At 39.6% G+C, this 72,089-nt stretch overlaps 4 protein-coding genes across 5 annotated transcripts in view; all 4 read left to right on the top strand.

Annotated features, from left to right (window-relative positions):
- Positions 1–8,206, top strand: part of cyp24a1 (cytochrome P450, family 24, subfamily A, polypeptide 1) — an 8,968-nt gene extending 762 nt beyond the window's left edge. Inside the window, exons 3-12 of the mRNA XM_034084039.2 lie at positions 58–151; positions 236–329; positions 789–880; positions 1,335–1,446; positions 3,088–3,233; positions 3,738–3,904; positions 6,088–6,166; positions 6,465–6,662; positions 6,787–6,898; positions 7,753–8,206. Of these exons, the coding sequence (XP_033939930.1) occupies positions 58–151; positions 236–329; positions 789–880; positions 1,335–1,446; positions 3,088–3,233; positions 3,738–3,904; positions 6,088–6,166; positions 6,465–6,662; positions 6,787–6,897 (1,093 nt within the window). The 3' untranslated portion in view covers position 6,898; positions 7,753–8,206. The remainder of the gene's footprint in view (positions 1–57; positions 152–235; positions 330–788; positions 881–1,334; positions 1,447–3,087; positions 3,234–3,737; positions 3,905–6,087; positions 6,167–6,464; positions 6,663–6,786; positions 6,899–7,752) is intronic.
- A 3,871-nt stretch (positions 8,207–12,077) lies between these two features.
- On the top strand, positions 12,078–23,128 carry LOC117447397 (nuclear factor of activated T-cells, cytoplasmic 2-like). Its single transcript, XM_034084105.2, has 10 exons — positions 12,078–12,425; positions 13,250–14,234; positions 14,649–14,820; positions 15,679–15,881; positions 16,746–16,918; positions 17,211–17,351; positions 19,099–19,154; positions 19,453–19,585; positions 19,961–20,566; positions 22,778–23,128. Exons 1-10 carry the CDS (start codon positions 12,299–12,301, stop codon positions 22,822–22,824), a joined length of 2,643 nt encoding a protein of 880 aa, XP_033939996.1. The 5' UTR covers positions 12,078–12,298; the 3' UTR covers positions 22,825–23,128.
- A 548-nt stretch (positions 23,129–23,676) lies between these two features.
- Positions 23,677–26,765, top strand: manbal (mannosidase beta like). Its single transcript, XM_034083532.2, has 3 exons — positions 23,677–23,825; positions 24,705–24,903; positions 26,321–26,765. The coding sequence occupies exons 2-3, from the start codon at positions 24,754–24,756 to the stop codon at positions 26,429–26,431; spliced, it is 261 nt and encodes an 86-aa protein (XP_033939423.1). The 5' UTR covers positions 23,677–23,825; positions 24,705–24,753; the 3' UTR covers positions 26,432–26,765.
- An 894-nt stretch (positions 26,766–27,659) lies between these two features.
- On the top strand, positions 27,660–48,505 carry LOC117446643 (proto-oncogene tyrosine-protein kinase Src-like). 2 transcript variants are annotated; one of them, XM_034082944.2, is made up of 13 exons: positions 27,660–28,315; positions 34,995–35,291; positions 37,112–37,211; positions 38,429–38,446; positions 39,924–40,022; positions 40,258–40,361; positions 42,578–42,727; positions 42,810–42,965; positions 43,849–44,028; positions 44,408–44,484; positions 44,576–44,729; positions 44,852–44,983; positions 45,649–48,505. In XM_034082944.2, the coding sequence occupies exons 2-13, from the start codon at positions 35,003–35,005 to the stop codon at positions 45,855–45,857; spliced, it is 1,668 nt and encodes a 555-aa protein (XP_033938835.1). In that variant the 5' UTR covers positions 27,660–28,315; positions 34,995–35,002; the 3' UTR covers positions 45,858–48,505. The 2 variants fall into 2 exon arrangements, with proteins under 2 accessions (XP_033938835.1, XP_033938836.1); XM_034082945.2 differs by lacking the exon at positions 38,429–38,446.
- Positions 48,506–72,089: the final 23,584 nt, after the last annotated feature.

Below are 72,089 nucleotides of genomic sequence, written 5' to 3'. Positions count from 1 at the left end.
TCGTAAATTAAAGTGGGATTAAAGTGCGCAAAGGTTTTAAACTGTTTGTGTTTGCAGGGAGGGGAAAGACTGGCAGAGGGTCAGGAGCGTTTTCCAGCAGAAACTCATGAAACCCACAGAGGTAGTGAAGCTTGACCACAAAATAAATGAGGTAAGAGGCTTTAAATGCCATAATGTGTATTTTATATGTGTTTATATGATCGATGACTGACGGCTTGTGTCTGTAAATGTACAGGTGTTGATGGACTTCATGGGCAGAATTGGAAAAATAAACGTCAATGGAAGGATTAAAGACCTTTACTTCGAGCTAAACAAATGGTCGTTTGAGAGTAAGTTGTACTTTTCTTACTCAATATTTGTTATCATCAGTTATTTGGTGTTTATAATTGTTTCGATCCTATGATTAGTGTATACAATCTGTAAAAAAATAGCAGAAGAAAATGGTTAAAAGTGTCTTTAAATGTCCAAAAATGTTAAGTGTGCTTTCACATAAGTAAAGATAACAATCTTCACTTAAGCATCTGGAACATGATTGAAAATAATTAATGTATAAAACATTTTTGAATCAGCTTTACAGCTCGTTATGTTGTTTGCCTATATCTTAAGAATGCATGCTAAAATAGTTTTATACATAAGCCATGCTATTTTCATTACCTCTATCTTTGAAAAACAAATGTATATGACAAAGTTGTATGTAGTTTGAAATATTTAATTGAAAACCCTTCATTCAAAAACATTCAGCTCTGGCTCTAAATCTTACTTTTTTGTAACTTTTCTTTATTGTTCAGCCATCTGCCTCATCCTCTACGACAACAGATTTGGTCTCTTGAAGAAGGAAGTCAACGAGGAGGCTATGAACTTCATCACCGCCGTGAAAACAGTGAGTTCTCCTGTTGTTTGTTCCTGCAGTGTGTACTGTAGGAGAGGACACCTCTGATACTCTGAGGTGCAGAAACAGCGTAGTTCATGAGGTTCACCTCACACACAGGTCAGCCAGTTTCTGACAGAAACAGCGTAGTTCATGAGGTTCACCTCAAACACAGGTCAGCCAGTTTCTGACAGAAACAGCGTAGTTCATGAGGTTCACCTCACACACAGGTCAGCCAGTTTCTGACAGAAACAGCGTAGTTCATGAGGTTCACCTCACACACAGGTCAGCCAGTTTCTGACTGTATTTACTGGGATTGATTTACCTTGGTAAGCCGATATCAGGAGTTGATACAGGCAAAGAGGTTACAGGGCAAAGAAGAAACAACCCTGATTAAGATTGCATCAACGTCTTTTGAGTGAGTGGACGATGATTGGATTGAACGCCTCTTTGTGTTTCTCCGTAGATGATGAGCACGTTTGGCATGATGATGGTCACACCGGTGAAGCTCCATAAGAGCCTCAACACCAAAAGATGGCAGGTCCACACGGAAGCATGGGACTGCATCTTCAGCACAGGTACGCACAGTGGTGAAGAAATCATTCAGATCCTTTAATTAGTTAAAAGTACTAATTCTACACTGTACAAATACTCTATAGAAAGTAAAAGTCCTGCTTTGAGAATTGTACCTTTGTTAAGGTAAATTCAATCAGGGAAATGTACTTAAAGTGTTAAAAGTAAAACTACTCCCTTACATCAAATGTAAAAAAATAAAAGAAAGCACATCTTTGCATTTGAAAGGCTGGAACTATAACATGTTTTTCACAAAACAAAAGAACATTTTGTTATTGTTCCAGCTGTACTTAAATGCAATAAGTTCTTCATATGATTTGTGTGTAAAGTAACTAGTAATTCAAGACGTTGAATAAATGTAGTGCATTAAACAATGTTATATTTTCTTTTGAGATATAGTGTAGTAGAAGTATAAAATAGAGAGAAATTACTCAGGTAGAGTCCAAGTGGCTTACATTTGTACTTAACTTGATATACACTACTTAGTCACTGCCACTTGGTACACACACATGAATACGATACACTACAGTGACTACACAATCACACAAACACTCAGATTTCTTAAAGTAGTATTTCAGTTTGATTTCACTGCTGCAAAACAGTTTGATCTTGTTTCCCGTCAGAGGATAGATAGAGGAACAGAGGTAATTTGAGCTGAGTGCCTCACTGTTTATGTGCACTTGGCACTCTTTGCAGCCACAGTCGTAGTAAACCGCATGACCTGAGAGGATGAAACCAGCCAAATAGTTGTAGTAGCAGGTGGAGGGAGGGCAGAGTGGGGAGGGAGAAGGTGATGCCGGTCGTGCTGTTTATTTTAATGTGACGACTTCTCACACACATAAAGACACTTTCCCGACATTTGGTAGGTACAATAAACTACCCAGGGGGAACAAACACTTCTGGGCTGCGCGAGATCAAGTGAGGTCAATTTTATTTTAGTGTTTTAGTAAAAAAACAAACTGTCAGTCAGACTTTAAGTACATTTGTTTTTGTGTCATGTGATTTTTAAAGGATGCCCAGCACTTATATGCTCATGTGTCTCATGGACAGTCAGGAATCGTAGAAGAACAAAAATAGAAAGACATCACATACTTGATCATACTGTAGTGTACATATGGTTCTGTACATGCTGTACAAATGATTCTGTCCATCTGATTCACATCATATGGATCCGACCTAGGCTTCTAAAAGCGGACATTTGATTTCACACGTCACACATTCTGACACGCTCACATAGAGTGTAATGCATGAAACCTTACAGTAAATGGACAGTTATATCCCAAAGAAAAATACATATGTGGACATGACTTCATCCTGATTGAAAAGATTGCAACAAAGATGGGACATGTCACTACAATCATATTAGCTGATCTTTGAAATAGGACAAAAACTTCCCTTTAGACCTTAAAAATAACATTTCTTGTCAAAAAAAAAGGAAAGCTGAAGATATTCTTAAAATGATGTAAAGCAGAGAAAAGAAGCAAGTCCTCAAGTCAATCCGATTAATGATGAATCAGAAACTGTTTCAGCTCTCGTTGTTAGCTATACAAGTATTAAGGTCATCACACTCATCACCATTGAACAAATGCAAGATTAGGTTAAATGAGAGTATGATTACATATTTTCGTTGTTTTGTGTTTCCTCAGCCAAAGTCTACATCGACAGGAGGCTGAAGAACAACTCCGCCAGAGCTCCTGATGACCTGATCGGCGACATCTTACACCAAAGCAATCTCTCTAAGAAGGAGCTGTACGCCGCCATCACAGAGCTGCAGATCGGAGGAGTGGAGACGGTGAGCAACAAAGACACACTTAACTTTAGGAATAGTTTGGTAAAATACGCGTTGAATTACCTTTTTTCTGAGAGTTAGATGTGAAGTTCGATATCAGAGACAAGAGAGGTATCAATCTTCTCTTATTACTCTCATCAAGAAAGACATTTAACCTAATTCTCCATACTGTCAAAATATCTCTGCCTATTACTGCTTTTGGTTTATTACACCTTATACTCTTAAAGAACATAGCTGTATATTTATCACTTAGCTTAACCTTTTGAACGTTTTACCTTTCGCCTGTTTTCCTTCCTGGAGGGAAAGGGGGAAAAAAACTGTTCAGCCTCAAACAGGTGATGCAGTTGCAGTGCTTCACAAGAGCAAAGTAAATGTGTTGTGGATGTAACTGAGGAGCCTTTGAACATTCCTCAGCTCCCTCCAGGACCCCACTGAGGAATGCACTTAGAGTAGCTGCCTCACTTAGTGACATCTCTGCCTCTCTCTCCGTCTGTTTATGTTTTTCAGACTGCCAATGCTATGCTGTGGGCTATTTTCAACCTGTCACGTAACCCAGGTGCCCAGAGGAAGTTGTTTGAGGAGATCAGAGAGGTGGTGGCTCCCGACCAGGACCCGTGTGGCGAGCACATCAAGAACATGCCATACCTCAAGGCCTGCCTCAAAGAGTCCATGAGGTACAGCAATAAGAGGGTCATGTTGGGGGGGTGTAAAACAGCAACATGAAGCTCCTGATGATTCTACAGCTACAGTATGGGATTGAAATAGCAGGCCATGAACTGCAGTGACTTCTAAAAGCAGTCCAAGTAGTGTCATGGAGGCCTATTTTTTCACACACAATAATTTCTCCTATTACAGTAATTTTTTGAGCAGCTATAGGCAATAGGAATATATACAGATATCAATATATCTTTAATAATACACATAGGATAATATCATGCGAATAATCCTGGTTTAGTTCAAACAGACTTTCTTTCCAACTCCCTATACTTCCTCCCCAAATAAAGATACAAAACTCACATTAAGTAAAGTTGATAGGGAATTTGACTGATACTGTTATTCATTTAAAATGTGATATTGATATTTTTGATAATACATTTATATTATAACATATACATATAATTGTGTAATGTAAATCTGATATTGTGACAGGCCTAATGGGATAAATCATGATGGAGATCTTGATACAAAATGTTAAAGTTGTTGAAATTGTGATACGATATGACAGACACACAAGCAATGCAGCACAGTTAAAAGACACAACTATAAAAGATCATACAAGATATAACATTCCGCACATACCGAGGTGAAACAGCTCAAGTTTAAAATAGTTCGAGCTGCATGTAACATGACATAATATCCACAGATAAATCGGGTCCAATCGGGCACGCAGGCTGCATCACGGTTTCCCTCAGTACCACGGAGATTAAGAGGCGAAACTCTCACACATGACTGCCTCAAAAACATGAGATACTGGGGCTGCAGTCGAATAGTCTATTTAGCTTAGGAACCTTCCTAACGGAGTGAAATGACCCGGAAGTCCTTCAGTGGCAGCCATGATAAGTGCCGTTCGAATTCTCTAGAATGATAGGAAAGGAGGTTTCAAACTTCCTTTATAACCTCCTTTAGCTTAGGAACCACTGGACCTCCCTCACCGAAAGGAGAGGAGAAAATGCTGCCCCACAATGCCTTGCAGCCGCAGCATTTGCCGTCACAACAGTCGGCCGTTCACGGAAACAACTGATTATGACCGAGAAATGATATCATGAGAGTTACGGTGCTTATTAAGCTTTTTAAAACGTAGGTGGCAACTTGCCAAAGTGCTTTGTTTTAAACGTTCATCAGTATTATAATCAAAAAGAGAAATATGAACGTTAGTTTTGACTGAAATTATCAAATAAAGTCAACATTTCACAGCCTTTACTGAGCTGTGTGGAGTTTGTTCAACTTTTAAAAGATGTTTGAATGGTGATATACACAGTGATAGATGTTAAGGACTAACGTTTATAATAAATACATCTGTATTGATTTTAAGATATTTTCATAGTTCATACAATCATACGTATTGGGATCATTGGTATTAATGTGGACCGGAGGGAGAGGGTGACGAGCATAAGTTTCACTTTCCTTTTTTATTTCAATTCCAACTTTGGTCCTGAAGAATATGTTTCTCTGTTGTCCACATTCATAAAGCAAAGCAGCAGCATCAGAGCACGGAGCAGAGTCTCTAGATGAGTTTACAGTAGTCCCTCGTTCTTATTAAACATCCATGTTGTAGTCCGCTGTATAGAAAACTGTGGTTTCCATAGTTTCCCCACAGCAGCAGACGCACATTTATGACGTCCGCTGGCGCATCATAATCACGTCGGATAGTGAAAGTGCAGTCGGATTCTCTAAAGTACCGCAGTCTCTTCTCCTAAATCCTTTTGAATTCTCCTATCCACTATCCCTTAACCCCGTAACGTTTCACTCAGAGGTCAAGGAATAGACGATAGGGTTAGAATTTAGGAGCTGATTTTTGGACTATTCGACTGCAGCCTGGGGCATGACCAGCATCAGGCAGGCATCCCAGCCTAAACCTTGCGGTCACGTTCAAGTCACTTCCTAACCCCTCCATAAGCCCCACTTCTTCTCATGCAGTCACAAGTTGCCTAACATGTAATTTAAGGCTAATGCCATAACCGCAGCACACAGGGAATGTATATGATCCCTGACTGCAGATTAAATCTCAGCACATCACGTACAGTGAAAAACATTTAGAGGAGTTTAGCTACCGTTAAACAGCTTACATAATATGTGTGTCATGCTACACCAGCGTCACTGAGGCTGTATTCCCATGCATTTTTTTTTTCTCTTCCAGGTTATCACCATCAGTCCCGTTCACCAGCAGGACTATGGACAAAGACACTGTGTTGGGAGATTATGCTATTCCCAAAGGGGTAAGTGGCTTAGTTCTTATTACCAAACACTTGACAGAAGCAGTTTACATTTCACTCTCCTCGTGTACTGTACAAAGTCTAAATGGAGAATATGCCACTTAACTAACTGCATGGTAGATTTAAAGTAACTAGGTATTTATTCTACTTTATTTATATCAACTGTGCTATCCATTTTATTTATCTTTAATTGATTTAGTAAAAATGTTCTTGACCTTTGCTCTAACATTGTACAGTTCTGATTTAGCAAGCCTATAATACAATATCTATAAATAATTGGTATATTTTTCATCTGTTACAGACAATTGTAATGATAAACAGCCACGCAATGGGCACAAACGAGGAATACTTTGAGGAAGGGAAGCGGTTCAAACCTGAGCGCTGGCTGCGGGAGAACAACAACATCCACCCCTTCGCCCACATCCCCTTCGGCATCGGGAAGAGGATGTGCATCGGCAGGCGGCTCGCAGAGCTGCAGCTACAGCTGGCCATGTGCTGGGTAAGATAAAGCTCAGTTCAGGCCAGAGTTTCTTTCACTGCAGACTGTTTTTTTTGTTTTTTTACCCATGTCTCTTGAAGTTTTCATCTACTAATCAAATCAAACTCTTGTTTCTTTCTTATAGTTGGTCAGAGAATATGATATTGTGGCAACAGATAATGAGCCACTCAACGTGATCCACTCAGGAGTTTTGGTTCCCGAAAGAGAACTTCCTGTTGCCTTCATCAAGAGATAATGTGAGTAGATCTCTCTACCTCGATCTCCATCTGTCTAAACCATTTATTTGGTATTTTAGTAAATATGCTGATTATCTTTTGTTACCAAGAGTTAGATGAGACAATTGATAACACTCTTAAAACTGTCTGTTAAACATGAAGCTACAGCCAGTTAGCCTAGCTTAGCACAAAGTCAGGAACGTACTGTATAAGGGACAAGTTTGCCTTCATGGCTTTCTGCCCAAACCTGATCAAGATATTTTCTTAACATCCTTAGTTGTATTACCTAAACCTTTGGTGGTTTCTGTCAGAAAGCACTGAAAGAAACTTTGTTTCATGTACACTCGAAACCTCCGTTTGTCAAATAAAGCACCTCTTACACTCAATAATTAAGACACCAGATCTCTTTCTGTTAATCTGATCTAAAATCCGATTTGTGCATGTAAATGAAATCCCAAAGTTTCCTCCAGATGGAGTTTCTTCTCATCACTAAGTAACACTCACACTTCTATTGGCTAGCGCTCCAACACATTGTACGTGATAGGCTAAGGGGTGGGACATTTCTAAGCGCTTGATCAATCAAAATGGAGCTGGGCAGCTAACCAGTCAGAGCAGACTGGGCTCTGGTTTCAGACAGAGGGTGAAAAGAGGTGCTGCAGCACAGGCAGGATGAGAAATATAAAGACCTCTTTGAACATTAAAGCATGTATGTAAACATGTCACAGTCGAGACAAAATACAAATATGAACCTGAAAATGAACATAATGAGCTTTAAACTCTGGTATGTAGGTGATATGTTCTCAATAACTGTAAATGGACTCAAACTTTGGGGTATTCACACATCATTACATATTTATTTTCCTCTCTGCCCTCAGGCTCCATATTCAACTCGTGTGGACGTAGTGACAGGAAAATGATACCTCTGTTGCCATGGCACTGATGATCCAGTGACTCCCTGTATTGCTGCCCTGTAAATAGAAACGAAAGACACAGACATTATTATACATGTAATCATGCCATATATACCTCAAACTTATTTAAAACAATTACTTGTGACTGATGATGACTGACCAAAATACAATTTGTGTACAAATTAAATGTTGTACCAAGCAGCTGTGTATGTAAATGTATAACTATTACTTTTCCTTGTTTAATAACTTATATATATATATATATATATCGCCTATATACATTTAAATATATATATATAGATCACTTTGTTTATTTTTCATTGTGTATATAACGTACTATTATGATATTGTAATATTGCACATTGTTTTATGTAGAGACATATTTTGTTCACTGAATTAAAATACACGCATAAATGTATCAACCTGTGTTTATTTTGGTGCATTGCCAAGACTTGGTACTATTGACGATTAGACTTTTTACAGCTTGAGTACAGAGCTAAATAAATATGTAAAACGCTTATGTTTCCTGCCCAGGTCTGCATGCCTGTTTTCTTTATTAGACAAGCTCTGTTTTCTTTAGAATTCAATCTGATGCTGGGTTAAACTAAGGATAATTCTAGTAATTTTTCACATAATAATAAATAAATCGAAATCCTTTTCAGATAAAGAACAAAAGTTTGATTAAATACCTTCAAAGGACGTTTAACGGTCACATGTGGTTAGCGGAAAGTTTTTCTGTGTAGCTTGTGACTCTTAAAATGAAGACATGTCTGCTGGTGACCAAGTTCTGGCCTCAATGTGGACAAATTGTGAGTTTAAGATTTTCAGGCAAGAAAATCTTAAGTGTGCAGGAGTTGACATTAAAAGTGTCTATCTTATCTTTTTCTTTAACACTGGAATAAAAAGTTTACTTCACATAAGGTAATTTTGCTAAATGGTTAGACTTTTGAAAATCTGGAGGTAAAACAATCATTTAAAATAATTTTCCACATAAATAAACTTCTTACATACGATAAAAACGTTTTATAAACAAGCATGTGTCTTGAAACCAGAAAAAAGGCAAGACTAGTTTAACTTTATATTGAAAGATTTATCTATTGAAAATAAGTGATGAGTTTTCTAACCTTTTCATAAAACAGTCACCATGAACTTTTGGAATATGACAATATAAAAACACAATGGTTGTATTGATATTAAATATAAACAAATGTAACATAATAAAATAACATTATAAAGATAGCAGTGTTCTCTCCCTTGCACTAAGATGTTTTCAACATTTCAACATAGGAATAGATTACTCATCTGGAATTCTGCTTACCTTAAAGGGTCCAGCTCTGTCTCAATGTCTGTTATGTTGTCATTAAACAGATACAAAATCTAAATATTCCCGAAAATGTTTGATGCAGGCCGAAATGACCGAAAGAGTCTTAACAAAATATGAACATACAATAATAATAAAAACAATTGAATTAATTATATTCTCATCCTATCAACATCGACGACTTTTTAAACACCACATTTTAAATAAAGTTTGATTTTGTATGAAGAAACACATCTGACAATTCGTTAAAGAATACCAGGCAACAATTTCTCAAGCTAATAGACAGATATTTGTACTGGATGGACATGTTCGGGAAATCTTAAACTTAAAATCTAATTCATTATGGTTTAATCTTGGAGATAGATTATCAGGTTGTATATCCTCTGTACACACAAACTAGCCTCAGGCAACATAACTGACATTGTTCCTGGCAAAAGAAACAGGCTGCCTTTTATAAAAATACCAGTGCTGGTAATTAAAGTGTTGCATTGGAACGGTGCGGATCCTCCCCCGTCTCCATGTTTACTTAAACGACTTCCAACATGGCTGACGTAAGGTGAAGTAAAGTGAGGTTGGTGGAGGTGAAGTGAGGTGGGGTTAAATGAGGTGAGGTGAAGTAAGGTGAAGGGCAGCATGCTCACAACACTAAAGGTGCTACTGTTTAAAAACACATACCAACTGTAAAGGTGCTTCTGTTCAAAACATGTAAAATCCCATTCTCTCATAAAGCATAACAGCTTGCCTTCAGGTCTACTCCCTAGAATAAGGGTTACCAAGGTTAACAAACAAATACACTTGGTTTGTCCAACTTTACAATACCGGTAAAGCATCAATGAATTGTTTAGTATATTAAGTTGAATAATGTACCTACCATTACATCACACATCATTTAACTGCTCACATCTGGGACACCGTCTACTTAAAAGACATCATATAAGGAGTACTGCACGCTCACTCTTAAATCACCAAAGGCCTGAAACTCAGATTATTGTAATGGCTTTTATGACTGTATGTTTTTTAATATATTTCAAAGAGCTAAACTTAATTTAAAAGTGTAGTATGTTTATTTGCCTCTGTTAATGGATATGATAAACTCAAAGGAAATAAAGAAGACTGAATAAATGTCGACCTTTCTTAACAAAACAAGGGTTAGGAGTTGGTGCTTCATCACATTGGAAAACAAATGTTGAGTCTCAAATGACGTAGACATGTGGAGTTGAAAATCTATGCCAACACCAATTTGTGTACAATTAGTGTTTATTTCACCACTTTGGTTGTGCTATTATGGCCCTCGTCTGGTGATGGGGGTTGCTGATATGGGATTATGGTTGTTTTGTTGTTTTTTTATTGTTTTTGAATTGCCTGTGGACTGCTGTGTGACAAATTCAATAAGTAAGTACTGACAGTGCTAATCACTGAACCCAATTGGGACATTGTTTCTAAGATATATTCAATATTTACCTGAACTACCCAATGGTGTATAAATGAAATAGTTGGTATAAATTAATCAGCTATAACATTAAAATACCTCTTATGCAGCAACTTTAACTGGGGTTTGACATCACATCTACCAAACTGTAGAGACAGAAGTTGTGCAAATCTACAGTCTATAGTGCAACTGAGTTTTCTGAGCAGCGTAATTTATATGTTCATCTAAATGCAGGTAGTTGGCGTAACTGATCATGCATACAGTAGGCCCCAGTCAGTATTAAACCACGACCCCTGGTTTTTAGTTCTGAGCTATAGAGCCTTGATTGAGTAATCAATGTGTTAAATGTAACCAGCACTGTGAATAATGCAGTGAAGATGAATTTCTTGTAACAAGTCCACTTTAGTGATTATTCCAGGCAAAGTTTATTCAATACACATACTAATAATAAGAAATCTTTCAATTTAAGTGAATAAATGTGAATTCAGGACACAAACCCTGTGAAAGCACACTTGTGAAAATATGTTTTAAAGAGGGATTTAAAAGGGGATAAGGAGCTCACAAGTCTGATCTCCTCAGGGGGGTTGTTCCAGAGAGTTAGAACAGAACATGTCGGATTACACGGTATAATAGTTTACTGTTAATGTACACAGAAATTACTCAAGATTACAAATGTTATGACATTTAGTAATGAATAGGAGCATATATTTCATTTTATTAAATGGAATGAGAAGCAAAATGAAAACAATTGAAACAGTAAAGAAAGATATTACAGGACTGTGTTTTTTTCTTCTTTTATGAAACAAAACAGAAATCTGACCACTTGTCAGATGTATTTGTTGGTGTGTAGCCAATGGACTACTAACTATATAAAGTAAGTAAAACAAGTGCCGCTCTGTCAAGCTACAACAAAAAGATGCATGAATGTTATGAATCTTATACTTAAACACTAAAGCTCTTGATGTTTTCTGATAATGTTCAATTTGTGGCAATTGATGACTATAGATAAATATTTTCATCAATTATTTATTGATGACTGTGAGTCAAAGTGCAGACATGATTAATAGCATAAGTTAACGTTTATTTAACAAACTTTAGCGTTAGCAATGCCGGCTTGCTAGCTGTATGCAGACTGAATTTGCCAGATGTTGCCACTGAGTGCAGTGCCAGAGCTGATCAATTCGCTTCAATACCACCACCTAGTGGACAAAAGGTCCCTTCACTGCGTTTTGATTTAATTTAAAACCATTAATTTATTTTAACAGTTTGTGTATGTACTTATTGCGAATGATAACCAAATATATATACATCTAATCATGTGTTACTGTCTAATGTCATACTAGTTGTGTTTACCCTCTTTTACAACTCCTGTGACTCTACTTGACTCTCACGGGAGGAAATGTGGAGCACGCACGCACGCACGCACACACACACACACACACACACACACACACACACACACACGCACACACACACACACACACACACACACACACACACACACACACACACACACACGCACACAAGTCTGCACCTTCTGTCAGCTTGTCACCATCAGCAGTGACAGGAAGCGTCTTTGTTCTTGTCGCGGTGTCGAAGGTTTTATTTAAGCAGCTGCGTAATGTTTTAAACGTATATCTTAGAACAACGAAAACAACTGTTATAGTGTTTTTTTTAATGTTTGCTCATGCGTACGGGCTAGTTTAGCTTATTTGGCGAGTCTGAAAGTTATTACAAAAGTAAACGTGGATAAGATTTACATGATGACTTCAGGGGGATTGGGCTTCACCGATGGCCTGGAACAAGACATCAGCCAGGAGGAGCTGGACTTCTCCGACCTATTTCTCTATAATCCACCTGGGGAAGACTTTCCTGTCAGTGATAAAGGTGTGTAATCCTTACTAGCCTATGCAGTATGCTTTAACGTGACTTTCCGTAGAATATACTTTCCAATTATTGTTTTTTTTATATTGTGAACGTGTAAAGAAAGATACATTTTATGTTGAGGTTGGAGTCAAGTAAAGATTTCGGATATCCATCAGTGGGTACTTAGCTGTCAGGTAGGCTACTGATGTTATTGTACTCCTCTAATCTTCCTCATTCACGGTCATTTTTAACTCGGATACATCATTAAAACCCTTCTCTCTATTTGAGAAAATACAGAAAAGTTGCATTGCATTGTATTGTCAATATCACAGTTTAATGGAGCAAACACAATTCCTTCTAAATTCAGTCTTCATTGTTGTTACTTTACTTGGATGCTTGAGCTTCACTGTACAGCATGATGCATGGGCGTTTCTGTCATTATTTATAATCATATGTAATAAGGTCATTTAACAGATGCACAATATTATGGCATGTAGAATAATATCTCAAAACAGTGGTTCCCAAACGTTTTGGTTTGAGTTAACCCAACAGCCCTTTCAGATTAACTCACACAAAATTAGTAATTCATCCATTCCCAAAGTCTGTTACAAATGTTATAGCCGAACACTATAAACTACTGTTATTGATAAATCAATATTGAAGATGGATATCGTTATTTTTTATATAGGATTAGACGGTAAGTATTTAGGTTCGTCAGTAGTCGTAATAAAAACAAACGTTGGAGTCAGGCTAAATGTTTGAACAATTTCTCCATTACTTACCTAATATCAGGAAACTAGTAGCCTAGTCTTTTAGAAAGTAATTCCTTACCTCATTTTTGACAGATGACTCAAGGGCTCTCCTTCAAAACAACAACCAGCCTCCTCTGCTGGTGGTCGACCCTCACACTGCCTACATCTCCAGCTCCAGCCAGCAAGACCCTTGTCCAGACCTCTCCTCCCACAGCCCCACAACAGAAGACCTGTCTGAGGCCGTGATTGACTCCCTGGGGCTGGCATCAAGACTGGCAAACATCCCTGCTCCGAGTCCTAGGATTGAGATCACTCCGTCAGGCGACTCTTTCAGCTCTCAGACCCTGGAGCCCAGCCTTGGCACCAAAGCTCTTGGGGCCTACAGGGAGTGTGTGAGCCCTGCCAGCAGCAACTCCTCCTCTGGCTGGCCTGCAGAGGCATACTCTCCTTCGGCATCACCCTGCATCTCCCCTTCCAATGGGGTAGGCTGTGGAATAGGTTTGTCCAGCTTGGAGCTCTGTACGGTTATCCAGGGCATCCACAATTCTTCTGCCCACTCCTCTCCTGGAGCCTCGCCTTGCAACAGCATCACAGACGAGACCTTTCTCCAACCTCAGCAGCACCGCACCGCCTCATCACTCCCCCACCAGCGTTCCCGCTCTGTTTCGCCACATGGAAAGAGATCCTATGACCAGGCTCATTCCTGTCGGGGAGGCACTCCTGTTAAGCAGCGCTCGAGGAGTCCCAGTCCCATCCCTTCTCCCCATGAGCAGCAGGCGTCCTACCTCCAGCAATACCAGGCCCAAGCGGAGCTCCAGCCCCAGGCTCAGACCTCCTCCTCAGGATTGGAGGAGATGCTGAACAGCTTCAGCTCCTGTCCACCCAGAGCCATGCCCTTCTCAGCGGTGCGAGATGTACATGGGCAGGCCCATAGACAGGACTGTGTGTATGGAGAGAGGTATGACTGGGCCATTGAGCAGGAGAGGATAAGCAGGGCAGGAGCTGAAGTCAAGTCTGAAACGTTCTATATGCTGCCAGCTGTTTGGGCTCCTCATCCAGTTCACCAAGGAGCCTTTGGGTGTGGTACATTACATTACATTGCATTTAGCTGACGCTTTTATCCAAAGTGACTTACAATAAGTGCATTCGACCAAGAAGATACAAACTAGAAGAAAACAGAATCATATAAGTACATCAGGTTTCATAGAGCAAAATATTTCAAGTGCTACTCAACTGGCTTTAGGTAAGCCAGCCCTTTATTAGTATATAAGTGCTTTGTTAGCAATGCTTTGTTATGTTATCTGTCCTTTCCTATCACTTACAGAGAAGTTATGTCTCTGAACTTATTTGGTTTATCTTATCTTGCAGATTACAGTATACATCATACATGATAGTATATTTTGTGGTTTAAGGTAACATTTTGAAATATCGTTATTATTTTTTCTTTTCAGTTTCCCCTCTTATTGCTTTTTTCTGTCTATCTTTTCCCCAGTGGTCTCTCAGTGGCTCCACTCCCGTCTTTGGAGTGGCCGTTGCCCAGCCAGTCGGGTCAATACAAGCTTCTTATCCAGCAAGAACCCAGATCTCACCACAGGGCTCACTATGAGACTGAGGGGAGCCGTGGAGCTCTGAAGACGCCTAACGGAGGTCATCCGGAAGTTCAGGTGCTCCCCCTGGGTGTGGGCTTTGGTGGAATGTAACAAAAATGTTTAACTCAAGAACTATAGTATTTTCATTTTATGCGACTCTAAACTTTTTAATGTAGGCCTACTGGTGAGAAGTGAAAAAAGGTGTTTCTTCTTATTAACTGAGGGTGAATGGTTCCTTTTTATGAGTACAAAAATATTTACCCTAATACCTTTTTTTTTTTAAACTCTCTTGGATCAGCGGGACGTTGTCACACAGCTGAAACAGGGCTGTGTTTCTGAGCTCATGAAAAGTTAACCTTTTTTTTAAACCTACTTTGCCGTAGGTTAAACCAACAGAACAAAAAGATGTAGAAAATGTTTAAAACATTTAACATCTACAGGTAAACATTAATGCAGCACTAATATTAACAACATCATTAGTAAAACATTGATAGATACAATTTTCCTACAGAATGAGGGCTTCTACTTACATATTGTTACATATGAGTACATATTGCTGATAACATGCTTTTTGAAAAGTTTTGAATGCAGGACTTGTAGTGCAGCAGGAGAGATTTAATTGACGACGGTATTTCCCGGATAATGTTGTGTTTATGAAAGCAAACAGCCATGCAAATGAATGAAAGAGCCTCACATTACTACTCCCACAAGGAAAAATGATTAGGTACGGTTGCTAAAACGCCCTATGCAAATCAGTGTTCTTGACATGCCAGTTAGACAGTGACCAGTGAAATCCTCCTCACAGGGTTAGGGTTGAACAAGATGTATTGTGCCGTCTGAATTTGTTTACAGAAACCATGGAGGTTAATTATATTGTAGTTAATTGAATTCAGTGTGAAGCAAGCATTTAATCGCCTTTGTTGCCCTTACTAGCTCTGTGGGTACGAAGGCACAGCTCCACTGGGCCTGCAGGTCTTCATAGGAACAGCAGACGAGAGGATCCTCAAACCTCACGCCTTCTATCAGGTGCACCGTATCACCGGGAAGACCGTCACCACACCCAGCATGGAGAGGATGATGAATGGGACCAAAGTGTTGGAGATTCCTCTGGAGCCAAAGAACCACATGGGTGTAGTGTGAGTATCACGAAGACACTCTGGAATACTTTTTAAAAAGGGTTCACCCCACAATTTAACATAGCAGTTTTTACTCTTACCGTAAGATGTATTTATGGAACAGATGCTGTTGGTGGGAGTTGCAGAGTGTTGGTGGTATCATCCTTAGAGATGTCTGCCTACTCTCGAATATAATGGAAGTAGAGGGCACTCTGCTTTTGGTGCTCAAGGGCAAAAAAATACATTTTAAAAACAATAGCATTGTCTTCGTTCAGAGAAATCCAAGCTAATCCACAGTTGTGAGTTGTGTTGATTACCATACTATACTTGTCAACCGTATCACCGCACAGAAGGAAGCATACATCTACTCTTTTTGAGTTTTTCAAAAGTTGTTTGCAAACACCACATTTAGTTCCATTATAATCTAGAGAAAGCAGAAATCTCTATGATCAATGTCTTTATCTCACGTTAAAAACAAGTAAGACGAAAAATACTCAATATTTATTCTGCTGTGAAGTGCTCCTTTAAGTAATCTGCAGTCACATCTGTGGTGTTTTTGCATTTGCTCTCCCATAGATACAGATGCGGAGATACATAAGACTGAGTTGACGTGACTATGTCATCTGTTTTCTTTAGATGTACTGCTAAAAAAAAGTATTTGTGCTAATGGTTCTTCTCTTACTATTCTCACTCATGGGGGAAATTGCTGTTCATGCTAGCTACGCATTTGTTTCTGCTCCAAAGAAATTGCAGGTGCCACTGACTGAAAATTCAAGTGCATCACTTCCTGTGTGCCAGAGAGTGTTTTTCCAAGAAAGACACTGGGTGTTCACAGCCCTGCTTTGATTAACTTGTGTTTTATCAGTCTTTTCTTATATTTTACAGGATTGACTGTGTAGGAATCCTTAAGTTGAGAAACGCCGACATTGAACTAAGGAACGGTGAGACGGACATTGGACGAAAAAACACACGCGTGCGTTTGGTGTTCCGTGTCCACATTCCTCAACCTGGAGGCCAGCTCGTGTCTCTTCAAGCTGCCTCTCAACCTATTGAATGCTGTAAGGAGGGTTTCATTCCTCATAAGATTCATTTTGCTTTCTATCACTTGGTAATGAGTATGACATCTAATATTGCAATATTCATTTGCACTACTATACTAATGCCTTATTAAACAACCTCAAACATACCTTCTATTGTCTTTTACGAGAATGCTTACCAGTAGTCAATATTGCAATTCTGGAATTTAATTATAATATATTTTAGTGGCCACCTGCCCTAAAGATGTTTCCTCTAGATGTTTTCTGATCTCCCTGTGGTTTCTGATTACGCTGTGTCTTCCTGTTTCCTCAGCCCAGCGCTCTGCTCAGGAGCTCCCTGCAGTGGAGAGGCAGGACCTGGACCGATGCTCGGTACACGGAGGGCAACAAATGGTCCTTACTGGACAGAATTTCACATCCGACTCCAGAGTGATCTTCTCTGAGAAAACACAAGGTGAAGTTTTAACCTCCGTACTGCTTCTAAAAGGCTTTACTAGGTATCAAAGATAAAAAAAAAAGATAATATTTCACCCGAGAGAATAGTTAGAATTCACTTTCTTGCCAATAGTTGGATGAGAAGATTGATAACACTCTCATGGCTGTACAAATGTTAAGCTACAGCAACATTTGCATCTAATCCTTTCTGATGCTACTCTATATAAAAAAGTAAAAACATTTTAGAAATAAGGCGATGTTTATTCATTTTAAATGTAATTAGGCCTACATTACAACATATTTACACACAGATCATGCAAGGGCGGTTTCTCTTTTATGTTTGGTTTAGTGCTTCATGCCCACCTCAAGTTTTACCTGCCGTTTTTTATGATGAACAAAGAAAATGGCTAGAAATCTGACAAATATCACACCTAAGTATAATTGTTAATAAACACATACAATATTGTATGTGTATCACTATAAAAAGCAGAAATGACTCGTTCATTCATCTCAATTGTTTTTTGTGACTGAGCCATGTTAGCCCCCAATCTTCACATTTAATTTGAAGCAAGATAGCAAATAAGTTCCAAAAATGTTTAATTGTTACATAAAAGTTATTATAAAAACTCTTGATGTATATGTTGACCTACAGTTCTTCTTTTGTGTTTATAGACGGAGAAAGGCTACTATGATTAGTCTTTGATTATTTTGTGCAACAACACTCCAAATGTCCTGCTCGAGCATATCCAGCATGTCATATTTGTATTTTCAGAGTATTTGCATATCGCCTGGGCAACATTAAATTCAAGTGACGCACATCTTCCTTCAGCCCCCACAAAATGAGCCACCCACTTTTTAAAACTTTTATTGTTTTACTGGCAAGGGACAACTTTGTATTTATTTCTAAATGGAAATGTCTCACCTTGTCACCGCTGCTCCTGCCCACACAACATTTTCACATTGGGTTACATGGTTTAAAAGCAGGATGGGTACAGTTGACTACATGTAAAGCCTCCCTGTTGCGCGGGGTTTCATGCAACAGGATGTGGTTAGAGAGACTGATAAAGATTCAGAACCAGAGCAGAGGCTTTGTGTGTGTTTAGTTCAGAGCGTGGGTAGAAAACAGAAACAAAAGGTAGAAACTGAGATGTGAATGAAACACTAAGCCAGACCGAAAAGAGAAACCTGATTTCCGCTTTCTGCTGTCTGCGTGAAAATGTGCTCACATAATCAAATTTTAAAAAGGACTGGCGTTATTGTAATTCCTGCAAATTCTTATTTTTATATACAGTATAGTAGCAATATTAATAGTCAGATATTGTGGAAAATGTGCCCTTTTGCTTTCATTCAGGGATAAGAACATGCAAAAATAAGGCTACAGCCAGCAGGTATTAGCTTAGCTTATCACAGAGGCTGGAAAGGAAACAGGGGAAACACTTACCAAAAGTAACAAAATTAGCCTACCATGGACCTTTAAATCCCAGAAACCCTATTAAACCACGATTTGCAGGACATCCAGGTATTTTCGGAATATTGCATTTTAAATAATATGTATTGTGCCTTAATTAATCAAGTGTCTGGTTGAATAAGTATTTGTTTTATTTGCGTGAGAGCTAGGATAGCTGTTTCTCCCTGTTTCCAGTTGTTATGCTAATCAACATTCTGCTGTCTGTAGCTACATATTTCTTATATTTCTCACCATCTTATCTTATTCTCGTAAAAATATCAAACTATCGTTTTAAACTCCATCTGCCCTCTGCTTTCAGATGGGCAGCAAATCTGGGAGATGGAGGCCAATGTGGACAGAGACAAAACACAAGCTGTGAGTCACACATGCTATAAGGAATACGCATCATTTTACATGTCCAATAATGTGAATGTGTATATATTTAATCATCAAACCAACGGCATCTCTTACAAATTCACATAAACAGAAAGCAAAACATGTCACCACACACAATGTGCTACTTTTTACATTTTTGAAAGAGTTTTTCATTTCTGATACTGATCTTGATCCTAAACACAAAAGCAAGAGAATTGGGGCATCAGCCGCCTCTCTGTTTCAACATGACAGTTTATCTGACGCGTGATCATCTTTTCTGTGCTGAATCCTCATCTAGAACATGCTATTTGTTGAGGTCCCTCCGTTCCGAAATCGGACCATTTCCCACCCAGCAAAAGTCAACTTCTACGTGATCAACGGGAAGAAGAAACGCAGTCAGCCTCAGCACTTAATCTACACTCCGGGGATAGGTAAATATCTGCCAACCGTCTCAGATCTGTCTATCCTGGAAAAAGAGGGGTACCTTGAATGTTGGAGAAATGGGATGGGGACTAAATTGTCAACAGTGTCCAGGAAATAGCTCACCTTTAAACAGCTTAAACTGCTATATTATTAAAGTCAGTCAAAATCAGCTACTTGCTTCTTGGTATGATCCCCATTTTACACTGATGTTTTACAATTTTACAAGAAATCAGAACACACAAGAGTCAGTCATTAAACTGCAGCCACAGCTCAGGTTTTTGCGTAGGGGCATGACTCTCACTTGCTCTAAAGAGGAAAGTCTCTCAACTACTGTTTTTGCTAACAATGCACCACCTACATACAGTACATTTCTTTTGTTCTAGCCATTAAAGCAGAACCGCTGGATGACTACCAGCTGAATACGTATGGTTACTCAGACAATCAGCCCCTCACTGCCCTGTCAATGAAGTCCCTCTACCATCAGGAGCGCAGCCTTCAAGCCTTGAATGTTTCTCCAACAATGTACCATCTAACAACTGCAGACCCGAGAGCCCATGTTGTAGTCCCAGATCCCCTGGACGAACAGCCACTCTATTACGGTTCTTTGGTCAACAACCCCGGGCTGTACCACTCTGCAAACCAACGTTACAGTGGGAGTGGTCCCATCCTTCTTGGCAGTTCCCCGGTAGCGTCCCACGCTGCCTCCACTCCCAGCCCCTGTGTGGGTGCCAGAACCGCTGTGAGCAAACTGGATGAAGGTCCTCAAGTTGGTGATTCATACGAGGCCTGTTTTGTGACAAGACATCAGAGTTTTGTGCAGACGGCGCTACCACTGGGGAAGTCTCCACCATCAAGATACATCCAAGGTCCTGTCCAAGGGAAGGCTGGAGGCCGAGTGGAGTCTCTGACCATGAGGACCCATGAGGAAGGAGCCCCAGAGAGGGTCACCGTCAAACAGGAGAACCTCCGCTATGCTTACCTGGAGGATGGTGAGTGTTCTTATTGCATAATGTCGTTCTTTACCAAATTACGTTTCATCCTCACGTTTTGTGTGTACAAATGAGTGCAACACGACGAATACCTTTGAGGTGCTTTCATCCCACAGGCCATAAGACTATTTAACACCTGAGCTTGCGCTATTTTTATAGGTTTTTTTTAATATTTATTTTGTTATGTCTTGTAAATTGCACTGTTGAGGAACATGTGATCAAAATGTTTCATAGTACATTACATAATTACACCGTAGTTGTGTATATGTTATGATAATAAACCTTTGAATCTTACATTTTTTTTATCTTGTCCCTATCCATAGGGGCCAGGTTAATCGACACACTTTTGATTGTTCTGAAAAGCTAAAATGTTTAAACAACAGGTTATATGAACTGGTTCGTTTCAAAAATACCTCAACCTTAATTAGTGAGCCTTTATGTACTGTATGTACTAGTGCTTTTAGTGTTAAGAAATACAGAATAACTACTAGCCTGATATCCATCAAACTTGATTATGAAGCATGGGCAAAGGAAGAACACATTACATTTTTTACCAGATCCAAATCACAGGCCTTTTAGTTTGTGTATCCAACAGTATTGAGAATAATAGGCCCTTTCCAAGGAAGAGCTTTTGACTCATTCCAATAGTAAAGCATATCTTTAAGTAGTTAAATGAATAATGGCTGAATTCAATTTGGATACTTTAATTACATGAATGGTTATCGTGCATGCTGGTGTACTGTCACAGGCACCTAAACACTATAGATCAGAGAGTTAGCAGTCACACATGTGCTGTTCCTGCTAAAACAAGTCAAACTTGAGCACCACAGTTACATCATCTCTCAATCAGTCAGCAACTCTGATTCATTCTGAGTGCAGTCTATTTGAATGCAGAAGGATCTGTTTCTATCTCCGCTTCAGCTTTTATTGTTTCCTTGAAAAATATTTAGCTGAGTTTTTGAAGATACAGTACTGCAACAATTGCGTCAACAAAATACTAAATGGCAGAATATACTAAAAAACAAAGTAGATGAGTAATTGTGGTCCGGACTGCAAACGCATACAAGCACATTGCAGCTGTACGCTTTCAAATCCTGCATTGTGGTTTGTGTTGGGCTTTTCTATCCAATATCTCTTTCCGAATCACTCACACAACCGAATAACACTCACTGCACTTGTAGAATCTTCATGCTCATGTTGAAATAAATCAAACTTGGTTATGAATTTTGATGTATTTGAGGATGAAAAGGGGGAAGAAACAACACCACCATGAAGTTATGTACCCTGGCCTTATTTGCTGTAGAGCAAAGTCTCTGTTTACACCTCTGTGATGGAAGGCAGAAACAGGAAGTTTACTGAAAAGGCAAATACATGCACACACCTGTGGTGAAACGGAAAAAAAGAACCAGCCATGTCCTTTGTTCTGTTGCCTGATACCGACTGTGGTAAACATGAAAGTTTTAGCAGCTACACTAATCTGTTTTACCACACGTCAGCAGCAAATGGATATGTTATTATTTATAGTATTTTGTATTTATTATGAGATCCTATTGATAAAATGTTATTCTTTCAACAGTACTTGATAAAAAACAAGATCACTGATCTAGTGGGAAATACTTCATTACTTCAGGGACTGCAAGTCATCATTGGACTGATGAATACATTAATTTAGAACATTTCTGGTGGCCTTAACCACACATCACATGCAAGTTCAAAGGGGGAATGTTTGTCGCCCTCTCTCCCTCGTTTCCTTTCCTTTACTCATCACTATCTATACTCTTTGATATATTTGACTTTGGCGACCACTGCTGGTACTATTAAAAATAAATTGATGTAGATCACTTTATCCCAAGAGCTTCCACTAAGTAGAACAAGTGACTTGAGGATGAATTAGGTGACACCAATTTTGACTGGAATAGTCTCTTAAGTTTCACAAACAATCATAATTTGAATATCCGCCAACAGGGGCTTTAACCATAAAACAAATGATTATTGAAATTAGAAACAGTTTTATTTCGAAGGATTGCCCATAAAATAATGTTTTTTTGGTCATTTGGTGCATACCAAACAACGCAGTGCAAATGTCAAGAGTCAAAAATAGTGATTAATGTACAAGCTACGCTATAACATAAAATAAGCATCTTGTCTTAATTCATGTCAACATGGTTGTAAATAAGAAAGTCGCTCACCCCTGTCTGTAATGTTTTACAGTGAATGACATCATACGCAGAGACATGAAAGGACACAATGGAGAGTGAACCTGGAGGCCTGCAGCCGCCATGATGTTCTTCAGATCAAGCATAAAATGAGTGTGAGGAAAGCATATCAGTTATCAAATACAAATCTTGATTGGTGGTTGACATTTAAGGCAAACAATCTAAACTATTACAATGACTTTAGACTTTTTAGCCCCATACTGTTTATCTATTGTGTCTTTCTTTTATGTTGTTTGACTTGTCTTTATTCATATAATTGTACAATTGCTCTTTTTAAACATGTATAAAATATTTTATATAAAATGAAATCTGTTTATATGAATCAGTGTGAATTCAATGAAGTAAGATCTGGAATAAACAGAATAATAAATAAAATATTCTAAACTAACACCATTTTTGTTTTTTCCCCTGATAACACATTTCTTTGTCTTTGAAATAGCTTTTCTTGTGTGGAAGTCATACATCAGACACCATTATAAAGTTAATATAAGATGTATCAAGTGTAAACATTTTTTAAGTATGATTATTTGGCTTAACACCAAAATGTAAGGGTTAGGTTGGGATTAGTCATTCAATTCAAATGTGGAGATACATGGTTTTTACTAGACAGACATTATAAAAATTGTAATCTGACAATGTTTACCACTCAGATGTAGTGGGTTCTTACAAAACGGAAAAAGTACCTAGAACTTGAGTAAATGTTTAGTTGCATCCCACCCCTGGTGACGATGGCTAGTAGCTACAGCTCTAAGATATAAATACCATAAAACCTTTTTTACGAAGCCTGTCTTTATGTTTTGAAAATGTTATCTTAGTGAGAGATATTTGTTTTTATAAAAACGCTAGAGGGCGACATTTTCAAAACAATCATTCCCCGGTTCGGAAGTGGCTCACAATCTTGTTACGTCACTACCGCTTGGTGAATTCCTTTTCCTCTCTTTTGTGTGCATCTTTTTCTTTACAGCTTTACTAACATTTGTGCTCTGATATTGAAGTTAACATCCCTGTAACGGCTGAAGGAGAGTGAAGTGTTCTTGTTACTGGTGAGCTTCTTCTTCCACACACTGTCTTCATGGTTTTAATAATGTAACCACACTGCTGTACTACGTTGTAAATCATTCGTTGCAGAGTCTATTTACATTAGCCTCCAATGTACAGTAACGTTTTGTTTTATCAGCGTGATGCAATGAGACCACAGAACATCGTTTGATTCACATTTCCACGCTTTTGTTACAATTCAGTGTTTATATTCTGGTTGCGGATACAATACGAGATAGGCGAGCACCTCTTAATCTTGTCTGGGAGCCATGACACCCTCATTGTTTAGGAATTACTGACATGTTGTTAATCTGCCTGCGAGGGTCTCTCTCGTCCTGTGGCAGCTTTACATCAAATCCATGTTTATGACAGTACCAACAGAACAGAGTTATTAGAAATATTGAATAACACACATTGAAATGTGTTTTTACATTGTGAATCAGTGCAGGGTTTCTATATAGTACGCACAAATAATAGAACATTTAGTAACATTTGGTAAAATCAATAAGCATATGTATATAAAATGCCTACATAGGATTCCATTGAATACAAGGAGGGTTTGTTATTAATATTGTGCTGTTACTGGGGGAAGTATACATTTATATAGTTGAGACTAAAACTATATTTGAACTACTGGAAGAATGAGTTAAATCTCATAATGAAGTCACTGAAGAAAGTACTTACTTTGATTTGAACTACTAAATATGTTTACGTTAATTTGAAGAGCGCTGTTTTTTTAAATGAAATGTTGTAATTAGTATTGATCTTGCTCACCCTGTGTCAGAAAGTCTTTAGTGAATAAGACATGTTAATTTGCCTTGTCATGTACTTACTAATAATTGAAGAATAGATCTTGTTGCTAACCGTGTTCCTGTTGTTTGCAGAGATAGGTTGGTGCACGGGAAAATAACCAAACAGACCATCAGCAGCATCATGTCTGCAGAAGTGGACCTGTCCCCTCCAGAGGTCCCTGAACCCACCTTTCTAGAGAGCCTCCTGCGCTATGGGCTGTTTCTGGGCGCCATCTTCCAGCTCATCTGCATCCTCGCCGTCATCTTCCCCACATCCAAGGGACACGAATATGTGAGTAGACACCAAGAAATAGGGAGGAATAGGGGATTCACATGAAACAAATGTTGCAGTTGATACCAAAATGTCACATCTACATTCTACTGATTTCTTTCAATTTAACCTATTCAAATGGTCTGTTGAATAGGGATATGATTCTAAATCTGATGTAAAAAAGAACACAATCAGAAACATTTGCAGCATGGAGCAGCTGCAGATAGAACAGCCAGGATTTTTGATTATTTTATTTTTTTAAATGAACAACTTTTTCTCCTATCTTGCTTGACAGATCTGAAAGCTCTGCAATTACACCATTTGGTGTAAGAAATCTTGCAGATTGTTATTATTCAGTCCTCAGAAAAAACAGAGATCAGTTCTAAAGAGTAGTGCAGAACATCTTATTTTGAAATGTCCATGAAGACAGGGCCACTAAGGGCTTCTGCCACGATCTCCATACTTTTAACTGTCAGGAGAGATTATTTATAGACAAGAGCAATTAAATCCACGGTCTCATAATTCTATTTTCAGATGCTCTCATTACTCTCCACAGTATGTCGCCATTTCAACCTTTACAGCAGCCTGCTGTCAGTCTGCCTTGCCATACAAAGACAGAAGCAGTGCTGACAGGGGGAAACGCATCTGGATTTGTTTGGCTTGTGTGTGTTTCTGAGTTGTATCCATACAATTCTCCACCACCAATGTAGAAAAGAAAAGAAGAGATAACAACAAAGTGGACGAGAGCTGAAGAAGGCCTTTTGATGCAGTTGTTATTCATGTACATGTGCATCTTGCTAATATAGATTTTTTAAAACTATATTTTATTTATTTCAATTTTAATGATGTGCATTCTATGTAATCTTTTTTCTCAATCTAATTCTACTAATATTATCTTATATTTGTTTCAATTATTTGGCATCCTCCCATTGTTTTTATGTACATTCTGTGTCTGTTTTCATATTGTAAAGCACTTTATGAAGGAAGCTATACTCAGTTTATTATTATTATTCATTTAATTATTATTATTGCTCCATAATTTCAGGAAACTGCCTATAACAATTCCATTCACTTGTTAACACATAGTCTGAGGTATCTGGAGTGATGAAGAACTGGAATACTTGAATGTATAAGACTCAGCCCCCATCTAAACTTTGTTGTATGAAGCACAGACTCAAAAAGTACAAAATGTACTTGAAAATAGTGTTTTGGAAAATTCCCTATGTGAGAGTGTCAGCTAACAAACACACCATCCAAATACATCTTCAAAACAAAAACACAGTTATCTAATCATGTGATCAAGCGTGATCACATGATTGATGATGATGATGATGATGAGCGTGATCAATCATGTGGTCCAAGACCATATTTAAGCTGACTCAGAGGATTTATTTTTTAAATAACAGGGTGGTTAATGCGTGTTGTGTTTGCTCAACAGGAAGAGACTGAGTTCACTGATGGCAAGGCCACCGAACAGCAGAAGAAACCTAAAGGACTGACCCCGCAGCTTCGGCAGAAACCAAAGAAAGAGAGCAAGAAGAAGCGATAGATAGTGCTGCGTGTGTGACTGTGCATGTGTTAAGGTTTGTGTGAATGCGTGTGTTTGTCGACTTCCGTCAATCAACATTAAACGGTTACAATTATCACTACAGGAATATGAAACACTAATGTTATATTACAACATTAAACATGTCTACATTTAATTTGAGACACCTTGACCTTTATATTGACAACTGTATTAAAAAGAGCAATAGTCATGGCGTGTTTATGCAGCTTCATATTTCATTGCATATTTGTTTTGCAATTGTATTTTATAATAAATATCATTGATTGAATTGTATTTGGATTTCAACAGAAAAATAAATCCACTCTGTAGTCATTCACTTCCGCTGTTTATATTAATTGCAACATTTCCATTTGGTCAAATGAGTCAGAATTAGATCATTGTTTTTATATTAACTCACTGCGTATGACAGAATGCTTCATGACTTCCTGTTAAAGCTACAGACTTGGCCCCACCATAGCCTGTTCAACTACAGGTAAGGTATATTTAAGTTATTTTTCTCTTTTAACGGTTTACTTGATATTCATCGACCTTATAAAGGGGGTTAAGATAAGTAGAGCTAAGTTCTACTTAATAAACAAATGAAAATAAATCCTTAGTGATATTTGAACGAATGTTAACATTCATTTTGAAACTGTTATAAAATCCCTAATTCCTATTCTTAGTTGTTTCACACTTTCATGCTCTAAAACCTAGAGCACCGATGGACTTTAAAACTTCCCAATGAATATATCAAATGAAAAATAAAATGTTTTCAGACTGTAGTGGTTCCATGTAACTGTAAGTCAGTATGGAAAAATGTGCCTGTTTAAAATGAGTAATAAGAAACACTTAATATATAATAAAAAATAACTATTTGAGTACAAACAAGCATTAATAAATATAAAAAGGTATAGGGCCTACCTGTATCAATCTAAGGGTTCAAGCCAAACCTTTTGTCTGCACAAACTTGCTTTACATTGTCACTACCTCAAAAGTGAATATTTACTATTGTTTATTTATTAGCTTTTGTATGCCTATGTGTATTTGAGTATAGTTCAAAACCATGCAAACGTATTTTTAACACGTGAAGCCGCATAACACAACATTTGAGTTTGGGTATCAATGCGCAGCCTGAAAGTTACCGTTCAAAACAGCGTTGTGAGTGTCGCTTAGCAACCGGTTCTGACAGCAACAGCATTTGTCAACGTTTCTGAATGATACGTGAAATACTGTACAACAACTGAGTATTTATGTCGTATTGTTAAACTACTTAAATCAGATTCAGATAGAAAGCTTCTGAATCGTGACCGCAGATTATATTTTATAAAAGCTAAACGTGGGTGTTGTCGTGCCTTCCAACGCCTCGGTGAATTAATGTAACAATCACGGCGTCGAGTTACGCAAGGCGACGTAAATCCTCTGGACTTCACCATCGTTGCGTAGAAAGCGTTCAACTCAGGCTCATCATATTTTTGCGCTCTCGTATTTCGTCAGTGATGCACTATCCCGTGCCTCCCCCCACACGAGGCATGTCTCCTCCACACCAGAGCGCTACTCCTGCCGCTTCCTCGCATGAATTTACCACGCCGTCTCTTCCCAGCTGAAAGAATACCTCTCCGCCGGGTTGGACGCTGTTTGTCCGGCCCATCGACCGTAGCCGCCCCCGGCAGCTGTGCCCTCTGCTCCCGAAGGCAGTCCCCGTCATGACCTCCCCTTTCTGCGATTCTGCCGATATCCGCTAAATGGGCTTGGTGGCTGGGCAGAGGTTTCTACAGCAACTGGCCATCCGCTTCCAGTATTTCCCTAATGAGGACAGCCTTCAGGATTTAACACGAGTCCTCGCTGCGCGTCTCTGATTTTTGGGCTGAATCTCCAGACGCGTCAAAGGTGAGTAAATTAGCAGCGCTTAATTGCGAGAAAATATGATTTATTTCGGGAATTCATCTAGAGTATTTGGTTTGTTGCTGCTCATGTTCCCATATTGATGTTTTACACAGCCTAGTATTTCATTGTTGCACAGGCCATTCAGTCAGAGCTGCTCGCACATTTGCTCAGTGCCACTCAGCCTGTGCCAGGGCTCCGTTGTTGTTGTTGACGATCTACTACACCCCCCAGACAAATGCGCACTGTGTGTGCAAATGTCCTATTTTGGATTTTCTCACGGGCAAAACACCATCAAGGATGAGGCAGTAAATCGACTGCGAACATAAAATTAAAGCCAACAATCCATCGAAATTCAAAATGGAGCTGTAACAGCACCTGTTTTGATTCATCAGGCCGCATTATGCCCTGTATATGAGCCAAAGCCAGCCACAGCAGCATTGTCGCCCTTTACCTCCCTGTTCCCATTCACAAATCCCACTTTACGTGCCTAATGTGGATCAGTTTGGCAAACAGGGTTGATGTTTTCTTTCTTTTTTGTATTCCCTCCCCATAGCAAAGACGTTTATCCTTGACAGCTGCTACTCCTGTAGGCAGCTACCCCACCCCTTGTTTCTTTGAAAGCAGCTTTGCTGACAACTGGTGTTTAATCCCGCGGAAATAGAATTGTAATTATGTAGCTAATCTATTTACAGTCGGTTTTGGGATTTGGACAAATTCCAGCTAATTTCCATAGTGCAGCAGAATCAGGTTTGCTAAGAAATGTAAGAGTTGAATCATGGGAGAGCTCAACATGGGATTTTTAACACTGGACAATCAGATGCTATAATATGCAAGCCTCATTTTAAAAGCACGAGGTAAGCATAGCCTTAAATAAATAACATCATAATACCTTATTGGATTTAATGAATTCCTCTAATTTTTTTACAAACTGAGATTGTTATAATAACAATAGCGGGTCAAAAACACATTGTTGGCCTTCACAGGGCAGTAAGAAAGAGAAGCTTGTCTGGACTTGTTGGGCTTTGACCAAAGATCATTCTTGATTATAGATTAACCTACTCATGTGTTCTCAATGTTTCCATAAAATGATTCCCAAAGCCTTAAATCTCTTCATATATCTTGCTTTGTCTGGTCAACTAGCTCGGATATAATCAATGTACTATCACAAAGACAAAGAAACTGCACACAGAATGTAAGTCTTCAGAATTGAGGAGCTCACTTTTTATTATTTTAATTAAAAAAATGATGAGCAATAAGTATTCAATAGAATTTGTCGCTGTGTATTTGCCCTTTGGTTAACTAGTTGATTCATTGTCTAATTGTTTGCAGCTTTAGATGGTTTGGTCAAACATTCTCTTGTTCTTGTCAGAGCAATTTGATGTGCATTTTTAGGGGGAATAAAGTATAACCCTATTTGTTTATTTTAATGTGCTGTAATTCACAAAGAAAGGCTGGCTGTGGAGTTAATTGATTTGCTAAGTGTGCCACCTCTGTAATGAAACATCCATCATGCCCTCTTTCCTACTCTTTGTCCTCCTTTATAGAGGCATGCTGTAGCAGCTTCTCCTCATAGCTTGGATAATGTTCAGTCTCCAGTTAAAGATGGACAGAAAACGGAAGTGTTTTATCAGCTGAATGCCACAATCCTCCTCTTCCTTTTCTTCTTTTGTGCTTCTCCTCTGTGTGTTTTGTCACTGAGGAAGAGGGTAGTTGAGATGGGAGAGCAGGCACATACTTTGCAAACTGAGCGGGTCCAGCAAAAACATTGGGGGAAAAATAACAGAGAATATCTGATCAAGGCGTCCACTGCTCTAAAATGGGACAAATCTTGATAGCTGTGAATGCATCGGTTTTCTTTAGTCCCCTTTAAAGAAACTGCCCGTTCTCTCTTTTTAACCCAAACTATTTATAGATTATCTGTGTATTATGTATGTGGACTGCACGATGTCATGTTACTATCATGCAGCATATAGCAGTACAGGACAGTGACGTTAATGTGCACATTTCCGCTTGTTTTGATCTTGAGGAGCCATCATTGACTCTCTCTCTCTCTCTCTCTCTCTCTCTCTCTCTCTCTCTCTCTCTCTCTCTCTCTCTCTCTCTCTCTCTCTCGCTGCTCCTCCCCAGGGCAAACTGTAATTTCCCATTTGTCTGAAACATTGGCTCCAGCCCCTTCTCTTTCTGCAGCACAGTGGCAACTGTTACCGTCTGTTGTGACTCAGTGAGGTTTGTCATGGCCAAATGTCCTTATGTGCCTGACCAGAAACGTAAAGCGCGTGTGCTCAGCTGGAGATCGAGGATTACTAAGTGCTGATTAACCAGACAAATCGTGAGATAGACTAAACTCCTTTTTGCAAACCTATTCAACATCAAAGGTAGGCTGTATTTAAGCGCAGCACTTTGAAAACATAATTTTCTGCAACAAATTGGTGCGGTTTTATTGTGGAACCAGCAACTTAAGATATTTTACGAGAGTGTGTAGATACCTGGAAGAAAAAGGTGCACCATATTGACTTTAGATCATCAAACATTTAAAAGATGTGTTAATATTTGTTCTTTCTTTATAGCACACTTACCTGCTAACTGTACACTTTGGTAGCTCCTATCCAGACTTATAGTGAAAGTATATGTTCCTGACCCGACTCCAATATTGAAAACAAAATCTTCCGACCTCTGTCTTTACACAAATGCATTGGGTCTGAGCATTCTGAGTTAGACTTATCAAGGAAGTATCCTGCAATGTCATTTCAGTAACCCATGTCCTTGTTTTGCTAAACAATGGTTCCTTGCTGAGCTGTGGTGGAGGCATAGTATAACATGAGAGACTTAAAGTCTAGAGCTGAATTCAATTGTAAACATGATGTTAAATAATAAATTAAAGGACCACCAATGTGATTACAATTCATCCAGATGGGAACATGAATGTCCGCAAAATTTTTCATGGCATCTCTCAAATAGTTGGTGAGCTATTTTAGCTTTAGCGGAACTTTAAAACAGATAGAAGTATATGGATTTCAACCTCATCACTTACATTAAAAGATGACATTGTGGACAGTATGTGAAGGTTGTTTTAAAACAGACTTGAAATGACCAAATGTTCTTTTATGGAGAAGCCAGATCTGAATTGACAACGTGGGTATGTCATTTTCCAAGGTGCCTGCTCTATTGACTTATATTCATTGAAGGCACCTAAGCTCAGTTTCTTTACTTCCCCCCCCAATCCCTACATTATTCAGTCCATGTACGGACAGTTGTATAGATTTTGTGAGCCTGGGTAAACACTGAGACTGTGAGAGAGACGCAGGCAAGTGATAAATGCACTGCGGAAATTGAAGTGCTCTTGAACTCAATCATGGTCCTGAGGTAAATACCCCTCAGAGAGCCGCCTTTGAACAAGGCCTTTATTTGCCATGATTCATATCTAATCCTTCAAATCTCCTTTCCCACAACACAACCAGGCACATGTTTATTTAGGTTTCTTCACACAGTCAGCTTGTATATGCTGTTATTGTTGTTGTTTTAACACTATTAAACCAGATGTTGCATAACTTCATTTTTAGAAATGCAGCTCTTAGTGCTTTTAATTAAGATAGAAAATAAACTAAATATCGAAAGCACTTTTAACATACTGATACAGTACAAATGAAGATCCTGTACAGTCGGGAGCAATGCAACAAGATTTCCTGTCTTTCTTTTTTTTTGGAAAGATTTCGATTTGTGTTCTGGGAAAAAAGGGAAAATAGAGTGTCTTTGTAGCTCGCCCTCCACCTCATCTCCCTCCTTGCTTCCTCCCATCCCACCCGCCCACTGCTCAGGTGCCTGTTCTTCTTGCACTCTTGAAATTGTAGCAATGTGTTGCAATCTGGCTCCCACACATGCTCCAGTTGGATGGAAAAGCTTAAGGGACTAAAATCTCCCTTTTCCATCTTTTTTCCCCTTCTAAAGACTTCAACATCTTATTTTATACCAATGATACTTTTGCCTCCTTTATATAGCCCCCTTCATTTCACATCATAACGTTGGAAGTGTTAACACTTCTTGATATTTGGTATCTCTGGTACCATATTAGGAAAAGGTGTGAGGATCAGCTACACTATAGCTCTGTTGTTTATATAGCAGCCTGTGAGACTTTGAAGGGCACTCTGGTGTTTGCAGCATCCTGGAGGGAACCAGGGGAAAGTGAATCTCTTTGGATATGGCTTCTGCCATCGCTGCTTTGGGATATGTTTGTAGTGCTGTTTGAGGATCATTACAACGCTGCATCTGTGTGTGCTTAATCCTGATGATTAGTCAGTTGTCAGTTTGAAAGTCAAATCTTCCATAGTACGCTGTGCACTGCATGCTGCTGTGCATGCTGCAGTGCATTCGACTGAAGTTTTTAGTAGTACTCTTGATAAAAGTATGGAGCACTCACTCATTGCACTTTTAGAACTACCATACATTTTGTCACAGATATGGTTCCCAATCAGCTTATTGAGACAGTTTGTAACCCGCTCTGACCTCATTGAATCACATCAAGCTTCCCCGTATTTCTACAACAATTAAAAAGCCTCACATCAATCGACATTATGACACATCTGTAATGACAAATCTCTTTGCCTGTAAAAGGGGTGTATGTTTTCATGCTTTAACGTTCAAAGAAACTTTGTTCACGCTCTGTCTGAAACCAGTGCCCAGTCGGCTCTGATTGGTAAGCTCTGTTGCGATTGGTCAATTGCTTAGAGATGTCCCTCCCCTTAGTCTATCACCTACAATGTTGTTGAGCGCTAGCCAATAGAAGTGCACGTGTGATGCGTAGTGATGTCACTATGTTGCAGAAGTAAACAAAGAAGTCAAATGGATGTGTTTCAGGCAGGGGAGGGAACTGTTAGCCTTTGCAGACCATTTACATGAACAACAATGACCTGGACCGCTAAATATATCTGTTGCATAAGTGCCTTCATTATTCTTTAAAGACTGTGAGCACTCCTGTCCGTCCATCCTGAGTATGAGCTGGTAGATGTTCGAGGCAAAAGCAAAGTCCATTACTGATATCCGGAGAACTTGGATAAATCAAGCATCTGGTTCTTCACACAATTCGCACAGTCCTATTCACCCCTTTCTGCATAGACCTATCTCTCTGTGACTCAGTGTTGCACCATGGGATACGTTAACCCCCCAGCGCGCCAGATTACAGGCTGGCAGGAGTTGCATCAAAGCTTGCATGACCGTACGTGTGTGCTTCAAATCACTCTCACACAACTAGGCAGCTTACGCGCCCACACATCTCCACAGTGAGATCCATCCCCATCTTTGAGATTTCTCATACCTGGGTAATTATGTTATGCAAGCAAATTACACTTAGAAACACCCACTACGCCTCAGCTGTCCATGCAGTATACAACAACCACCTACACGTTCTTTTTACAGCCACAGCCGGTTCCTTCCTCCTTGTCTGTTAATAACCCTCTGTGCTGTCTGTCAGACTCTCACAACTGTGCTGCAAACCCTCACACGGATGCATGCATGTGTTGGGGGGGGGGGGGGAACAAAATGATGTGAGATGCAACATTGCTTGAGTATTAGTGTGCGATTGAGCCTCGTCTCCCAGAGAGCAAGGAACAGCTGCTCACATAGACACTGGTGGAGCACTGTCTGGAACTGAGAGCGCCTCTATCCACAAAGGAACGAGGCTGTTTCATGTGGGTATGACTGTCTCCGTTACAGCCGGCCTGAAATAGCCGGTCTCACAGTGAGTCACTCTGCAATGCCTCGAGGATGGACTTGGTGTGTGAACACGGCACTCCAACTTTCTGTGGGTGCACTTGACTGTCTGAGCGCGTTTGTCTTTGTCTGCACTCAGAATGACAGCGCACTCTTTATCGGCCCATAATTGACGTATTCTGAATCAGGATTGAGAGGAGAAGCAGGGGTGTATAATAACCTGTAGGAGGTGAAACTGTGTCTGTCCTTGTCAACTCACCGGTGTTAGCACTCGGCCTCATTACTGCCCACTTTGTTTGTTTTCCTTGTAGATGCTTATTGATTCAGAGCAGGTTGAATCAGATGGGGATGACCTTGAATGTGTGTTGGCTGTTTCAAGGTGTCCTGTTCTCCCAGTATTTGCATGCTAAACGGTTTTAACTGAACCTGGACTGCCTCCAAGGATACTCTGTGATGAGCATAGATCAACAGCACCCACTGCTGAGAGGAGTTTCTGTTTGAGAAAGGTGGATGAGTAGAAACTGAAACGGGGTCAGTTCCTATTGCTCAGTTTTTTTTTTTAGTGAACAGCTTTCATTTCCTGTCAGGACATATTTTATGAACTCCTATGTGACTGAACATTATCTTAATAGATGATCCATCATCAAGCATTTTATAGCAAACTGAGTATTTTCTCATAATATTATATGTTTCTATAACATTTCCACTTTTTGAAAGTAATAATTTATGATTTAGTCAAAAAGAAGCTGTAACCAGACAGTGATGGGTGTTTTTCCTTTTTTTATGGTGAAAGATTCCATTCTTTAATCAATTAACAATTATGAATAGCCAATGTTATTTCAGTCAACTGAATCATTTGTTAATAGTTTTATTGCTATTTGGTATATTAGGAGAAACAGGGACATATTTGTTTCCTTTTTTTTGTTATCTCTCTGGACATGCTGCATACTTACTCATCACTGCATGGCTCTGATCCCAGGTCTGCACATGGGGGCGGGCAAAAGCAAGCCCAAGGAGCCGGGCCAGCGCTCCATGAGCTTGGACGGCACCATCGGCTCAGGCTCAGACAGCGGGCACTTCCACCACCTGGGACCCGCCCAGCAGACCCAGACCCCCAACAGGAGCCCCGCCGTAGGGACAGGCAGGCGGGGGCAGCATCAAGGGCAGCATCAAGGGCAGCACCACCTCGCCCCGACAAACACTCCTGAGCTGGCTCTCTTTGGGGGGGTGGACCACACAGGCACCATCACCTCGCCCCAGAGAGGACCTCTGTCAGGTAGGCACCTCTCTGAGAAAGGGTTAAAGTTCAGTTATACAACAAATGCTACTAAATAATATTCAATTCATGAGCTTTTTGTTTTGGGCGGTCATAAAGTCAGTACCACAGCTATGTTCAATGTTATGTGGTACAGCCCACCACTGGTTAGCTTAGCTTAGCATAAACACTGAAAGCGGGGGGAGCTGTGTGACCCAAGGAAGCCATTGGGCCCAGCCTAGAAAAACTCACGCATACAATCTCAAGTTTTATTTTTATTTTTTATTTATATAGCACATTTATAAACGATTTTTGGTCGAGCCAAAGTGCTGTACATATAATAAAAAATAGCCTACAGTAGAGACACTTTACAGCTCATACAATAGCACTGATTCTTCAGAATATCAGTATGAGAAAAACGACACCCTCTGTCCTTAGACCCTCACATCGTACAAGGAAAAACTTCCAGATAAAACCCACAGTTTAAAGGGAAAAAAATGGGAGAAACCTCAGGAAGAGCAACAGAGGAGGGATCCCTCTCCCAGGACGGACAGACGTGGAATAGATGCCGTGTGTAATCGAAGAGATAATACATTTTACAGCATATAGACCGAATGTTAGGAAATGCATGTGTCTGTAATAAGAAGATGAATCCACGAGGATGTCAGCTACAATCCTGTGGCCATCAGCCATCAGGGAAGCAGCATGACGAGACCCAAGGCAGGACCGCAGAGACAGGTTCAGCCACGACCCGAAGTCCACGACTTAATCCAGAACTCAGGATAGAGGATCCAAGACACAGGACTACAGCAAGAGGATCAGCCTCGACTCCGGTTCCCGGCGTAGATATAGATACAAAACAAGAAAAAAGATTTGGCTCGGTTAATCTGAACAAGAGAATACACAGACACAGACAGAGAGGGAAAAGGTCACTGGATACAAGTTATTCTTGATAACCCTCTAGAAAGATCTCATGAACTTCCCCACTCAATCTATCAAGACCCGAGCAGTTCTATTGAATATAGGATAAGAAACAGAGATAGGGAGCACAATCTCCCGTATAATAAGTAGGTTTTAGAGGTGCTGGGAAGCAGATTTTCATTGTTTCCAGTCTTTGTGCTAAGCTAAGCTAAGGATTTCCTGACTCCAATTTTATATTGAGCGCAGAGCTTTGAGTGAGATATATCTTCCCATCTAACTCACAACAATAAAGTAATTTTAATTTATTTCCCAAAATATTAAAACTATTTAGTTAAATGTGAGTGACACTAGAGCCAAATTAATCCTATGCCAAATGACCATAGATTGCACAAAATAGTCTACTGTAAAGTGATATGACCACAGGAAAATATTGGACATCAGCTGGTTAACAGACTTAAAAGCTTCTCTTTGACTTTGAAGCCTGTCATCTTGAAATGTAGCAGTAATATGTCTAGACCGACCAGATGGTTAGGTTAATGTTGCTCAGGCTGCTGTTGTATCCGCTGGCCGCCTCCTCCTGTGCATCTAATGAGCCGATCGATGATTGGCTGCAGAGTCCTTGGGTTGAGATCACTGGTTCATTACAAGGAAGCGGGAGAAAGATCCAAAGGAAAATATATGATGGCTTTGTCCTTCACAGACGATCGGTCACAAGAAGTCTGAACGTCAATATTTCTCATTAAGCCTTGGTAAACAGTTTTAGACAGATGTGAACAAATACTGGGATTTGGAGCTATAAGCAAGGGTTTTATTATTGAAGTTAGATTATGGAAGTGAATAGATCTCAACAGGAAGGACCATTGCCTTTAATACCATTGTTCCTTAAATGTGTATTTGTTTGTGTGTGTTGTTTCTTGCAGGAGGTGTCACTACATTTGTGGCGCTCTATGACTATGAGTCACGGACAGCGTCTGATCTGACCTTTAGGAAAGGCGACAGGCTGCAGATTGTCAACAACACGTAAGAATCAACCGCTTCCGTCCCTTTCTCTAAAGACACAACTTCATAAAAAAATCTAAATGCACCGATTTGTAAACGCACACGTGTTAATGAATGAACACAGTCAGAGCTGGTGACTGTGGAGCGATGCAGACAGCAGAGTCTGATCCTCTCCATCTGTTGATTAAAACGGAGCAGAACGGCTCTTTCCAACTGCGGTCTGCTCCTCCTCAAAACTGTATACACAATATTTTACGAAACATTATGGAGAGCATGATATAGCAAGATCGCTACACTCCTATATTTCCTCCACATAGATAACACCTAAACAAACAAGTGTTTTCCTATTGCATGACACCACATGCTGAAGTTTGCATGTGTCAGTCTGGTGGGATAGACGTTTCTGCATGTGAGAAATGATGTGTATTTAAAAGCATGTGGGGCCGTATTACAGAAAAGTCTTAGCTTGTATATCCAATCTTAATTGTTTTTTAACTGTTGTATTTAGTTTTAGGTGGTGATTTAGGAAACATCTAACCTTTACAAATGAACAGTTCCTAGATTAATGTCCCTTAACGATTTCTAATGTTATTTAGCATCACACTTTTTAAAATGGTATTGAGAGATCCTTACTTAGACTTTCCATTTCAAATCAAGAATAATGGAAGAAATGTCCTATAATACAGCCCTTGGGAAATAAATGATGACGTGTGTTTTAAATCAGAACAATGTTTGTTTTTTTGCCTGAGCTCCTTCCATAACTTCCTATCATAACACTGAGCTGCTGTTATTTATAATGTGTCTGTATATTTGTCTGCCACTACATAGTACGGCTATTTTACATTAATAATTCAGTTCTAATATCTACTTTAAAAACAATGCATGGGAGAAATCCTTAAATGCAAATACTGAATAAAAAGTAGCGAGACTTTAAAGTGAATCCCAAATTCTACATATGTGGATGTGATCATTTATGAATAATAGTTGTGGGAATATTTTTGCCTTCCTATCTCGCAGAATTATTAAAAATGAAATAGAAACTGGAACTGAAAACGTTGAAAGCAGTGCAGCTTGTGAACCCCCCCCCCCCCGTGTAGTCCCACAGCACTTCGGGCTCCTGCTATCTGTCAGCCTGCGCTGCTCGCCTTGCTGTGTCTTCTCGCTGGGTTTTGATGTGTCTGCTGTGTCTGTTATCTCTCCCTCTCTCCTTCTCTCTTATGCTTCATGATTTCTCCTAGGAAAAAGTACAGCTTCAGGTCAGTAACACTTAATGCTTTTAAAAATCTCACGCAACCTTTTGTTCACCGTCCCTTTGCTGCTGAGCGGATTTGTCTGATCAAGCTCGTAGCGTAACTGCAATGAATTCATACATATTAAAAGATGTAGAGACTTGGTGCTCTAACTTTCTTGATACGTCTCTTTTGATAGAGCAACAGGTAAAGGTTTAAAATGCATACTAAGGGACTACAAGTGGAATAAAAGGTTGCATTTGTTTGTCTTTTTCTCTTAACAGTGTGTTTTCTTCTTCACTCTTTGCTGAAATGTGGGAATCAATTTATGTTTGGGTGTCAGTCAAAACATTTAGAAGTTTTTATTCTATCACAAGTGATTGTTTTTACTAAGAAAACAATCTGAATCCAATCCTGTGTTGCAGGTACTTTCATATTTAATGGATTTGACAAGTAGCATTTTCTTATTGGCAACATATCCCATGAATAAGCAAAACCAACAATTGTATTTAGCTTAACCTTCATTGTCGGCCAAACAATTTAAAAACAGTTGAAATGTTCCTCATTATGTTGAAAGTGGGCACTGTAGTTTACTTTGAGTCAATCCCCCATACATCTCCGTTATGCTGTATGACCTTTTATATTCATCGATCATAGCAGGGCCTGGTTTAGTTGTTTGATCAATTGATCCAGAATGACTATTATTAGTGGTAAGCCTCATGTCACTCACTAGCAACAAATTCTAAGAACCTTTAAATCAGAGTAAATGTTTCATATTGTAGATCAATCATGAAAAGTGTGCACTTTTTGTATAGGCACCTAAGTATTTGAATGGAACACGCACATTTCAATGTTAATGCTAAGCTGCTTTTTTGTACAGCCATAAATAAAAACATATAATTGTGTCTTGTTTTTTCAAACTTTTGTCACGCCCTGGCTCAAGGACGGACAAAGGAAGGAGACCACACATGATTCATCCAATTGAAGTGCATTTATTTAAAGAAACTAAATTAACTATGAAGTCAGTTAATCAGTAGTGTGTGAGTGTGTGTGAACATGCATCAGTATATAAAGAACAAACAACCCAAGGTCCAGTAGAGCCAAGCAACCCAAGAGGAGAGAAAGACTGACTGCTCAGGCACCCATACTTGTAGCTGAGCAGTCAACCCAAATCAGGTGTCAGCAATCTCTCCTGATTTGGGGAGTGGCTAACCAGGGACCTGCGTCTAAGGCCTAGGGGCCGCCACACTTTCACTTTTTATTGGTTGGAATCAAAAGGCCTCATGCTGAGATCAGACCGTTTGCAATGTTGGTTTTGGTCTTTTGGTGGCATTTGTTGAAAATGAGAAAAAATACATACAGCTTTATTGTTCTTTCTACATCAAATAGTATGTCTCATTGAAAAAATGGAAGGATCCATAAACCATGAAATGTTGTTGGTGTAAGTTTTTTGTTAATGGTTCTGTTGACACTCTGTCTGTCTCTGTCTTTCTCTCCGTCACAGAGAAGGGGACTGGTGGCTCGCTCGCTCCCTGACGACGGGAGAGAGTGGTTATATCCCTAGCAACTATGTGGCTCCGTCCGACTCCATCCAAGCAGAAGAGTGCGTTATCCTCTCATTGTTTCACTCCTGCTGTTTTTTTCCTTTCAGTGATATAAGATGTGTTTTCTTGGTGCTAAATCTAGCTGTATTCTCTATCTATACCACACAAAGATATAGAGAGTATATTTTCCGATGTACCATCCAGTACAGCTATGTTCAATGTTTCTGCCTGCCTGCTGCAGACGCTCAGCAGCAGCTTCTTTCTGATCTGATTCTCCCTGGCCCACTTTGGCAGGTGGTATTTTGGGAAGATCACTCGGCGCGACTCTGAGAGGCTCCTTTTGAACCTGCAGAACAGACGAGGAACCTTCCTGGTGAGGGAGAGCGAGACCACTAAAGGTGAGAGAGCAGACTCTCTGGAGACAGCAGACAACATCAGGATGATCCAATTAGCCCTTCCTCTGTGTCTGATTATAAAGAAATGTTGATTCATGTAACTTGAACATGAAATTGTTTTTTTGTTTTTTTTAAATGCATTAAATAACCGATTTCAGGCTTAATTGCCTAATCCTTGATGGCTCCATGATCAGCTGAAACAATATTTTTCTGCTGCTTGACTAATTGGTTAGTCTATGAGCAGAAAATGAATGCACAATCTTTTTTTTTAAATCATTTTAAGTCGTATTTTTAAAGCAAAAGTTACCCAATTTCACTAGTTTTTCTCTCATGTTAATATTTGCTGGTATTTCTTACCTTATGAGATTGTATACACTAAAACATACATAGATTGATTGTGATAATAATAGGGATGTTAATATGCAAATGTCCCCTCTGTGGGACTAATAAAGGTATTCTGATAAATAGTAAAGATAACTGATTATACAACATTAAGACATACTGTATGGTAGAAGAAGCGGAGAATCACAGTATTATATACAAATCTTTTTAAAAAAAAAGGATATTCTTTCAAATCAGCATGGATTTAAATCTTTATAACAGACCGATCCTTTGGGTTATTTTTCCTGGAAATTCCTTCATATAAGAAAATATATCCCTTTTTATGAAAAAAAAATCCTGACTATAAAACACGCTTTTTATTTTTAAAATGTGTGAATCCTGATGACAGATTCCGTGTCTCCCTGGAGAAAACTCCACGCAGCCGATAAGTATCTTCAGGGACTCAATATAAAGACACAACCTCGTAATGAAGTCATCTGTTAACTTTCACAGAGGCCTATGGCATGTTTTTTGTGTTTTCTGGAGTTTTGCATCTTTCTGAGAAACTCTGCATTCAGATCTTGTCCGTGACGTCAGTGGGCTCTTTAGGGGGTTGTTTAGAGGAAGTGTGGGGAAAAAAAGAGTGGAGTGGATGGGCCTTGTGAATGGATAGGGGTGAATCACTCTGCCAGAACTAGGTCAGCCTCGGAGGGTGCTGGATTTCCCCCTGGCCATAATTCTCTATTCTACCAACACACACACACACACACACACACACACACACACACACACACACACACACACACACACACACACACACACACACACACACACACACACACACACACGCTGAGAGAGGGGAGGAGAGGCATGAAGAGGGTCTCTGGCAGGAGGTGTGTTGGCCCCTGGGTGTGTTCTGTATTAGATGTCACATGTGAAGCGTATAGAGTGAAAGGGGCATGCAGGCATGTTGAAAGTGTAAATCATGTCAGACTAATAGTGATGCATCTGATTATTTGTAAGGCTCAGGCAAAAAGATGCCTTAAATATGTGAGGTGAAAATATCATGACTGCCTTTGTTAGTGGTTGTTTCCCCTTTTTATGATTATGAGTAAAATATGTATTTGGTTTAATTCTAAATGTGTTCTGTTCATGCCTTTTTGATTCTGCAAAGCACATACTAAGTTAGTTCAAGCTGTATCTTGGTCTTTGGTTTATTACAAACGATCATGTGTTATAAAAGGTTAGTTTATAGCATGGAAGTTCAAAAGAGGTCAATGGTTTATCTGCTGGAACAGCACTGTGATGATCAGATACTTTGTTCACTTCTTCTGATCTGATATAAGGAGACTGACGATCAGTAAGATCAGAGAAGATTGTTCTTTATTTTCAACCTCCCTGTAGTAAAAAGAACTCTTCTTAAAATGTATTTTCATCTTTTTATTTTAATATCTATTTTTGACCTAATAGAAGTGAGAAATGGCTCTACAACAAATACTACTAATAATCTATAAAAAATTGTTTAAGTAGGAACACATCCTAAAAGTCTCAAATAGGTTGTTTGAGGTACTCTTGAGGATAAGAATACAGACAGAAATAACAATAAAACTCCAATGTTATTGTGTTATTATAAAAGCATTTTAAGCATTTAGAAAGATGCGCATTAGGGTTTTCTTGGTATTGCATTATGAATATTTATTTTACTCCGATCAAATTCTAATTCCTAGTTGACCATGGAGGAGGACAGAAAGGCTTGGTTGAGTTTCCAGGGTCTTAAAGGGGCCATCAGGGACTTGCCCAGCGCAGCTGCTATTAAACTCTGCAGAGCAGCTGTCACGCATAAGCTTCATTTTTATTTTTCAAACCCGTGTCTGTCTGTTGTTGTGTCTCGTTCACAGGGGCATATTGCCTGTCAGTGCTGGATTATGACAACACCAAAGGCTTGAATGTGAAACATTACAAGATCAGGAAGCTGGATAGCGGGGGATTCTACATCACCTCGCGCACCCAGTTCAGCAGCCTACAGCAGCTAGTCTTCCACTACCGCAGTGAGTCCCCAGACAGCTGCTCTCTGATAGTTAACCTTCCGCTGACCTGCCAGCTCACTCTCCCTTTTCTCACCTCTTTCAGAGCACTCTGATGGGCTGTGCCACGCTCTGTCAGACGTGTGTCCTGTGGCCAAACCTCAGACGCAGGGACTGGCCAGGGACGCCTGGGAGATTCCCAGAGAGTCCCTCCGCCTCGACCTCAAACTGGGACAGGGCTGCTTTGGAGAAGTTTGGATGGGTAAGATCTACAGTAGACACCACCCCTTTTTAATGGAAGTGATTGCTTTCCTCTTTCACCATGACAGATACAGGTTAAACGGTGAAATACCCAATATGAGGATCAATTTGCTGTTTTTTGAAGTAAATATTTCAGATTATTGCTGATAAAAGTTATTAAAGTTTACGTATTTCTTATTAAAGGAGAAGTGTGAGATTTTGGGATATAGGCTTATTCTTTTTCTGGCAGAGAAATACATGAGAAGCTTAACATCAGTCTAATGTCCTTTAAAACCATGTTTAAAACATTCGGCTACATTTAGTAGCCTGTTAGCTTAGCACAAACACTATAATCAAACAGAATAGCTAGCTCTTGTGCTGATTTTAACAAATGAGATATAACATATTAAGTTTAAGTTTAGAGATTCTGGTCGGTTTATATTTAAATCTTTAGATTGAGCCAGGTTAGTTGTCCCACTGTTTTCATGCGTAATGATAAGCTAGGCTAACCAGCTGCTGAATTTATGAATGGAAAGATATGGCAGTAGCATTGATATCCTCATTTAACCCTCAGCAAGGACAGATTACCTATCAGGATGAGATCTAACATTTTGTAATGAGACTGTGTGGGTGCAAGCATGCGAGCATTTATGTCTGTATGCAGTTCATCTCGCACACCACTGGACCCCGGAGATTTGGATTTTTTTTCTGCACGTATTATGCAGTATGCTCAATGACCTCTAAACACAACATTCAAAAACAAGCCTTTTCTGTTGTTTAAAAACAGACATCCATAGAGTTCGTCCCATTGGTCTCACTTTGAAGATGATAATTTGCATATTAATTCCACTGCAGATATAATTATGATAAAGTTAGAAACAATACTTTGTTCTGTTTTCTGACAGGCACATGGAACGGCACAACACGGGTAGCCATAAAGACCCTAAAGCCGGCCACCATGTCTCCAGAGGCCTTTCTTCAGGAAGCACAGGTCATGAAGAAGCTGAGGCACGAGAAGCTCGTCCAGCTGTATGCTGTGGTGTCTGAGGAGCCCATCTACATCGTGACAGAATATATGAGCCAAGGTAACACAAGATGCAGACTGTAACAAGTGCTGGGTGTCAAAACCTTACAATTCTTTGCTATGAAAATCATATTCTTCTGTAGACTAGAGTATTGTTAACCGTTAAGTATTGAGGCAGGCTACCTTTTGTTTTTTTAATAATGACGAAAGTTAATACCAAAATAAATTGTACTTATGTCCTGGTATTCTTTCTAAACCTTTTTACAATATATATAAAGTACTGTTTACAGCATTGATTTGCTTTCGAATACCATCATCTATTCCAAATGCTGATAGCTGTGCTTCAAGGTTTACACATGTGATGGAAAATGTGTAATTTATTTGGTGATTATCTGTCATTATCTACAACTGTGCATTTTGTTTGTATCTTGCCCTTACAGGCAGCTTGCTGGACTTCCTTAAAGGAGATGCAGGAAAGATGCTCCGTCTGCCTCAGCTAGTGGACATGTCAGCTCAGGTAAAGCTACTTTCAGATCAGCCACACAACATATAACATCATATTTGTATTTATAATAAAAGCCCCGCCCTCTTTTTGTCACTTCCTCTAGATTGCAGCAGGCATGGCCTACGTTGAGAGGATGAACTACGTGCACAGAGACCTGCGCGCTGCCAACATCCTGGTGGGAGAAAGCCTGGTTTGTAAAGTGGCTGACTTCGGCCTGGCGAGACTCATAGAAGACAACGAGTACACTGCAAGACAGGGTGAGTCCACAGCAGATTACTCTTTTATTTCTATACATCTGCAACTGAACATCAATGATGTTGACCCAAAAATGTTGTACTCATTTTTTACCTTTTGTACACATAAACCCCTGTTTCCTCAGGAGCTAAGTTTCCAATCAAGTGGACGTCACCGGAGGCAGCTCTGTACGGACGCTTCACCATCAAGTCTGACGTCTGGTCCTTCGGTGTGCTGCTCACTGAGCTGGCAACTAAAGGCAGAGTCCCCTATCCAGGTACAGACTTGCATAATGTTTAGAGCTGAAAAGTTAATTGGCAACTGTTTCAGTCGATTAATCAGGTTGACTAATTCTTTTGACAAAATGATCAGATTCCCACTTAATAAATGTGAATATGTTTTGGTTTCCTTACCCCTCAATGTCAGTAAACCAGATACATTTTAGTTTTGGACAAAATCTGACATTTTATAGACTCAAAAACGTTTTGATTAATCCACAATGCAAATAGTCCTTAGTTGCAGCCATTATAATATAACACTGGAACAATGACTCTTAAACAAGACTTTCTCAAAACAATAATTATACTACATGATAAGAGCTGAAACAATAATTTGCCATTTTTAATGCAGAGATTATCCCTGCTCAGCTTCTCAAAAATGAAAATGTAGTGCTGTTCCTATGTTTTGTGTGACTTTGTGTGATAAATCAAACTATATTTTATTATACCTTGTGTTCTAAGGTATTGTGATGAAAAAATAATCTAATGAGCATTAGTTGCAGCCCTTAAAGTTATTCATAGTTTCATATTGTAGGTATTTAAATGAAGAATATGAACCAAATCAGATATTGTTCATGTGGCTGTTTTACATAATTGTATTTGTCAGAATTATTGTATTAAAAGTCTTTCTTTTCACTAAAAGTAACTTGTGTTTCCTTGTTAGGCATGGTGAACCGCGAGGTGCTGGACCAGGTGGAGCGCGGGTACCGGATGCCCTGCCCGGCAGAGTGCCCCGGCTCTCTGCACGAGCTCATGCTCTCGTGCTGGAGGAAGGACCCGGAGGAGAGGCCGACGTTTGAGTACCTGCAGGGCTTTCTAGAGGACTACTTCACTTCCACAGAACCCCAGTATCAGCCTGGGGAGAACTTATAGAACCACACACTGAACCCAACACAGAACGATCTGCACTAACCGACCTCAGAGGAGCACCTGTGGGAGGATCTGAGCCTGTGAAACTCACCTGGGAGGACCTTGAGGTTCTTCTGCAGAAGAACCACCATGTGCCATAAAGAAATCGCTACAGAAGAACCTGAAGAACCTCCTGTCTGCAAGCACTCCCTGTTTACTGAAGGCTTTCCTGTAGAAGTGAGGGTCAAGGCTATAAAGGAGAACAGACTCTGATTTGATTCTTTGTTTTGAAAGGAGGGACTGATGTGGGAGGAACGTAATCAGGATCTACAAACGGAGAGAGGGAGGGAAAAGAATATCCATCCTGTAGAAGAGAGAAGGTCAAGGGAGGATATTTCCGACATGAGCTGTTGAGCGAAAGCTTTCCCTCGTCCGTTGTTTCTTTTACCCTCGCCTGGTACCCTTTCCGCCCACAGGAGTGCATTGCCACTGTGGCTCAGGTGCCTAAGGGAAGTCTGTCTCTCTTAACGTCCTCTATCTCCCTTCTGGCTCTCTTTCTCTATTTCCCTCCAGTGTTCTCAAGTGCTGCTTCTTCAAAGTGTCTCAAAATAACTCGGCTCTGGAACTCGACTTAGCATCTTTATTCATGTTTACTTGGACAAATTATGTAGTTTAAGCATTTTCAGCGGCGGACAAGAAAAAACCTTGATTTCACTTAATTGTTTTCTGTGATAATAGGCAAGGTTGTTAGAATCCCTGTCATGGTAGTGCCAGGGTAAATGTATTCAACAGGCAGGTTCTGTAACAATGCAATTAGGTCAACTGAAGTCAAATTCGAGGCCTTTCTTTTTCTTTTCTAGCTGTATTTCTTGAAATGCTGAACAGATCTACCGGTTCCAACCTCAACAATTCAAAATGATTTTTGTAGTGTTTGGATGCTTTGATTGACCCTGATTTAACTGGACCGTTGCATTGAAAATGATCAGCGCAGTCAGTGACACTAAAGAGCAGTTTGAGTAGTAGCTTGTTTCCTCAGAGGCGGGGTAACTGGGGTAACTTTCATCAAACATGTATGTGACCCACTAAGAGGCTGATGGCTATCCAAACCAATCATATTACTGTTTAATATTCAACCCAGCTCAAGATGGGAAAACCCTGAGTGTGAAAGCCTAACATGTTGTGTGCCAAATAAATCACATTTCTTTACTGATGTCCATGTATATAATGTTTTATTATCAAGGGGCTTACATGGGGGGTTTTAGTTCATAAACAGGAAATTGATTACTTACATTTTACAAAAAACTCTGCACCATTTCTCTAGTTAAGGTCATTTTAGTGACTAAACTGGAAGGAAAACCTGTTTAGGATTTTAAAAGGTTTGTAATCACTTCACAGCTGGTGTGTTCATGAAAAATATGCAACCAGGCGGCCCTAATGAAACTGTAAAACTTCAATCAGGTAACCCTAATAAAACTGTGTTTATGACTTCCTATAAGAGTTGATTTTAAAACCAGTTAGCATGCTTTTGTGACGTTCTTCTCTTGACCATTGGCTGGGTTTGTATTTATGCTGTACTGTACATCAACATGTGTATTTTTACTTTACTTGAGGCGAGGGGATCATAAATAGACATTTGTGCCATCAATCTATAATTATTGTTATTTTTGTATATCTTACCCACTGCTGCCAGTACTCACTGTCATACTGTACATACTGTAGCTATTTAGGGTTGGTTTTGTATCATGTAAGCCACTTTCATATGGCAGGTATTTATGTTGGGTGTCACACAATTCACAGTGGATTAGTTTATGACGTAGTCAATGCAGCAACAGTAGAAATAAAGTGATAGATTGTTGCCAAAAATTACTATCTAACTAGTTATCAAAATATCAGCCAGGCAGCAATAAGAGTAGGTCCATGCCCTCTAAAAATAGAAAATCATTATCCGGCGATTATGAATCCTGGCGGCTAATTTAATCAAAAATGTGGGCACTTGAAAACAACAATGTAAAGGGAGTTTGAGTTGTGATATGACGTGAAAAATGAGGACAAAGATGTAAATAGTATCTTAAACAAATGACTGTGACTATCATGTAATTTGTTTTTGTATTGTTTTTCTTTAATAGCCGACCATGTTGAGGTTTTTACGCACGCCTGTTCCCAAAAAGTTTAAATAAGATGCTAATGGTGCTTAAGGAATGTGTTCTTCTTTTAATAGCCTATTGAACTTCTGCAAAAGACAATTTAAAATTGGGTTTGACATATATATTTCCGAGAACATCTTATCAGTGCTATTCTCTTTTAAGAATTGGAAATCCCCTGTTTTCTTCTGACGCACTGAACCGCCTGTAAGTCACACTGTGGAAGTGGATGGGCTCATGACAAACATGAGTAATGTGATTTTATTGTGACACATGAAGAAGTGTCTGTCTTTTATTTAACCTTTTATTTTTTTTATGAATCTATGCAGTTTTGGTCTGGCATTCCTGCAACTTCATGGCCATTTCGTTCTGAAGTAAAAAACAATAATCATAAACAGAAGGTGTGAGCATTTTGTAAGGACTTATTTGTGTCTTTTTGTTTCTGATGTAACAGCATTGAAATGGGTATCGTGCCACTTTATGTTGATCTTTAAATGTGCAATAAATTATATTTCAAATGTGTTTTTATAAGAGTGTGTGCTGGTGTGTGTGTTGTCCTTTTTCACCTGAATACAAATCTCATGCTGTTTGGATGTGACTCAGTGAATGAAGTGATCTGTGCGCTGCACCACAAGCCAATGTTTGGAGAAGTGAGCCTGTGATGTGTGGGTCATCAGTTCATGTTTCCAAATGTTAGTGACATTTAGGAAGACTTGAATGTGGTGGAAGAAAAAAAGGAAGCTGAAGTAGCAGAAGTGGTATTTTAATTACAAGTGCGTAAAATATGTTAGGTTGAAGTGTGAACATCGAATAAGGTGGAAGTGTCACATTAAGAGTAAATTCTGAGTGAGTTATCAAGAGAAACTTCAGAAAGGAGATGAAATGTAAGTCCAAACAAAGTGGAAGTCCTGAAAGAAATGATCGCCAGTTTTAATGCATACCTTTAAGGACAATTATCTTTTTCACATGACCTGTTTTTTGTATGCAAAACAGCAGAGCACAGTTTGTTAGTTTAAACAATTTTACCTCTGCAATAATATGTTGTTCAAAGCAACTGTAGCTACTATACATATTCAAAAAAGGTATTGAAAAGTATTCAAACATCAAACATAATGTATTACACATTAAGCCACACAGCAGTATTTTTTTTTTAACAGTCATTAAACCGTCATTTATATTAAATAAACTAAAATAAAAAGTTATTTATTCTCCTTTTTTTATTTACTAATGCAGCGGTATCTATGTTGTACCACAGTATATTTCCACTTCTGTTCTGGTGTTTTTTTTATTTTTACTTCTGAGAGGGTCTGGTTCAATCAATGAATCAAAGTGTATTTATATAGCCCAATATCACACATTTTACATTTGCCTCAGGGGAGTTTGTAAAGAATATAAATACGAATATGTTCAGGTTACTTCTGGCTGTGACAGTCGACCCCTGCTTCCCACAGAGCGGCTCAGGTGTGTCTGTCCACAGGGGGGCAGTGTTCAACTGGAGTATCAAGGGCACAGTGGCCGAGGAGCAGCCGGACACACTGAGCTGCAGCCCAGCAGCAGATTGTGACCCACATGCTGTGGTGCCCTCCACCAAACAACATTAACCTTTGGAAGTCATTTACAGACGGCGTGATGGACACCAGTGCCCCTTACGGCACCATACTGTAATTTACGTGGAGACCTCATTTGCAAAATCACTGTTCACCTTTTGTCTCATGTTTGCTTTATGTCAAAATGCCCTTAAAGTATCCACAGCTGTTAATTGATTACAGATGAGCTCTCCTCATGTTGAGCCAATCGGCAGCTAACAAGCACTCTGTCCTGCAGCTTTTTGAAAAGTGCTCCATGACTTATGTACAGTGTGTGTGTGTGTGTGTGTGTGTGTGTGTGTGTGTGTGTGTGTGTGTGTGTGTGTGTGTGTGTGTGTGTGTGTGTGTGTGTGTGTGTGTGTGTGTGTGCGTGCGTGCGTGCGTGCGTGCGTGCGTGCGTGCGTGCGTGCGTGCGTGCGTGTTGTTTTTCCCATCTGCTGAAGCGGAGTGCGAGTCATTTATCTCAGTTATCCAGACAGTATCAGAGCTCCATCTGTGAAAACAGTAAACACACTGACTCACACTCTCTAAGTGACTGCCATTGATTGATTACAGACAAGAGAGCATTGCGGATTGTAGTGGACATTTTTATTATATCCTTATATGCTTAAACCAAATGCTTCTCAAATCATTGTAAAACACCTATATCATTTCCTGAGATGTGCTGTTTTCTTCTCATACTCTAATGTGGGTTTGTATTCCCAAGCGCTTCAAGGCCACAGAGCTGATTTTGCAAACTAGGTTGAGACTCACACAAAGTCACACAAGAACTTCCCTATTCTGAGAACCGTTATACTATCTACAGCTCAAGGACAGGTGTCTAATAACAATATGAGACCGTGTGAAGACAGATTTCTGAGCTTCCCGCCCTTTCCTGTATATAAGCTTTGCTATTATATTGTAGGCTACTGCGCACACTCCTGCAGACTATCCTATACTCAACCTGATCTCACCAGAATGCGTGACTCCACCACGACTTCTTAACACCACAATGCGTGGTGGAGTCACGAACTTTGTTACATTTACGTGTCGGCACCACGCAAACAACCCCAATAGCCGCGTTCACACTGCGGTACTTTTCCCACAAAGGTTCATGCGAACTTAGTTCATGATCGCGTTCACACCAAAAAGAGCGGAAACAGCATCCGGACTAAAACCACCAGACACAGAGACAGCTTCATCCCACAGGCTATACGATTATTAAACACCTGAACTTAGAAACAACATCCATAACATTCATCTGGCTGCTACTTAGAAATTATTTATCTAATATATCATATTCCAATCACTTGTAGACTCTTATTGCACTATTTCACTATTTTTTCTGTGTAGGCCTATCTGTTTTATTGCATAGCACTGTTGGAGGAGCCTGTGACCTAAGGGGGGGGGGGGGTAGGACACGTTCGATTCCTGTTTTGAATAGTGTGCCGTCGATGGGTTTCATTCCATTTCAAAGTCCTTTTTGACGCTCTGTGTAAACTTCGCACATCCAATCACAGAGGTTGAGGACTGATCATGGGTTTGTCAAGCTAAGCACATGGTGTAGTCCCAAACGATAGCTGAGGATTCTGGGTAGTGTAGTGTCTTCGGCCATCCTAAAACTCCGAAAAAACATTTGTTTCTCCGAATCGAAGGGGTAAAATACAAAAGCATTGCACACAATTCAAACCAATCAATGTTGTGTAATTAACAAGGATAATCTGGTGTTTTTTAGTCGATGAGTAGTGCAGATATCACTGTATAATCAATCGACAGTAAGGAGAATTCTTACTTCCGGGTGTAAAATTCTCCGTTATCCAATGGGAATGGACGCTCGTAATACAATACAGGGGACATGATCATTATCTTTTAAATAACGTTAACTAAAGGGAACAATCTATTTGACACAGCTGGAGCTCTGACCTTCCTTAAAAACTAACTAATTTAATAAAAATCACAGTTGCATTACACACAATGCAGTGTTTTTTGAGAACACAAATTTGTAACTAATGTAATTTTTACATTCTGACGAATTTTTTTAATTATTATGAATACAAATAAAATAAAAGAAGCCTCCCGTGAGTTACTACAAGATATAAAGTAGATTTAAAAAAACGTTTTATAGAATAAAAGCTCACTGCGGGACGTTGTAGAAATGCGTGTGTGCACCACGACAAAGGAGCCTCATTCACTTTACATTGGGGTTGTTTGCGTCACGTAAATGTAACAAAGTTCGTGACTCCACCACGCATTGTGGTGTAAAGGAGTCGTGGTGGAGTCACGCATTCTGGTGAGATCAGGTTGCCTATACTCTGTGAGACCTGTGTCTTTGAATATATTCGAATAAATAACCAGAAAGACAACTCTGTTTGTTTCACCATTTATTGTTGATCATTCTGACCTGTGTATCTCCACCGTATTGACTGGGTCTAAGATTTCCATAACAGGATGCACACAGTGTGGTTCTGAGGCTCAAACAGCACACATATCTCGCTCGCTGCAGCATCAGCAATGGTGTTCTGTATTTGTGCTGCAAATGAGTTTAACTCGCTCATCCGGGTGTCTTGAGCTGGGTACTTCTGTTCAACCTTTTCCTGGATAGAGAGGACCATGGCATCTCTGATGGAGCAAAAGAATGTGACCGGATGATGCACATTGGACAAAGCAGTGGAGACTTTGTCCAAAACATACTTATAACCCCAACAGCCATTTGACTGAGTTTATGATAGGGCATGTTGAGGAAATTGTTTCTAGGAGGCGTCAAGATGCCTTGCAGGACTTTTGGTACCACCTGCATCACCACATCTTGTTGGTCAAGCAGTGTGGATCTTGGGGCAGACTGCAGTCGCTCTATCTTCTGCCGTACTACCGAGCAGAGGCCCGACCCATTAAGCGACATAAGCGGCCGCTTAGGGCCCCGCAGCCACTAAGGGCCCTCTAGCACAACAAATATATATATTTTTTTTATCTCAGTACACCGTCGCTGTGATAAGTATGTTTAATTAATTTTGTTAATATGCATAGATTGCCTACTCTCAAGGTCATGTATTATATTATTGAGTCAATAATATAATACATTAACCGTGCTTTACCTGAACCTCATCATGACACCAGAGAGGACGGCAGGATTGTAATGTGCCGTGTTCAGTGAATGCAACAGACCAACCAGAGAGTTGAATGGAAATAAACATCTGTCTTAATGGATGACAGGTACCTATCCTGTGAGCTGTGACAATGTTTAAAATAAACTGCCAGTCGGACTCAGAGTTTTTGAAGATGGACATAAGAACATTTTTTCTTAAAAAAGATGACAATTCTCAAGTGGTGGCTCACACAACAACCCCAGAGCCACCACTTGAGCCAGGTAAACAAGGTATGTAAATGTCAGTAAACTTCTAAGTTATGCGAACATGAAAGCAAAGCATAAATTACAGCTACGTTGACGTTACTTTGAATCGCGGGGGTAAGCTAAACCGTTAGCAAGTAGCTATAGCTAGCCAGATATATTAAATAAACACTTTGTCATACAATCTAAATGTAAAGTTTTGTAGCGTTACCTGGTGATTTCAAAGAAAGCTCTCTGGGAAATGTTGACTTCCTGTTCGACATGAAGCTAGAAGCTACCTTACAGTACACGGTTGATCCTGAGTCCTGTCAGTTAAAGTGTTTCATAGTTAGCTTAGCTAAGCATCAACCTAGCACTGAAATATATGGATGTTATGTGACAGTATTTCTGAGAAAAAGTCAGCTGAAATGGTGACATAGTTGCCACTGCTTTACGTGTCGACAGCATGTTTGAACGTATTTGCAGCAGTAAATGTGGCTGTTTGGCCACTGACGTCCATATAATATCCATTAAGAAAAATCTGTTTACAGTTCTGTTTCATATGGGTGTTGAGAGATGTATCCATATATCTCTTAATTTTGCTCTCAAAGTGCACCAGATTGATGCTTTGAACTTCAATATTTTAAAACAATTCTTCCCGGGGGAGCATGCCCCAGGACCCCCCTAGAGGAGGTTAGGTCCACGGTGCTTACATGCTTATTTATACAATATGTGTGCTTATGCTAACATCATAAGACAAAAGTTGGTTCCATGTTGTGTGTAGTGAGAACGCGCTAGAGTGAGGGGGGCCCACAAGCCAAAGCTCGCTTAGGGCCCCCAAAAGTCTAGGGACGGCCCTGCTCCCGAGCCAAGTTCATCAGCCTTGGGTGATGAAAACAAGGAGGGATGTCATCTGGGGACATGAGCAGACTTCTGGCTTCAAACACAATGTCTCGCATTTTCATTCTGTTGTTCACCTCCCACAAAAGCTTGAGAAGAGGCTTTTTATCAACTTCATCAAAGTCCTTTAGTCCAAAGTCCTAGGGCTGCACCCTCAGTGAACTTTTGCTTTCTTCTTGCAGTAAGTCTGTCATGTCATCGACAGTCACCTCAGAGGGGATCATCTCTTTCTGATGAAGTTGGAAATGTTAAATCACCAGTGCGATATTAGTCTTGTAAGACTCGATATGCAGAGGCCGCTTATATTATATGACATGGATGTGTGAAACAACACCCTGATGGGTCTGTGCTTCTTTAAATGAAATTCATGGACATTTTGTTGCAGGATATCTGAATGCTCCTGCTGACTGTTGAACCCTCCTGGATGAAAGCAGGGGTCACAGAGCGTGGAGTATAGAGCCAAAGAAGAGTTGCATCTGCTTTCTTCAATGGAAGAAAACAGTGCAGTGAGCTATGAACCTAAAGGTAAAAGGACACATAAAAGATAGAAGTGGATAGGGGTACACACACACACACACACACACACACACGCGCACACACACACACACACACACACACACACACACACACACACACACACACACACACACACACACACACACACACACACACACACACACACACACACACACACACACACACACACACACACACACACACACACACACACACACACACAAGGCTACAGTTACTGTTTGTTTTCATCTCAATACAGTGACAGGAGCATGGCAACCAGGAGAGAAGTTGGATAATAGCGGTCTTTTCTTTTCTCTTTTTTTCCTCCACTTGTGGTCCAGGTTGGCTCCTCTCCTTCAAATGATCCTGGCTTTGTCAGCATACAGTTAGTGTACATGAAGACATTAGAGCCCTCTGTTGTAAGGTGATCCATTACATTACGAATACATCAATCATCTGGCACAAAAGTAAAAAAAAATGGTATAGCACATTTTAAAACAACATTCATTGACCAAAGTGCTGAACAGGCTCAAAATTAAAATCACGCAAAGCAAGTAAAACAACTGCTGCACTACAGAAGAGGAAGTCAAGGTGGCAAACTCAACTCAATCAAAACCCTAAACTGCAACAAGAAGAGTTGTGTCTTCAGCTGAAACGTAATATGTTGCATGAGACCTGATGATTGTACTTTATTATTTCAATCTTTTAGATTTCAAAATATTATTTGATGTCTCCTTGACTGCTTAGTTCCTTTTAACTTTTCAGATTTTATTTTTTACATTTCAAACATATGATCAGCTTATAAAACATGATGCATTGTTTTTGAATAAACTGTTAAACAATGTGTAAAAGTGCCAAAAAAATAGATCCCCCGCAACCAACTACAAGATTAGCGTACTGGTTACATGTGAAAGCATCAATAATAAGAAATCAATAATTTAATTTAAAAAACACTGTTATTTGTTTGAATGATGGTACCACATTATTTCTACAGTGTAGTATTTTACCACTGCTGCTTTTACAGCCCAGGTCAAATATGGCACATGGTTTTGGCGATTTATTATAAACAAGAATAACTAACTATATATGTGTGTTTTTTTCAGTATTAAGGTCCATTTACAATCACTTTCACTGCTTTTTCATATCCCATTCCTCTCTCTAAATGCTTGTCTTGTCTCTGCCTAATTGTATTTTCTGTTCTATCATCTGTCTCTCTTTGCACACTCAGATATTCTGTTTGAAGGTATGACTTCCTCCAGGAGCTGGAAACTGACCCACATGTTCTCTGCATCAACGGACTTCAAACAGGATCCATTCAGTTTCCTCTGTGCTCCACTGCTCCTAATGACTCACACAGACTCTGAAAGATATACTCAGAGCTGATTCTTTTTTTTATATCTGAGAATGAACAGGTGTGCAGACTTTAATCAGTCTTCCTTTGTTGTGATTTCTGCGCTGTGTTGACAGAGCTGTTTGGAGCCCAACCTGCATGACAAACTACGTCTGTGGCTCAGTTCTGACTTGCCAGCAAACACTAACGTTGGGACAATTTTGATATACAAGAAATACTGTGCACACATCTTCAAGAGACCTGAAAATATGCCCTGTGATGGAAAATATTCAACTGTTTTGATGTTGGCATGAGCCGAGGATATAATCTCTCCTCAGTGTGAGATTAATTGTTATCTCACACCTTTTCATGCCTTTCATTGGTTTGTTTTTAAAGGTTTTGGATCGTGGATGAATACAAGATTTTATTTTTGTTTGTAATAATCTGTTTGCAGGGTTGCCAGGCAAATTTGTCTGTGTTTATTTCATGTTTTTCTTTGCAGTATGTTTTGAGGTGTCATAGCAAACAGTAGATGGATTTATACACACACAAAAACACACCCACACACACATTTCTGTGACATTTTGTGCAGACACCCAGCAACCAGAAGATTTTTCTCATCCCCTGACATTCTATCTTGCACCACCGTGAGGTTGACATTTGTTTTAAGTGAAATGTCTCCACAGCTATTGGAGGAATGGCAGTAAAATGTAGGACACACACACACATGCCCCCTCAGGAAATTTTTTAACAAACTTACATCTACCTAACACTTTTCAGCTATCTCTAAACTGACGCGCCAGATGGTGAGAGACACAGAAACATCTGAAAAGCCTAATCTGTTTGAAAAAAGGGCAAGCACTTTCCAAAATTACCTGGCAGGTGAGTGGTTGAATCATCTGTATCACCCTATATCACAGTGCTACATTATTTCCATTGATAAAACTTGAAGCCTTACAAGAGGAATTTATGTTATTGTAGAATCCCAAGACTCCAGCTGCTGTGCAAGGTAAATCTATCGCCAACATAAAGTAAAATATTCACTCTTTTCAATAATTTCCTCCCAAATATGCCAAAAGTTAGCATGCTGAAAAACTAAACCAAGAGAGTGAACATGTTTAAAATGTTACCTGCTAAACATCAACATAGTTAGTATAGCGATGTCATGTTAGTTGATAGCTTGCTAACGTTTAGCTTGAAGTACTGCTGAACATTCAACCCAGTCTCACGGCATTTCGTGTTCACCAACACGATTTGCCCCTTTTTTTCGTGTTGCACAGCACGATTTTAAAAGCAATGTATTTCTACTGGTAATGTGTTTCGTGCCTCCAGGCTGCAGCACGTCTTTTTCTCCGGTCGGGTCGTGGAAGACCGGAAGCTGTGTGGTTCATAAAAACATGTTCTTACTCAATATCAAGCCACAGTCATTGCTTTTATTTTAAATCGTATAATTTAGGACTTTTGTTGCCGTCTGTGAGGAAAATAAATGGGGCTCAGAGCCTCAGGATACTGAAATCTGTATTTTTTAAATCTTTTTTTTCTTCTAATTTGTTATTCTTTTCAAAATAACACACTGTTATTTACATTACATTACATTACATTGCATTTAGCTGACGCTTTTATCCAAAGCGACTTACAATAAGTACATTCGACCAGGAAGACACAACCTTGAGGAAAACAGAATCATATAAGTACATCAGGTTTCATAGAGCCAATCATTCAAGTGCTACTCAACTGGCTTTAGATAAGCCAGTCCTTTATTAGTATATAAGTGCTCTGTTAGCAGTTCTTTGTTAGTCATTCTATCCCTCGAAGTGGAGTCGAAAGAGATGAGTTTTCAGTCTGCGCCGGAAGGTGTGTAAGCTTTCTGCCGTCCTGATGTCAATGGGGAGCTCATTCCACCATTTAGGAGCCAGGATAGCAAATCCACGTGTTTTTGCTGATGGGAACTTGGGTCCCCCTCGCAGCGAGGGTGCAGCGAGTCGCTGGGGTGTACGGTTTAACCATGTCCTGGATGTAGGAAGGGCCAGATCCATTCGCAGCATGGTACGCAAGTACCAGTGTCTTGAAGTGAATTCTAGCAGTTACCGGAATCCAGTGGAGGGAGCGGAGGAGCGGAGTGGTGTGGGAAAATTTAGGAAGGTTGAAGACCAGACGAGCCGCTGCATTCTGGATGAGCTGCAGAGGTCGGATGGCACATGCAGGTAGACCAGCCAGGAGGGAGTTGCAGTAGTCTAGGCGTGAGATGACGAGAGCCTGGACCAGAACCTGCGTCGCTTTCTGGGTCAGCTGGGGACGTATCCTCCTGATGTTGAAAAGCGTGTATCTGCAGCAGCGGGTTGTAGCAGCGATATTTTCAGTGAAGGACAGGTTGTTATCCAGGATCACACCCAGATTCCTTGCAGTCAGGGTCGGGGAGACAGAGGTGCCGATGTTGATGGTCAGGTCAAGAGTGGGACAATCTTTTCCCGGAAGAAAAAGCACTTCAGTTTTGTCAAGGTTGAGCTTGAGATGATGAGCGGACATCCACTGAGAGATATCAGCTAAACAAGCAGAGATGCGAGCGATCACCTGGGTCTCTGAGCGGGGAAAGGACAGAATTAGTTGGGTGTCGTCAGCGTAGCAGTGGTATGAAAAACCATGCGGGCTAATGACAGATCCGAGCGAGTTTGTGTACAGGGAGAAGAGGAGGGGACCAAGAACAGAGCCCTGAGGGACCCCTGTAGTTAATTGACCAGGGTCGGACTCGGACCCTCTCCAAGTTACCCTGTAGGTGCGGTCTTTGAGGTATGAGGTGAGGAGGGAAAGTGCAGAGCCTGAAACTCCAAGTTCTTGGAGAGTGCGAAGGAGGATCTGATGGTTCACCGTGTCGAATGCAGCAGACAGGTCCAACAGGATGATGACAGAGGAGAGGGATGCTGCTTTGGCAGTGTGCAGTTCCTCAGTGACAGCAATGAGGGCAATTTCTGTGGAGTGACCTGCCTTGAAACCAGACTGGTGCGGATCCAGAAGGTTGTTCTGATGGAGATAACAGGAGAGTTGTTTAAAGACAGCGCGTTCAAGTGTTTTAGACAGGAACGGGAGGAGAGAGACAGGCCTGTAGTTTATAACATCAGACGGGTTGAGAGTGGGTTTCTTTAGGAGAGGGTTTACTCTTGCCTCCTTGAGACAGTTTGGAAAGTGACCAGAAGTTAGAGAAGTGTTGATGAAATGGGTGAGAAACGGTAGAATATCAGGAGCGATAGTCTGAAGGAGGTTAGAAGGGATAGGGTCCAGAGGACAGGTGGTAGGGCGGGCAGAGGTAACGATGGTAAGAACCTCACTTGGCGAGAGAGGGGAGAAAGTAGTTAGTGTGCCGGTTGACCGTCGGTCAGGTGATCCAGCAGTGAGTAAAGGTGAGTCAGAAAAAGACGAGCGAATATCGTCAACCTTTTTTTCAAAGTAGTTAACAAAGTCGCTTGACAGAAGGGAGGAGGGGGAGGGGCTTTGGGAGGGTCCAAGAGGGTGGAGAAGATGGAAAATAGTTTTTTAGGATTGGAATAGGAAGATTGGATCTTGTCTTGAAAGAAAGTGCTTTTTGCCTGAGAGATCGAAGAAGAGAAAGAGGAGAGGAGAGCCTGATAGGTTAGGAGGTCGTCGCGGTGTTTGGATTTCCACCGTTTCCGCTCTGCTGCCCGAAGGACGGTTCTATTAGCACGCAGTGCGTCATTTAGCCAGGGAGCAGGAGGAGACTGACGAGCCTGCCGAGATGTGAGAGGACAGAGAGAGTCCAGAGAGGAAGAGAGAGTAGAGAGGAGAGTTTCTGCAGCAGAGTTTGGAGGCAGGAGTTGGAAAGAGTCAGAGGAAGGGAGGGCTGAGAGCACCGAGGAGGCAAAGGTAGAGGGGGAGAGGGAACGGAGGTTACGGCGGCAATTTACTCACCAATAACACACAATTATCCTTGCTTTTATTTATTGGTTTAATTCCATAATCTCTGGCTTTTTTGCCGTCCGTCAGGAACTGAATTTCAAAATAAATATAACCGGAAACAGACGTAGGCATTTCGAGCGATTACCCAAGATCCTCAGCTATGGTTTTAAGCTCGCTGATTGGATGTGTTAGCTGCAATGCATGCTGGGATTTGGTGCTTATATTATATGAAATCCGGAAAACATTTTAAAAGAATAAAATAATACTTAATTCCGAGTGCTCTTGCTTTTCTCTTTGAAAGTCATCACATAACGGCATTGTAATACACGGTTCGGCTGCATTACATATTAGAGATCTGTCGTAGTTCTTTATTTAGATAGCCCTGATGAGAAGACCTTTGGAAAAACTGAAGAAATGCCGCCGAAACTGAATACTTGACGTGGATCATATATATCAACAATTAAACAACATCTTCAATTTCTCTTCACACAATACGTCTCCTTGCAGTATCAACACTAATTCGGCTGACTTTTACATTTGATCTAATTCATAGATAGGTTATATTTACACCATAAAGGTGCACAGCTGATATAAAAGGACTGTAGTTTTTAAAGATATTACTGATTTTCTTTGAATGTAAGAATGTAAATACTGAGTCTGAAATAGTATAGCAATATGCTGTAAAATGATGTGAAAGCATGCATAAAACTATACATCTTCAGATGTTGTACATACACACTAATAATACAAAGTTATTATGGCTGTGTGTACCTTGTGTGCACCTCCTAGTGGTTAAAGCACGTTATTGAATTATTGTTTTTATGTGTTATATTTGAATAAAAAAATATTAAGAGTACATACTTTCATAGGGGGAAAGTATAAATATATAAATATAGAATATAAAAAATCATGAAGATACTATAAGTGATCTCTACAATAAAACAGTTTAGTGCAGGATGTACAAAGATATTAATAGGAGGAGGTGCAAAACAGAAAAACGGATTAACCTTTATTTAAACATTAAATAACAGATTAAGGTCAGATTAAGAAATGTGCAGAATATGACAGTTTAATGGTGGAGGTACACACATATTGATAGATGTCTTGTAATGCACTGTTGAGGAACCTGTGACCCAAGTTTTTCATTCATTGCATAACTACACCGTAGTTGTGTATATGATATGTCAATAAACCTTTGAACATCTTGAAAGGGATGTGCAAAATAGCCATAATATACAGTCTTTAATTAACTATTAGTAGAGAATAACGAGTAATGAATATACTTTATTACTTGTTTCCATTCATGTCAATTGCAGATACATGTTTAGTCTTCTCAAGCACCAACTATCAAATATCTCTCCTGATTGTTGGCACTTGACAATCACCTTACCTGAATTTTACTTAGGTGTAACTAAAGTCTGATTTAAGAGTTGTTTATATTTCACATAATTAATCAGAATCTGCAAAGTAACTCAAATAAATGCAGTGGAGTAAAAATACCAGGTTAACCTCTGAATTGTAGTGGGGTAGAATTACAAAGTAGCAATGAGCTGTCATGTGGGTATATATTAATGCTATATATTAATGCTATATATTAATTATGGACACAAGCGATGTTCACCCATTTATTAATTATATGTTTTACATTTGATAACACCAATGTGTTTAATACTGGCAACTTCTAATTGTGGGAAAAACGAAAACGTTCAGTAGAGACGTCCCATAGAACAATTTGCGAAACACAATAGCCAGCATGTGTAGTTCTGGGGGGGTGTTCGATTCCAGTTTTGGATAGTCTGGCGTGGTTTCGTTCCATTTCACACAGCTGTTTGACGCTCTGCGTAACCTTACAGGGACTGTAGTCCTAAACGATAGCTGGGGATTATGGGTAGTGTAGTGTCTTCGGCCATCCTAAACTCAGAAATGTTGACAATCGCAATGATGCTCGAAATGTCCCTTATACTGTAGGCCTACGTCTGTTTCCGGTTATTTTTATTTTGAAATTCAGTTCCTGACGGACACCAAAAAAGCCCGAGATTATGGAATTAAACCAATAAATAAAAGCAAGGATAATTGTGTGTTATTGGTGAGAAAATAACAGTGTGTTATTTTGAAAAGAATAACAAATTAGAAGGAAAAAAGATTTAAAAATACAGATTTCAGTATCCTGAGGCTCTGAGCCCCATTTATTTTCCTCACAGATGGCAACAAAAGTCCGAAATTATACGATTTAAAATAAAAGCAATAACTGTGGCTTGATATTGAGTAAGAACATGTTTTTATGAACCACACAGCTTCCGGTCTTCCACGACCCGACCGGAGAAAAAGACGTGCTGCAGCCTGCAGGCACGAAACACATTACCAGTAGAAATACATTGCTTTTAAAATCGTGCTGTGCAACACGAAAAAAGCAACAAGTCCTCCAACTCATACGACCAAATGGGTCGATTGTTTAAGCCCTTATTACGACCAAATATGTCGTTTGTTCAAGCGCTTAATACGACCTATAATTACGTTTGAAAATTGTCGGCCTCGAGTGCTCCCGTTGAATGCAAACGTTACAGAGGGTTGTTTATTCACAAATAACCCTCTCTGTAAAATCCTAAATTGTAGGATAGTTTGGCCATTAAAATGCTTTATGATTAGATTTCTAGCGAGAAGTATATATTGTACTTTTAGAATCCACGTCCAGTCGATATGTAGGATCTATAGTTTGATAGATATTACGAAGATGATTTGAGATTTCGTCAGGAGAACGTGTATATGCGGCAAGCTTCCATGTAAAGTTACGGGTTGAAAACAGTATTTCCGGTCTCGCCGTTTTCATAATAAAACCAATAATCAAATGATTTAACAGTGATATCTGCACTACTCATCCACTAAAAAAACATCAGTTTATCCTAGTTAATTATACGCCATTAATTGGTTTAAATTGTGGACAATGCTTTTGTGTTTTTCCCATAGGTTTTTCTCTTTCGATTCTGAGAGACACATTTCTTTTTTCAGAGGTTTTGATAGGCTAAAATCACGCCGCAATGCACGTCGGGATATGGTGTTTATGTGATATGAAATCGGAAAACATTAAAAAAAATAATAATAATACTTTATTCCGAGTGTTCTTGCTTTTCTCTTTGAAAGTCATCACATAACGGCATTGTAATACACGGTTCGGCTGCATTAAATATTACATATCTGCCCTAGATATGTATTTATAGAGCCCTGATCAGAAGACCTTTTGACAAACTGGAAGAGATGCCGCCAAAACTGAATACGTGACGTGGACCATAAATATATCAACAATTAAACAACATCTTCCATTTCTTTTCACACAATACGTCTCCTTGCAGTATCAACACTAATTCGGCTGACTTTTATATTTGATCCAATTAGTAGATAGTCTGTATTTACACCATAACGGTGCACAGCTGATAGAAAGGGACTTTTTTGTAGTTTTTAAAGATATTACTGATTTTCTGAACTACCTTTCCAACTCCTCATGCAGTTGACTGTTACAGGTCTATACAGGTTCATGGTACAATGCATAAGCTTCACATCGAGAGACTGAAACTGTATTTTCCTTTACCGTTCTGTTTTAAACTCACAATAAAGTGAATAGTCATATTATGTACGATATTATTATGTTTTATTAACTAGACCACTGGTCTAAACCGCACCTCCTAGTGGTTAAAGCACGTTATTGAATGTAGTTGTTGAATAAGTTATATTTATTTAGTTATTGATGAAAACATTTAAATATTAAGAGTAGCCTACATACAAAATAGGGGTCAATGATAGAAATATAGAATGGAAAATATCTAGAAGATACTGTAGTGATCTCTACAATAAAACAGTTTAGTGCAGGACGTCCAAAGATATTAACAGGAGGATGTGCAAAACAGACAAACTGATAAGGCTGAATTTTACTCAGGTGTAACTAAAGTCTGATTTAAGGGTTGTTTATATTTCACATCATTAATCAGAATCTGCAAAGTAACAAAAATAAATGTAGTAGAGTAAAAATACCAGGTTAACCTCTGAATTGTAGTGGAGTAGAACAAAGCAGTACATGCTGCTGTAACAAAAACATTTCCCAACTTGGGATCAATAAAGTATCTTATCTTAAGATGATCGATGGCTACTGCCATATTTGCTAAATGTGCATCTGAACCTTGACAAGTGCATGTTTCAGGCTTATCAATTAACAACAGGAGGGGTCACAGACATAAGACCAGCTGTCATGTGGTATTAATGCTGCCCATTATGGACACAAGCAATTTTCACCCATGTATTAATTATATGTTTTAAATTTGATAACACCAATGTGTTTCGTGTCCCCTAAACCTCCAGGGATGTATACAGTTTAATACTGGCAACTTCTAATTGTGGGAAATACGAAAACGTCTTTTAAAACTACATTTCCCAGTAGAGACGTGCCATAGAACATGTTGCGAAACACAAAATATCCAGCAAGTGTAATTCTGGGGGGGAGGGCCGGGCTGGCGTGGTTCCATTCCATTTCAAAGAGCTTTGACGCTCAGCGTAACCTTGTCGCACTGCCACTCCAATATCCAATCACAGAGCTTGAGGGCTAATCACGGGGTTTGTAAAGCAAGGCGGATGTTGTAGTCCCAAACGATAGCTGGGGATTCTGGGTAGTGTAGTGTCTTCGGAAACTCTGTAGTGTCTAAACTCCGAAAAAACAATTTGTTTCTCCGAATCGAAGGTTAAAAACACAAAAGCATTGTACACAATTTAAACCAATCAATATTGTGTAATTAACAAGGATAAACTGATGTTTTTTAGTGGATGAGTAATGGAGATATCACTGCGTAATCATTTGACAGTGTGGGGAATACTTCCGGTTTTATTATGAAAACTTCGAGACCGGAAATACTGTTTTCACCCATGCTAACTTTACATGGAAGTTGCCCCATATACAGTACACGTTCTCCTGGCGAGACCTCAAATCATCTTCGTATATCTATCAAACTGTAGATCCTACACATCCACTGGACGTGGATTATAAAAGTACAATATACACTTCTCGCTAGAAATCTAATAAAAAAGCATTTTAATGGCCAAACTATTCCACAATTTAGGATTTTCCAGAGAGGGTTATTTGTGAATAAACGACCCTCCGGAGCGTTTGCAATCGACAGGAGCATGTTGTTTCTTACACGACCACTAGAGGGGCTACACTTTAAAACATGTCTCTGGGTCGTATTTAGCTGCTGAACAATCAACCTATATGGTCGTTTTTTGTAGGAGGACAGGCTGGAAAAAAGGGGCAAATCGTGTTGGTGAACACGAATCAATAGATTAAAAATCGTGTTGGTGAACACGAAATGCCGTGAGACTGGGTTGGAACATTAGCACAACCTCAAGAGGCCACTAGCATGACTGTAGAGTTCCTCTTCTCTATGATTTTGTCTTTCTCCGTCCACTCTTCTTCCTGCTCATAAATCCTTCCTCCCTCTGTCAGCCCTCCTCCCGTTGCTAACACTTTGTGACATTGCTCATCTCCTCTCTTGCTCCTTTTCCCCCTCACTTATCACTGCACAAACACTCTCCCTATCTACCTATCTCCTCCATCTTTCTTCCTCTCTCTCCATTGATTTTAACATCTTGCTGCAACATTCATGTTTCCGGCTTCAACCGCCTGCCTCCGCTGTTATCCATCATCCTCTATTGGTCCATTCATCACTAAGCCAGGACGCTATTGGTTCATTTATCAAGCAGCGAGCAGCCCCGCAGCTGCAGACAGCAACCAGCACACCGGCCCAGGAATGTAAAGGCTCAGGGTTCGGCCCCTAATGTTGCACGGCACATGGAACTGTGCAGTAAGTATCTTGGGAAATGTTCCAAAAGGCCATACTCCTTTGATGGAATTTATTATAAAGTACTCAGTATTCTTTTTTAAATAATCGTCCGATAAAGAAAACAAATGGGAAACTCCAGAAGTTGTGAGACTGCAGAGACTGGTTTCAATGTGTGACACGTGGCTGATGAGTTTGTTTCTGAGAGAAAGAGTTTTCTTCTCTCTGAATCCAACAAGACTGTAGGTGTAACACTGGGTGGTGTGAATTTATCTGTATTTATAAGATGGCTGCCAAAAAATACTTGTTATTGGCTGCCAAGCATCTGGTTAAATCATATCACAGAACACCTCCAACTTGTGAGGTGGAATTTTCGACACAAAGTAAAATACAAGTGAGATACTGGTGATTTAAGAGTTGCTAGGTATTACGGTATGACAGACATCTATTTTTATATGAACTGATTTCATTTTCCAAGTTGCATTTTCACATAAGAAAAAAAGCAGCGAGAAATGACAAGTGTGGTTGCTTGATTAGTAAAACACACACAATTGGATTGGATAATAATAATATACATAACCTTTCAAACTTTTTAGTTTCAAATGTTTTTTATGCACCATCGACCTACTCGATAAAGCGTCTGTATGATTGAAAGCTCCCTGCGCCGCTGGTCAAAAATGGACCTTAACCTAAATTGTAATTCACATCTTCAAAATCTGAGTTGTCATATAGAAAGTAACTAATTTACCTGTGCCTACTTCATTATTTGTTTGCCTAAATAAACTTGTATTGCCTGCAGCGATGGAAGCTACTGGTCCAGTTTCTGAAAATCATCAAATAACCAGTACACACATGTACACAAACATACACGCATACACACACTATTCTGACATGGACAGAAAGGCAGCTCTGAATGAGGCGCAGCTGCATTCCTCTGGTTACATATAAATGTTTGCACATGCTGTTAGCATGTGCGACCACACACAAATTCACACACACTGGTACAGATAGGGAAGTTCAGGGTCTTTATTGAGGGCACACACACACACACACACACACACACACACGAAACTATTGGAGGATGTGGTTCCTAATCAGTTTTAACCCAATCCACTTTCACATGCTGCACACGAGCATAATGTAAAGAACCAGTATATCTACAGGTGATATTAAGGGCGTAAACATTTGTATGTATCTATTAACACCGGTACTCTCTGAGGACGCAGCTGTCTTTGAGCCTCTGACAAACTGGCTAATTTGCCGGCCTCTGTCTTCTCCTTGTTCTCACCAACTAAACCATCTGCTCCCCTGAGAGCACCAACGAAAGACTGACAGAGAAATATACACACACATACGTCATTCTGGAAATTGGAGTTCATATCATCACCACCAGCTTTTAAGTTTCCTACCACATGACCTCATCCTGAAGAGTTTTATTATTTACCTTGAGTCAAAGTTGTCAAAAGGTTGCCAAAAGTCTTTAACACCCGGGTTTATTAAACCTTTTCATAACCAATTACATTTTGGAAATGTGTCGATGACTCTGCACACGTTTTGGAAGAAAAAATGCTTTCCCCCCAATGACATGTGATGTTTCTGTGATTACCGAATGGGGCCACAGCTGTCAACTCCACGAATTAAATATTAATATTTACAAAGTTTCAACTCTTTGGGTGCCAAGGGTCGGTTCACCAAAAGTAAGAAATGTTCTGACTCATGTCTAGTGATGTGTGGGATGTAGATCCACACAGATCTGGAGTTTTTGATTGTCTGAGAAGATTGGGTCATTTGGATTATAGATGTCCATTACAGATTTCCTTTTTTTCTTTCATAATTCTTGCCTCATCCTGTACGGTGGCCGTCATTGACAAGCAACCCAAAACAATTACATTAAGAGAATTGCACTGCTTTCTTCTTGTAATGTAAGTTTCTTTGGCCATTGTAACTCGTTTGCACCTGTCTGTAATTGTAATTCTGCTGAGGAATATTATGTGATGTGAATGTCAATGGTCTTTTCGAAGACCTATAATTAACTCTTAATCTTGATTTCCCTGTATCGAAAATGTTCTGCTGTTGGAATTTTAGTTCAGTTCAATAAGATATTTTATGAATGATTCACTCAATTATGAATTACAGTACATTTAAAAAGTCATCATCTTTTTTACACTGACCTTCATGTTTTGGAAAAATCCCATCCCTCCCCTTGAACAGTTTTTTGTGCTGAAGAAACATTCCCTCTGAAAATAGTGGATTGCGTGTTTTGTGGTGTTCACAGTAATAAAAACCTTAACGATCAGCAACATCTCTTTCCAGAAACATGGTCCCTTGTGAGATAATCCACTGTTAGAGGAGGCAGAGAGCTCAGACAAATACATCTTAATCCTGGACACGTCCAACACATTGCTTTACTAATACATTAAATATTCTGAACATGCTGACATGTCGGGGTCAGTACTTTCTTTTGACACATGTAACTGACTGAATGTGATGGCATGTCTGTTTCTGTGAAGCAGCCCATATATCAGCGTTGTGACCACACAGCCTCCAGTGGTGCGACAGGGCACAGCTGAGAGTCCACTGCCAACGGTAACAATGGCCTCCTTCAGTGCCACGGCTACTCTCCAGCAGCGCCGCACCTGTCGCCATGCATTTGTGTGTGTGTGTGTGTGTGTGTGTGTGTGTGTGTGTGTGTGTGTGTGTGTGTGTGTGTGTGTGTGTGTGTGTGTGTGTGTGTGTGTGTGTGTGTGTGTGTGTGTGTGTGTGTGTGTGTGTGTGTGTGTGTGTGTGTGTGTGTGTGTGTGTGTGTGTGTGTGTGAAACATGTAACTGAAAAGACATGTGGTGCTCATACACATTCCTTCCTCCCCGCTCATGAATCACTCTGCCCCCCCCCCCCACCTCTGCAGCCACTGGCCCGGGGTCCTCGGAGAGAGATGAGGAGTGATGGGAGGGCGAATGAGGAGAAGTGTAGGAGGCTGAAGTATGTTTTATGGATGACTGTTTGCTATCTGCTTTTCTGGGCGTAGGTTCCATACAAGCTTAAATACAGGCTTTACATGCAATTTATACTTATTTTATAAGAGGACATGTTTATCTATGAGAATAAAGAAAGAACAATGTGATATGATGATGTTTAAAAACACATGTAAACCTACTGTATGTTTGAGGCTCTATTTAGATGTACTGTATTACTTTAGTAATAGTACTTTATGCTACTTTTAATGTGTTAGGATAATAAGTAAAATGTAAAGCAGGGACTTTTTCTCGAAAAATATAGTACAGCAAAACTGTGGCGCTGATCAGATGTATCAAATATCACGAGAACATGACACATCCGTATACAAGATGGTGCCGCGGATGTAAACAACAACGCGATGTTAACAACAACGCTATCCGAGCTCCTTAAAACAAAGCTGTCCATGCAGTCTGATGGTCTATTTGACATGATTTTTGTATTCTTGGAGTAATTATACCGGTATTGACAAACAGAAATATTGTTTTTCTGCATTTTGGTATGAGGGGGTACGCCGAAAGTAAGAGGGCCCAGCGTCCCTGTTACCCGGTTTAGACAAAACCCTAAAAACAAATAATAATTAAAGCACAAAATGTAAATAATGGTCACTGTGACTCTACTATTTTATATTATATAATTAGAATATTATTGCTGTGGTTAAGTTGGATTTTACAATTGTACTTTTTTTCCCAGCTATTTTGCATAGGTAGTGAAATAATAAATATATAATATATTACTGAGATGTAGTGTAGTAAGAGTAGAAAGTGGCATGAAAAAAACTCCTCCAACAACCTCAAATGTGTACTTAACTACAATAACATTTATTAAATGTACTTTGTTGTTTTTCAGCACCCTGGGGAACAGCTGGCTGTGATGCTGCGTGAGAGGGTAATCAGAGAAAATAACAGGTTACGATAATTACAGATATATTTCTTAAACCCTTAACATCCAATCTCCTTTAATTTCTCTTTTAGTAGCATCAAAGTTCATCTTATTCCTTCTGTCTGACACCTGATTTACTGCTTCATGAAAGTATTTGAGGATCACTTCTTCCATCTTTTTATGAGGTATGTAATTAAACTACATTTATAATACTGACAGTCGTATCGTTTGAACTATCTGCAGATTCCCTTGATAAAACTCATCCAAGACTGTGCTACTGACCCTGGAAAAACCTGACACTGGCTGTCTCTCATCCTCTCACACTCTCCCGCCGGGGGCCCAACGTGCCCCGGGACTTAATGTCAAATTCCACATGGCTGAGCTACCTGGCTGCACTATTATTGGACTGCATGCCTGACAGGCCTGCAGCCGAGGAGACAAACAGAGACTGTGAGGCTGATGTGCCGGAGACAGGCAGGAGGACAGGAAGCTTCTTCAGGGGACGAGACCGACAGTATCACACAAAGAAACTGATATAAGGAGAATATGAAAAAGAGATAAACAGAGAAAAGACAAACAAAAGCGAAAAAAGAATAAGGCACAAACTGATTAAAAAAAACTTGAGTCCAAAACTGACCATTAAAAGTTTATCATAAGACTTTACCCTGTATTGGTGCCAAAGTCTTGGATATTTTACTTAATAAAACCAAATGTACTTATTAAAAGTAGTGATACCACAGAGAAAAAGTACTCCTGCAGTCAAACATTTAGTAAAGTTTATAAAAATTGAAGGAAAAGTAGAAGCTTAGAAATATCCCAGTACCAAAAGTACTCATTCTGCTTCTTCACCGCAGACGTTTGCACAATAATGCAATAAGCATAATTGACATGAGTCTCACAGCAGTAATGTTTGAACTCTTGAGGTAGGTGAGATATTTCTAAACAGACGATCATTAAGAATTAAGCTGACCAAAGTCATTTAACAAGGAAAGTATTTTCATAAAAGCCCCATTTGTGCACTTTGGACACTCTGGACACACGTTTTATTTCCCTGTGCTTCAGAGGTCCAGAGATACTTTTCAGGAGGACTGGAAGATAATCTGCTGCCAGAGGGGCATGAGATCACCCCTGATCATTATAACCGCACATTACAGCCAGACGCTGTTGTGTTTGGAGGAATACAATGCTCTCCTTTCCGCAGGGCAGCCTCTTCTCACAGAGAAGCTCATATATTTGTAACCTCCTCTCAGCGTTCAGGTGCCCTCAGGCCTCCTCTCCCTCCTCTTCATCCTCTTCATCCTCCTCCCAGGTCAAGAATCCAGTATATGCAAGACGAGGATAAAAGTTGTTGTGGGAGGGAGAGTCCGATGGTTTGTCAGAGAGGTCGGCTGAGGAGGAGAGGAGGGACGGGTATACGTCCAAACACAACACAAGCTCTGCTGTGGACGTTTGATTTCAGCTGATGGGGTGTTAAACACAAAGGTCTCTCTGTGATTAACAGCCAGCACTCCTCTCCTCCTCCTCTTCCTGATCCTCCTTCTCTTATTCTTTCATTTCCTTTTCTTTCTCCTTTCTCATGTATGTTCCTCTTCTCTTCTCTCCTTTCCTATGCTTTCATTTTCTATCCTTTTCTTTATATTTCCTCCCCATCGTCCCCCTCTTCTTCTATTTAATATATGTATATATATATATATATATATATGCCATTAATAACTGTGTAATATACACCTGGCAGATAAATCCTAAGAATTGTTACAGGATATGTATTTTGAAAATTATGTAACTTTTGTATTTTTTTATTATATTTTGTATTATATCATAACTTAGAACTTTAATGCATGTAACATATCAACCCTGTCTCCTAAAAATTACGTTCCCACAGAACTAAACTGCATTCTCAATTATGTTTAGCTAGAAACGTATTTACTCCCACGTTACGTTTGTTATGAACGTATCTCAAATACGTTTATTTTCTACATATCTTCTAGAAACATGTTTTCTCCCAGGTTACGTTCCTTATGAACGTATCTGAAATACGTTTATTTTCTACATATCTTTGCCATTTATTGTCTTGCTTATAATAATGATAATAGTCATTTATAAATATCATTTTAGAGCACACCTTTGAAATCGACAATCGGGCTCGATATATGGTTAAATTAAAATCAGTAGGCGAGGCTGTAATTTCGCCAGCTGTTACTCTCATGTGCGAGGCAGAACATAATAGTTTTAACATGCCAAAAAGCTGCTGTGTCGTTCATTGCACCTCAAACATTAAAACAAATCCAGAGTTACGTGTTTCTGTACTTCCTCTAAGAAGAAAGGACAGTAACAGAAGATCTCTGTGGCTTCAGGCTTGATCGCCGTTCAAATGACAGCGTTGGTTTCCCCAAAAGTGGGCGGGGCTGTAAAGTGAAGTAGATTTTACTGTCATCTATTATTCAAAACCATTCTATTTATTCTAACGTATTACATGCCAGTGTTTTATCTTTTTATTTATTTGTTTTTATTTTAAATCGTATAATGTCGGACTTTTTTTGTCGTCTTTGAGGAAAAGAAATGGGGTTTAGAGATTCAAAATACTGAAATCTGTATTTTTTAAAATCTCTTCCTTCTAATTTGTTATTCTTTTCTAAATAACACACTGTTATTTACTCAACAATAGCACACAATTATCCTTGTTTTTATTTATTCGTTTAATTCTATAATCTTGGGCATTTTAGCATGCTTTTTAGACGTAAATAAAGTCACCAGAAACAGACGGGACATTTCGAGATTTAGGATGGCCCAAGACACTACACTACCCATAATCCCCAGCTATCGTTTGGGACTACAGTCCCGTTGACATACCCCGTGATGT

Source organism: Pseudochaenichthys georgianus, chromosome 5, assembly GCF_902827115.2.
Source record: "Pseudochaenichthys georgianus chromosome 5, fPseGeo1.2, whole genome shotgun sequence".
In the NCBI taxonomy this organism is placed as follows: Eukaryota; Metazoa; Chordata; class Actinopteri; order Perciformes; family Channichthyidae; genus Pseudochaenichthys; species Pseudochaenichthys georgianus.
This window is presented reverse-complemented; position numbering and strand designations above follow the sequence as displayed.

Bases quoted from the DNA above. Each gene is read 5' to 3' on its own strand.
- LOC117446643 (XM_034082944.2), top strand. From the start codon at position 35,003: ATGGGGGCGGGCAAAAGCAAGCCCAAGGAGCCGGGCCAGCGCTCCATG. The intron at 40,362-42,577 runs GTGAGAGAGCAG...TCTCGTTCACAG, and splicing joins GGAGAGCGAGACCACTAAAG to GGGCATATTGCCTGTCAGTG. The intron at 44,029-44,407 runs GTAACACAAGAT...TTGCCCTTACAG, and splicing joins GACAGAATATATGAGCCAAG to GCAGCTTGCTGGACTTCCTT.
- manbal (XM_034083532.2), top strand. From the start codon at position 24,754: ATGTCTGCAGAAGTGGACCTGTCCCCTCCAGAGGTCCCTGAACCCACC. The intron at 24,904-26,320 runs GTGAGTAGACAC...TTTGCTCAACAG, and splicing joins CATCCAAGGGACACGAATAT to GAAGAGACTGAGTTCACTGA.
- LOC117447397 (XM_034084105.2), top strand. From the start codon at position 12,299: ATGATGACTTCAGGGGGATTGGGCTTCACCGATGGCCTGGAACAAGAC. The intron at 15,882-16,745 runs GTGAGTATCACG...TATATTTTACAG, and splicing joins AAGAACCACATGGGTGTAGT to GATTGACTGTGTAGGAATCC. The intron at 16,919-17,210 runs GTAAGGAGGGTT...CTGTTTCCTCAG, and splicing joins CTCTCAACCTATTGAATGCT to CCCAGCGCTCTGCTCAGGAG.